The sequence below is a fragment of the Camellia sinensis genome, chromosome 1 (assembly GCF_055761805.1).
Source record: "Camellia sinensis isolate YWXY chromosome 1, ASM5576180v1, whole genome shotgun sequence".
Taxonomy (NCBI): Eukaryota; Viridiplantae; Streptophyta; class Magnoliopsida; order Ericales; family Theaceae; genus Camellia; species Camellia sinensis.
Genome location: NC_138961.1, coordinates 116,249,302 through 116,321,390, shown reverse-complemented (window position 1 = coordinate 116,321,390; position 72,089 = coordinate 116,249,302). Strand labels below are relative to the sequence as shown.

The 72,089-nt window shown below is 34.1% G+C and overlaps 2 protein-coding genes across 2 annotated transcripts; one reads left to right on the top strand and one right to left on the bottom strand.

Moving 5' to 3' along the window:
• Positions 1-19,117: 19,117 nt before the first annotated feature.
• Positions 19,118-49,092, bottom strand: LOC114307814 (protein SGT1 homolog). The gene is made up of 10 exons (XM_028253232.2): positions 48,705-49,092; positions 44,213-44,282; positions 36,902-37,026; positions 25,227-25,365; positions 24,894-24,990; positions 24,669-24,737; positions 24,246-24,384; positions 22,590-22,669; positions 22,382-22,486; positions 19,118-19,541 (listed from the first exon to the last, which is right to left on the bottom strand). The coding sequence occupies exons 1-10, from the start codon at positions 48,862-48,864 to the stop codon at positions 19,434-19,436; spliced, it is 1,092 nt and encodes a 363-aa protein (XP_028109033.2). The 5' UTR covers positions 48,865-49,092; the 3' UTR covers positions 19,118-19,433.
• LOC114307813 (uncharacterized) lies at positions 32,521-34,253 on the top strand. The gene is made up of 3 exons (XM_028253229.2): positions 32,521-33,265; positions 33,363-33,481; positions 33,594-34,253. The coding sequence occupies exons 1-3, from the start codon at positions 32,521-32,523 to the stop codon at positions 33,936-33,938; spliced, it is 1,209 nt and encodes a 402-aa protein (XP_028109030.2). The 3' UTR covers positions 33,939-34,253.
• Positions 49,093-72,089: the final 22,997 nt, after the last annotated feature.

The window sequence follows — 72,089 nt, the reverse complement described above, 5'->3', positions numbered from 1 at the left end:
AGGCCAAGGTGAGATATGATGCTTGGCCTAGGTGTGAGATCTAGGCAAGAGTGGGTCTCAATGACCACACTTAGGGAAATGAAGTCTGAAAAATCTGGATTTCCTCTTGAAGAACATGAAGAACATGAACATGAAGAACATGAATGCCAAAATCATACTTCCTTATTCAAAATCTGAGATTTCATGAGATGAGTTCAAAAACATGGACCTGGGTACCCGTAGTTGAAGATCTCTTGGAAACAAACACAAAAACGTGAAACTTGTTATAAACTTTCAAATCAAAACATGGTTTTCCTTCAAAAACACAAGAACATCATTTTCTCTTTCTAAACAAATTTTAAATCAATGCATGGCTCATGAATCATGCTAGATCATGCAACGTGATCATATATATACAAGGAACAACCAGAGTAGATCAAGATTCTAACCTCAAGATGCAAATCTAATGGTTCAACTCTAAGGATCAAGCTTGGAAATCTACTTCTCTCTCAAGAACTCCTTCCTCTTCCTAGAGCTTCTCTCTCTTCAAAGGCAAAGATATGACAAATGAGGTGGGTTTCTCACTGCTAGCTGGTTTAACCCTCTGCTGGGACACGTGGCATCGCCGGATTGGATCTCCTCAAAAAGCTGCCAGAATGAAAAGACAAGAGTATGACAAAGTGTGTACAACAAGTAAGATGACATAGGTACTTTGACAAGGTAATGATCTCGGATTAGGACATAGGTTTCGGGCAAGAAGGTTTCGATGATCTCGGCCAGGAAGGATAACACTTGGCCTAGCTATGCCACACCTCGGCCTAGATGTGCCACACCTCTGTCTAGGTCATACCAGTCCAAGAACAAGATCACTAGGTGCAAGGATCAAGGATGTTAGTTGCCTAGATGATACATATCTCGGCCTAGGTGATACACACCTCGGCCTAGATGATGACATCTCGGCCAATATGCCAGGGTGAAGGTGGAGGTCAACCAAGGTGGTTCCAAGATGGTCCTAATTATAAGGAGTTCAAGGGCGTGACCTAGGCTATTCACACCAAGCAAGGAAACAAAGCATACAAGCAATACTCAGGCAAATCACATAAACACAAAACAAGACAGGGTCCTTTACTTTAGGCAAAACAAGTCAAAATCTACAAATGCAAGCTTAACAAAACCACATCATGCAGATACACATGAACATGGCTAAGACAAGGATGGAGGTCATTATAACTGTGGTGAAAATATAGTCCTCAGGGTATACGTTCCCCCTTCTGGCCACAAAATCTGGGGGTAGAGGGCCTATGATATAGTGCAGGCGGTCATGTCTCGGGGCAACACCAAGGACACGAGTGGGTCCAAGGAAACGTCTACATGTATCGGCACGACTTTGCCTCCATAGTAAATGTAGGACATTGGTAGGGTCAGCCTGAATATAGATTGGCCGACCCATTAATTGGGCAAGGTCAGGATGCAGTCCTCTAATTATGTCCTCTGAATCTCCCCAACCCTCAAGTGAGGCGAGGGCGGAGTGTTCGACTAAAATCTCATCTAAATTAATGGCTTCAAGCTCATCCCAAAATATATCATCAAGATTAATCTCTGACATTCCTACAACACCAGAATAAATATGAGATTTTACACAAAATGACTAACGTTGCAAGTAAATATTTATTATATATATTTTTTTATTTTATCTTATTTTATTTTATTATGTTTATTTAGCTATATAGTTTTATTTATAGATTTATTTATAACTTTTCGAATTTCCTAATCAAATTAAAAATGGCATTTTTTTTTTGAACCGTTGCTCTGATACCACCTTTATCACGACCCGACCCCAACAGCTTAGGGTTGGAATCGCAACTTACTAACTCATTCTATTTGTAGCAAATTAAACTATGCAAGCAGAAATAAAAATAATTAAATAGGAAATTACTCAATTTTACTATTTTAATAAGAGAAAATACATTTATAGGACTTTTATTATTTTATTATTCAATGACCGGCCCTGAGTAGGAAAAAAAAAAAGACAAAAAAAGTAGTTCAACATCAATCCACATGCGGGTTCCATTTCATGAGGTTATGGGTTTCTTCTACATCTCGTCATCTAAAAGGGTAACAGCTATAAGCACACAGCAGAGTGAGAAATATTATACCAATAGTATAGGGAATACAAAATAACCATAGATAGTTAGTTAAGCCAAAACATTTACATAACTCAATTTGGTAAATAAATCATTTAAGTGGCAGGAACTGAAATACATAAATTATGTAAATAAATAACCATAACCACGATACATAACATATCAGAACAGAACAAAACAAAGGTAACAGAAATGACAATCGGAACAGTGCTCAATGGATCCATGACAAACATAGGACCACAAAGTAGCCAAACAGAGGCCAATGGTTATTTAAGTCTGCCAAGGCGTGGGACTCCCGTGGTGATACTTACAACACATAATTGTTTATAAGGTCATAGTCAAATATTCTTTAAAATTTAAACAAACATATCCATGAGTTTCATTTAGACAATGTAACTGAAATATTTCTAAAACATAATTTAAATTAATATAACTTATAAAATATAACTTGTGCAAAATAAATTATGGTAAATTAAAACGTACGTAAAATATATTATGGTAACTCAATGTATAATATAACTCACCTTAATATTGACCCTTAGTCTTTCTTTCACTTTCACAGCATTCTTACTATAAGTTCCTACTTCAGTAATTTACGTGTCTCTCCCTCTCTTTTCTTTTCTTTCTTTTCTTTTTCTTTTCTTTCCACTGATTTCAGCAATTCCAAAGATATTGATCAATTCTTTCCCATTTATAGGGAAGCAAAAGCATCCTGTGGCCAACACGTGGCACTGTTCAAATCTACCCAGATTTGATCATAACTCAAATGGATTTATACTTATCTTAATAAATATTTAAGATAATTACACTTTGACCCAATTTCTTAATATAACTATATAAACAAATTAATCCAAATTAAATTATACTTTATCGTATACCAACAAAAAATTAATTATTTATTTTACTACCACACCCATTATTATTGTTATTATTATTATTATTATTATTATTATTATTATTATTATTATTATTATTATTATTATTATTATTATTTACTCTTACTTTTATATTTATTTATCTACTATCTTTAATTTTAATTTGGTCCAACTAGTATTATAATTTCATATTTCTGTTAATTTGGCCTCAAATAATAATCCCTAATTAATCCCATATTTCATAACCAATGCGAAATTAGATTTTGTATTTATTATTATTTATTTAATAATACAATATTACATACACTCACAATTATATATAACTATAAATATTTATGTGGTATTTAATTAAACGTTCAAGGTGTCACACAAATAGCATGTAAAAAAAATTTAACCATTAACTAAATATAATGGGAATTAAAATTAGTTTTATTTTAATTCATTATATTATGTGGGATGATTAATATAATATCTACTATTGATTAAACAAAATTAGTGTTACTTTTATTTAATATTAGTCATTTTGATTAATTATAATACGTCTTTGTTACTTTACTTTTGGTTGTCTGATGTAATTCTTAGATAAATTAGCTATTATCTATGTGATGATTTACTTAATGTATAATAGTTTTTTTTTTTAATTTTCAATAATGTAAAATATTAAATATTTATAATGATGTGAAATAAGATTTATATACACAAACTAAATAAAAATATTAAGAAATACAATCAAATAATAAATTTTTTTAATAATTATTAACTTTCTAAAATCTCGTGCATCTTATTTTTCACTCCCACGTGGTGCCATACTCACTCACTCCATAGAGGTGAATTTTTATCGATAAGAAATTGTTGATGGAATGCCTTTTTTTTGGGAAAATTTTGTGTGCCCTTTTTTAAATTTTAAATTTTAAAGTATCATAATTGTCATTGTAGACATTTTTTTTTTATAAAACTTATATTTTTATAAAGTCTTCTCCATCAACAATATTATTAATATTGGTTATGAAATTTAATAAAAAAAAGAATTATTATAATAATAATAAATACTAATTCTCAATTTCTTAAGCAATTCACAGTTTCAATGCAGTTAGAACTGTGACATTTTATAAAAATTGAGAAATTCCTTAATTTTTTACAAATAAAAATTTTCAAAACATCTGTGTTTGAAAATTTGTAAAATTTCATAGTTTTTTAAAAAAATCAAGTTTCATAATTTCTCAATTGTTTTCAAAAAAAAATTATATTGATAGATCTCGAATTTGTTTTAAAAAATATAAGTTTTATTAAAACAAATATATAGAACAAAAAATCATGAAATTTTAAAATTTTGCAAAAAAAAAAAAAAAAAGTAATCGTATGGCATCAATTTGGTTGTTACACTTAGTTTTCAAGTTCAGGATAAAAATATTATGCTCATAGGATTGACACATGAGACTTTGGGATAAAAAAAATCTCGTGCGACTTAAAGTATAAGTCCATGTTATGGAACCTATATAAAAATTAAAGTAGTAAGCGAATTGAATTGTTTGTGAGTTCAGTTCAGTTTAGTTTGACGAGGTTTTTACTTTTAATTTTTTAAAATATATATATATATATATATATTGTATGTTGAAAACGTAATTTTAATTTAAAATTATATTTTCAAAATACGTTTTCAAAAAGTAGGTTAATTTTTCAAATAGTTTGAAAAGCGAGTCAAATCTTTAAATTGTTTTTTTTTAAGAATATTAAAAAAAAAAAAAAACAACAACAACAACAGCAACAACTCCAGTTTAACTCATTAAGAATTTTGTTTAGTTTGGTTTTTTAAATAAATAAATGACCTTGAACTAAATTTTAAGCTTATATGAACGAGTCGAGTTTATGTTTATTTTAATAATAGAACAAATATATTATTTATATATTAAATAATATTATAAATATGTTTACAAATTAAATAATATATGAATATTATTTATATATTTAAGTTACGTAAATAATAACCAAAAAATAAGAAATTTGGCCCTGATTAATATTAACGAGATAAGTCGAACTGAATTAAGCTTCGTTTGGTTTTAGATTTTTGGCTAAAAAAGCACAAAAAGATAAAATAGACTACATAAGTCAATAAGACAAAATATCACATCTAAATCATAATTATTATACTTTTTCTCTCGCAAAAGTAAAAAAATCAAAAAAATCAAAGAAAAACCAAATCAAACGAAGTTAAAAAAAGTCCCCATACAAAAAAATTAACTAAAAAAATCAATGCAAACAAAGACTTAGCTATCAAGTTACGGTCGAGCGAGATTTTCAAATTCAATAAACGAACGAATCGAACTTGAACCTTTCAAAGCTCGGTTGGACTCTGTTCTGTAATTATGGTAGCATACTGCCTCTCTTTACAATAATGTATGGCTTCAGCTATAGTACGCAAATGGTGGTATTCTTGTACCATACATAAATTAATAGCAGCCATTGGATCTTTCTTTTTGATCTGGACTATCCACCAAAAAGATTTGTTAACCGGTTACAACCGGTAAACAACTAAACCTATTATCATTCTCTTTCCTTCTCTCCCTTATGTTCTCTCATCTTCCCTCTCTCTTTCTCTCTGTGTGTGTATATTTTCATGTTGAATAACTCATGGCCACAATCTTTTTCTCTCTCTATGATGAGAAGCTCTCTCCCACTATTGGGTATGGTCTCTGGGTTTATCCCAACTTCTCTTCTCCATTTTCCTGTCCCATCTCTTCATCTCTATTCCTGAACCCTTCTTCTGGCTACCCTTTCTCACCACTATTCTCACCTTTTGCTCTCCTCTCCTCCCCCCTCACCCGTCCACTCATCCGTTTTCCCTAATTTCCGTACCCCTGGTTCTGGGTCTGAGATTTGCTCACCTTCGCCCTTCCTTTTTCCCTATCCAACTTTACTTTTATTTTACATTCATTCCTCCTTCCATTTCCTTTGCTTGAGCATATGACGACGCATACGCAAGGTTCGAATGACCCCTTCACCATTGATCTGGGAGAAGGTACAGATGAGAGTGTTGATAACTCGCACCTTTGTCTAATCGGCAAGATTTTAGCTCCTAAATCCCTTAACAAACAAGCGGTCTCCCGTATCATTCTTGAAGCTTGGAAACTTAAGGCTGAGGTTTCTATATCCCCTTGGGCAGACAACATTTATTGTTTCAGCTTTCAGAATGCAGATGACAGAGCTATGGTTCTTCGAACGGCCCCGTGGTCCATAATGGGCAATCTCCTCGTTCTCCAACTACTCTTTATTGAGAAAGCTATACCTGAGATAGAATTTAATTACAGTCCCTTCTGGGTTCAAGTTCATGGTCTCCCCTTGGACAAAATGACTAGACGTAATGGACAGATTATTGGTGGATCGATTGGGAAGCTCATTGGAGTGGAGACGGCCTTCTGCTCTCGCGAAGTTTTCTCCGAATTCGGGTGGATATTAATGTCACTCTTCCACTTCCTAAGGGGTTTATGCTGCAGCGATAGAGCAAGGGTTCATCCGAGATGTCAGAGGCCTGGATTTTCTTTAAGTATGAACGCCTCTCTGAATTTTGTTACGATTGTGGCAGAATTGGCCATGACAAAAATTCTTGTAAATTTGTGTCTAGTGAGGTGGGACGTCTTTCTGGCTATGGGCCTGACCTCAGAACTGGGGTAGCTCGCAATTTAGGTCTTCTGGTGGAATTTTACAGGCAACAGATCAATGAATTGGAGGAACGTCTTAGCTCTTTACTCCAGCATACTTCTAACCTTCCTAGTGAATGCGAGGATGCTCCGAGGGCAGACCCTCCGACCAGCCACACCAATCCTCTGGCCCATGATGCACCACCACCTTCATTGCCCGTAATTCTAGCAGAATCGGCAGTTCAAGACAGAACGCCTCTTTGTCTCCCACGTGGCAATAGGGGGGATACACCTGGGGTAACAACACCTACTCCACTACCTGTGCACCCTCAACTTTTGCCACCACCTGAGGTAATGCTCCCACCACCTTCCTCTTTGGCCCTTTCTCGACCTGGGCCAAATCTAAATGAAAATTCTGTTCCTGTGGGCCAAAACCATGCTGTGCTAGCCTACTTTGTTACTGAGCCTTCGGAGGAAAGCCCCAACTCTCCTAATAGCCCACCCTCCCTCCTGTCTAAAGGCCCAAACCTTCCTATTGACAGCAGCCCCATTCCTAGCCCAACTTCCTCACCAAAAGCCCTCACCCTCTGTAAGGAAGCCCCAACTAACTTCTTATCCAAGGCCTTTCATGGGCTATCTTTAAAAAGAAAGGCCTCTACAGAGGATTTCAATAGCCCAAGCCCCACAAAATCCCTTAAACCATCCTTTCAACTAGTACCGGCTCTGAACCTCCCTCTCACAACACTTTCCTCCCCAGCTCTTTTGCCTCCCTCCATTCGGGGCAAATCCCGCCCTCGAAAGAGTAAGGTGCATAGATCTCTGAAACCGAAGGGAAACCCTGCTAGTGTGCTTGTTGAGCCACACTTATTCAATGTGGAAATTCGGGATGAACTCACTGTTTGGGTAGATTTAGAGGCCCTCCTTTCCCAGGTCCCTAGCACTTTTCCTGTGGAATCCGAAACTTGCAACTCAAAGGCATTGGTGGCTGGCCTTCAATAGTCACACGGGCCATGCTAATCGTCAGCTGGAACTGTCAGGGGATAAGACGACCTCTGATAGTCTAGATCCTTAGAGGGTTATGCATAACCCATCGTCCTGGTGTGGTGTTTCTCATGGAAACCAAGAATAAAAAGGAGGTTTTGGAACGGATCCGAAGACGACTTCAATTCCCTAACTATTGTTATGTAGATCCTGCGGGTATGGCAGGGGGACTAGCTCTGTGGTGGTCTGATGAGGTCAGTTTGGGTGTTAGATACAAGAATGCAAATATTCTGAGGTGTGTGCTCTCTAATTCTGGGGCCCAGTGGCTTGTTACTTTTATTTATGCCCCTACTAGAGCTAGTCAACGAGATGTCTTCTGGAACCAACTCTGGCTTATTGCCAGGGACAACCGTTTGCCGTGGTTGTGTATAGGGGACTTCAACGAGATCGGGTCTGTAACCGAAAAAGAAGGAGGGACTGTGCCGAATCCTCGAAGAATTAAAAACTTTCAATCTGTTTTGAATGATTGTGCTTTCATGGATCTTGAGTTTAAAGGCAACGTGTTTACTTGGTCCAACAATCATCAGGGGTCACGTATAGTTCGGGAGCGCATAGATCGGGCGGTCTCCACAGTCGCTTGGAGGGTGTTGTTTCCCTATGCCCAAGTGTTTCATGAATTATTTTCGGCTCTGATCATTGTCCACTCTTGCTCAATACTTGTATTCCCCCCGATAAAGTCCCTCGCCTCTTCAAGTTTGAGTCCATGTGGACTACCTCTCCAAATTGCCGCACTGTTATTCAAGAGCATTGGATGATGTCCCAATCGGGTTCTCCCATGTTTCGATTTTGTCAGAAACTCAAAACATGCCGCAGGGGTCTTAAAGCTTGGAGTTTGGGTGAATTTTGGAAATAACCGGGTAAAAATTCTAGCTTTGAAAGAGCATTTGGCGAGGCTTCAAGCTTCTCCTTCCTCTGGGGACCTCTAATGCCCAAGGTCGTATTCAAGCTGAACTTTCTGAAACTATGGTAAGGGAAGAGATGTTCTTACACCAGAGGTCCCGGGTCAAGTGGTTACAATATGGCGATCGTAACTCTTCTTTTTTTCATGCCTCTCTTACTCAAAGACGGCAACGAAATCAGTTAAGTGCTATTCAAAATGAAGCAGGGCAGTGGTTGACCACGGATGACGACATTAACTCCCATATTTTGGAGTATTTCTCTAGCCTGTTTAAGAGTGAGCCTCCAAGGTCTATGGATGCTGTATTGCAAGGGGTTCGGCATTCGGTTACACCCGAAATGAATCACACTCTCACAAGACCTGTATCTGACTCGGAGATAAAAAAGGCAGCTTTCCAGTTGGGCCCTTTGAAAGCCCCTGGCCCTGATGGTTTTTCTGGGATTTTTTACCACCAGTATTGGGATGTGATTGGGGCGGAAGTGACCAAGGCAATTCTGAGCTTCTTTGAGAATGGGCATCTTCTTCGAGAATGGAACCAAACTAACTTAGTTCTTATCCCCAAGGTCTCAAATCCAGTCAAGCTCTCTCAATATCGTTCCATCAGTCTGTGCAATTTCAATCTAAAAATCATTTCTAAGATTTTGGCTAATAGGCTTAAACCCATTCTCCAACAGGTGGTTTCTCCCCATCAGTCAGCTTTTGTTCCCGACCGTATGATCCAAGACAATATTCTTATAGCCCATGAAGTTTTCCACCATTTGAAACTAAAGCGGAGAGGGGTCGACTGTGCAATGGCGGTGAAACTGGATTTTAATAAGGCTTATGACCGAGTTCAGTGGGATTTCTTATCTGCCCTCTTGGAGAGGATGGGGTTTGCTGGTCTTTGGATTCAATGGATTATGGCAGTTGTTACAACGGTGTCTTTCTCAGTCTTTGCTAATGGGAGGAAACGTGCTTCCTTTATCCCCACTCGGGGCTTAAGGCAGGGTGATCCCCTTTCTCCGTATCTCTTTGTTCTGGTCGCTGATGTTCTCTCTGCTTCTCTAACCACGAGCCTTCACGAAAGACGGATCACGGGCCTTAAGATCAAGCACAATAGCCCTCCATTGACACACTTTTTTTTCGCTGATGATGCATTACTTTTTGCCAAGGTTGAAGCGGAGGAATGCCTAGCTTTAAAACAGACCCTGGAGTCCTATTGCTTAGCTTCGGGACAACTCATTAACTTGGACAAGTCTGGGATTGCTTTTTTTTCTAACACTCTGGCTCAGACCCGTCTAGATACTTGCAGTAGTTTGGGCATCTCCCCTACCCAACAAACTTCTAAATACCTTGGGCTTCCTTCTAGTTGGGGTAAATCAAAGTCTGAAGCTTATAATTGTCTCATAGATAGAGCTGTTCAGAAAATGCAAGGGTGGAAGCAGAGATTACTATCACAAGCCGGTAGAGAAACCCTTGTGAAAGCGGTGGTCCAAGCAATTCCTTCCTATGCAATGTCCTATTTCATGCTCCCAAAAAAATTCAGCGATCAACTTAACTCCTACACCCGCAACTTTTGGTGGAGAGGCAACCCGGAGGATAGAGGCATCCATTGGGTGAGTTGGGCCAAACTCTCTCTCACCAAGTCTCATGGGGGTATGGGCTTCCGGGACTTTAGAGCTTTCAACCTTGCCCTTCTCGCTAAACAAGCTTGGCAGTTGTTTAAATTTCCCAACTCCCTTTGTGCCCAACTTCTAAAGGGAATTTATTTTCCATCTTCGGATTTTCTTTCAGCTGGAAGGGGGAGAAGGGCATCTTGGGCATGGTCAAGCATTCTCCAAGGGAGGGATCTCCTTCGTAAAGGCCTTCGATGGCAAGTTGGTAATGGTCAGTCCATTAATTTTTGGGAGGACTGTTGGATTCCTTCTTCTCCACATTTTAAACCGGTCAGTTTGAAACCAGATGGCTGCCAAGTTCAGTGGGTTGGGGATGTAATCAATTCGACCCACGCTGTGTGGGGCAGAGACAAACTTCTGGAGATTGTCAATCACGAGGATGTTAGTAATATCTCAGTCATTCCTATCTCATCTGAGGGTCAAGCAGATACTCTGATCTGGCACTATACCAATAAAAGAAATTATGAAGTCAAGAGTGGTTATCAGGTGGCCCGACAAGAGATGTTGGAAGCGCGCTCCTCTGTAGCTTCCTCCTCTATCCAGCCCCCTAAAGGTTTCTGGCAGTTCATTTGGTCCTTAAAGGTCCCCCCGAAAATCCGAAATTTCTGGTGGCGAGTATGCTGTAACAGGCTAGCAACAAAAGAAAATCTATTTCAGCGGAAGTGTGCTCCTTCTCCTAACTGTCCGGTATGTCAGGAAAGTGTTGAATCCATCGAGCATATTCTCTTCCACTGTGACTGGGTGAGAGTCGTGTGGTTTGGATGTAATTTGGGGCTCCGAATTGGGCTCGATCCGATTGCTTCAACTCTCCAGTGGACTACCTCTCTAATGCATTCTTGCTCTCAGGCACTTGACAGAAGAGAGATGGTGAGTAGGGTGGCCATCGTTGGTTGGTGTATACGGAAAAGTAGGAACAGTTGGGTTTTTCAACAATGCTCTGTGGATCCTCATCGAGTTTCTCAACAAGCCCGTGCTTATTAGTAGGAATTTGAACAAGCCCATCATTACCCCAGGCCTCCTTCACAGCAGAATTCTATTCCAGATCGCTCTCTCCCTCATTGGATAGCTCCCTTCCCTAGCTGTATGAAAGTTTCCTGTGATGCTAGCTTCTCTTCTTCGGATGGTAGAGCAGCGCTGGCTGTCATTCTGCGAGATAGCCACGGGAAACTAATTGATGGTACGACCTCTATAGCCTACTCTTCTTCGGCTAAACAAGGAGAAGCTCATGTTATTCGTCTTGCTTGCATGTTCTTCGAGCTCTGGGTCTTTTGAATCTTCAAGTGGAGAGTGACAGCCAAGAAGTGATCACCCTTTGTGTTTTTGAGCTGGTTCCTCCCTGGGACATTACTGCACTCCTGTATGATATTCAGGTTATGTCTTTTTCTTCCCAAGTTTCCTTTGCTTGGATTCCTAGGGAGTCAAACGAAGTAGCTCACTGGGTAGCACGAGCTCATCTTCTTGGAGCTTTGCCTTCTAATTGGGTTTCTACCCCTCCTGTTGCTCTCTCGGCTTTGCTTTTGGCGGATGTTTCTTTGTAGCCTTTGGGCTTTTCTTTGTAGCCTTCGGGCATTTCTATGATCAAAAAAAAAAAAAACTCATGGCCGCAGCTTGATGTTTAGAATAATAACTCATGGCTAAATCTTGATATTTAGAATATTTCTATTTATACCCAACAATGATTCTCATTTGGACTTCTTTGAACTAGATTTCTACTCAGTGGTTGATGTCGAATTGCGCGACCTAGGAGGAAAAAATGAAAGGTTTTTTTTCTTCTTTCCCCCTTGTGAGGGAGGTGTTGAGGAATTGCATCTCAGATTCAGTATATTTTTTTAAAAAAAATTAAATTAATAATAAAATTTATAAATATTAATAATTAAATTCATAAAAAAAATTATTAACTTGTAATTATTTTATAAAAAGTCCACTAATATGTAATTTTCTCGAGAAATTTGTTTTGGACCCATTGAATGACTAACATGGCAAATTGTGAATGGTTGCCGTAAAACCTCTCATTTACGGGTGAATTGTATATAAGGCAATCTCATCTTGAATATGATGATATTTTATGTTTGTATAACAAGTAGATAAATTAGTGAATTCAAAAGTATTATTAAGTGTATTTATTGAAAACTTAATTAAAATTATGCAAAAAAATAAAAAATAAAATACAATTATCCATACTTATAATTCACGTTCAATAAATCTTCAATTTGAATTTTTTCAATGACAAAAAAAGAATAAAGTTAATATATTGTTACTATTATTTAAAATGTATATATAATAAATATATGGAGTCTACTATTATTCAAATATATATATATATATATAATAAACATATGAATTTCTAAAATTGCGCTTGATGAGTTATATGACTTAAATAAAGTTAAGTGGCAAGTAAGTTCATAAATAGTGGTAAGGTATCATTTGGCAATTAGGTTGAGTTGATTTTTTGGCTAAATTAGTTACAAAAAAAATAAAATAGACTGAAAAATTAACAAAATAAAATGTCACATCTAAATCATAATTATTTTATTTTTTCTCTTATAAAATTTTAAAAAATCAAAAAAAACTATCCGAAACAAACGGTTTAGCCTGAACTTAGTTTAGAACAAGTGGTAGATTAGTTCTAAATTAATAGTATTTCAAGTTAATTCAAAATGAGTAGTGAGTCTTTTCATAATATCCTTGACTAAGTTAGAACAAGTGGTAGATTAGTTCTAAATGAATTCATTTCAAGTTAATTCAAAATGAATAGGGAGCCGTTTCATAATAAATTAGAAGTAAATTCATAAAAGGGCGATAAGTAACGTCATATATAGTAAGTTATTTTACTAGCAAATATAATTGAGACATAGTAAATATAATTGAAACAATTACTATTCGGTGTAAATTTTAAAAAATAAGTTTAGAGCAGTGCTAATTTTATATGCATTTTCATTAATAATTAAAGTGTTAAATTTTTTCATTAATTTGTAATTATTTTGTAAAACCACCACTGAATTGTAATGTTCCCAATATAATTCCACAGTCATGCTAGAGGCCTCTCGATGCTCGAATGTCTCAAATTTTTTTTTTTTTTTTGGAAGGGTTTTTTCTTTTTTTTTTTTTGGAAGAGTGGTTATGTGTAGGAGTGTGTTAAAAAATTAGACATCCTGCACCAACTCAGTCGGTGTGATTTGATGAGGTGATAAAATTGACTGATGAATTAGGCTGCTGGTTAAATTTAATTAATTTCATATAGTTTTGTACGAGTCCATACTATATTTCTTTTCAAATCAGGAAGACTGGAATCGTGATTTTTTTTTTTTTTTGGCTGGGTTGGTTTTTTTTTTTTTTTTTTTTTTGGCAAAGGTATGTGCAGGGGTGTGCTAAAAAATTGCACATCCCGCTCCAACTTAGCCTGCGTGGTTTGATAGGGTGATAGAATTGATTGATCAGTTAGACTGCTGGTTAAAGTTTATTAATTCCATATAATTTGATATGAGCTCATACTACATTTTTATTTTAAATAAAAAAAACCAAACAAAACAAAACAAAACAATTTCAAAACATTCGACCTCGAAGTTTCGAAGCCTCAATCATTTTTCTAATAACCCTGATGAGTGGGGGGTTTCTTTGCGAAGTTCCACCCATAACATGTTTCAATGAGGAAAATTATAATTCAAACAGAATTCGATTACAGACACCATCAAAGCTTGATAGTATGATGTGGGTTTTGTTAATTAAAAATATAATATGAACTTGTATAAAATTAATAGAATTAACAAATTTTAACCAACAGCTTAACTGATTATTTAATTTTATCCCCCTATCAAACCACACAAGTTGAGTTAGTACGGAATGTCTAAGTCACCCTTGCAAAGAAAAAGAAAAAAAATCAAACCAAAACAGCCCAAAAAAAAAAAAAAAACAGCCTCAATCATTTTTCATAATTCTACATGTTAGTCCATTAACAAACTTTTTTTAAAAAAAATTTATAGAAAAGTACGAGACTTATTGTACATCCGATTTTTAAATAGTTTGGATTATCGAAATGAGACCCGTGATGGGTCCCACAGGCTCAACAATACTGTTCAATCCACTTTGTAGACTAGAGACAAGCTTGCTCTTATTTTATTAGACTTCGCTTATTATTCGATTAAACCTCACCTAGTGCTCAGTGAATTTCTATTTACTACTCAATCAAACTCTACCTACTAGAAGATATATGCACTCTCACTTTGCTGTTAGCTGAATTGAACACTAACCCGTATGGTGATTTGTATACCAAAGCGCTCGAAATTTTACTACTTAATAAGACATCACTTAATTGGACTTAACTTACTACTTAATTAAATATCACTTACTACTTAGTAAGATTGCACTTACTATTTCATTAGACTTTACTTACTACTTAATTAAACTCTACTTACTATTTAATGAGAATTGACTTACTGCTCGATTAAATCTCACTTACCACTCAATAAGACTAGTTTACTACTCAATGATACTTCACCTACTACTCTATCAAACTTGACTTATTACTTAATCAAATATGAGTTATTACTCAATAAGACCCTACTTACTATTACTACTCAACAAGACCCAACTTACTATTGAATGGTAAGTAAAATTAGAATGAACTATAAGTAAAGTCATAATGAGTGGTAAGTAGTAAAATAAAAATATGAAATAGAAATTAGTTTTTTCCCGACATAAGTAACCCTCACTCGGATTTTAATGAATAGTTATGAACTTTGTGATCTTTGATTATAACTAGTTGTGTTATTGATTATGAGTACAATTATATCAAACTTATAAGATTAATTGTATTTAGTAGTAAATTAACTCGCAACGAATGGTAATTAGAGTCCTATTAGTAAACTTCTTTATTAGGAGTGAGCATGATTTAATTTGGTTGGTTTAAAAATAAACTAATGACCAAACGATTACTTATTGATTTTTAAAATTTAGAATGAAATTATAAAAATCTTAAAATCAAATCAAACTAAAATATTACTCATAACTTACTCAAACATTAAACAATGTGATATCATTTTACAAATAAAAATAATTTACATAACTTAGTACTCAACCCCCGCTACTACTACCATCACCACCATTACCATTGCCACCGTTACTACTACTACCACCATTGCCACCATACTACTACTACTACCACCACCTTCATCATTGTTTCCATAAATATCACTAAAATTTTACTACCACTACTATCGCTACCTCTACTACCACAGTTGCCAACACCACCACCATCAACGCTACCATGCCACTACTGCCACCACCATGCCGCTACCACCACTACCACGATCACCACCACCATGCCACTACCACTACCACCACCACGACCACCATCATATCATCACTACTACTCAATCAAACTCCACTTATTACTCAATCAAACATAACTTACTACTCAATAAGACACCACTTAATCGGGCTTAACTTGTTACTTAATTAAATCTCACTTGCTACTCAGCTACTGTTTGGCAAATGGGTTAGGACTAAAAAAATACAAAAAGATAAATAAACTAAATAAGTTAATAAGACAAAATGTCACATCTAAACTATAATCATTTCATTTTTTCTCTCACAAAAAAGCAAAAAATCCAAAAAGTTATTTCCAAACAGAGCTAATTTAGTTAGGCTAAATTAGTCAAAAAGCAAAAAAGTCAAGCTAATAAAGTTCTTCCCAAACGAACCCCCAATTAGATTCTATTTACTATTTCATCGGATTTATCGTTGTCCCAAAAAAGTTGAAAAATACTCGTTGAGCTTCCATTTAGTACTTAATAAGTTTCTACTTACTAGTTCACTAAACTCTACTTATTACTCAGTTTTAGTTTCACTTACTACTCAATGAGCTTCCACTTACTATTTCACTAGAATTTACTTATTATAGAAATGAGTCTCCCTTTACTATTGCATTACACGTCACTTACTGCTCAATTTTGGTTTCATTTACTATTTATTAAGCTTTCATTTACTAGTTTAATAGACTCCACTATCTACTCAATTTTGGTTTCACTTACTACTCAATGAGCTTCCACTCACTATTTCATTATTGTTCACTTACTACTTAATGAAACTCTACTTACTACTAAATTAAACTTCACTCTACTTAATATTCGTTAATTGTTTACTTACTACACCATCAAACTTTACTTATAATCCAATTAAACACTACTTATTACTCAATGAAACTCAACTTACTATACAATCAAACTAAACTTCACTACTACTTAAAAAGGCACTGCTCAATTGGATTTGATTTACTACTCATTTAAATCACACTTAGTTGTATCATATTAAACCCCACTTACTATTCAATGAGAGACTCCACTTACTAGTCAATCAAAATTTATTTACTACTCAATTAAATATGACTTACTACTTAATTGGACTTGACTTACTACTTAATTAAATCTCATTTACTACTCAATGAAACTCTACTTACTATTTTATTAGACTTTGTTTACTATTCAATTATACTCTATTTATTATTCAATAAGACTTGACCTACTATTGAATCAAACCTTACTTACTACTTACTAACACTTAACTTACTCTACTAACTACTCAATTGAATTCATTCATTACTCAATCAAACATGAATTACTTAATAAGACACCACTTCATTTAATCTATCCTACTCAATGATACTCGATTTACTATCTCATTAAACTTGAATTACTCCTCATATTAAACCATACTTACTACTCCGTCAGACTTGATTTATTATTCAATAAAATTTCACTTACTATTAAATGAGACTCCACTTGCTATTCCATTAGACTCGACTTATTACTCAAAGAAATTTTATTTACCACTTAATGAGACTCCACTTACTACTCTATTAGACTCAACATATTACTTAATGAAACTTCATTTAGCACTCAATTAAACTCCACTTAATTACTACTCCATCAAACTTGACTTACTATTCAATCAAATATCGCTTTCCAGTCAATGATACTCCACATACTCTACTTACTACTCCATTAGACTGCTACTCCATCAAACGTTTGATACTCAACCTTCTACTTCATCAAAATTGACTTGCTATTAAATAAAATTTCATTTAGAGAGTGTCATACTAAGTGATAAGTTGTTTCAAAACAAATGCTAAGATAGAAATATAACCAACTTTAGAGAGTGTTATAATATGATCTCATTTATTACTGAATAAGAATCCACTTACTATTTCATTAAATTTGACTAACTACGTAGTTAAACCGCATTCACTAGTTAAGGAGATTTCACTTATGACTTCATTAGACTTAACATACTACTTAATTAAAGTCCACTTACTACTCAATGAGACCTCACCTACAATTCTATTAGCCTTGACTTATTACTTAATCAAACATTTGACTATTGACAACTATAGAGTGATAAGTAGAATTAGAATAAATAATATGACTTGACTTATTATTTAATCAAACATCTGACTACTGAAAACCATTGATTAATAATTAGAATTAAAACAAACAATAAGGCCTTGTTTGGCAAGTAGCTGTTTTAGCCTAAAAATCAAAAAATTACTAAAAAAATCAAAAAACTATAATCTATACCAAAAAGTCAAAGATTTCCTTTTCTCTCTACTTTTTGCACATCTTTTCGTAAAAAGTTAAAAAATTATCATAAACATACTAGTTTTTTTTACCTCATATTTTAGCCAAAAAATCAAAAAAATACTAAAATAGCATGTTCCCAAACGAAGCCTAAGTATCATATTTAAGAGTGATAAATATTGTCATAACAAGTGATAAGTACTATCACAATTGATAGTAAGCCAAAGCATCTTTTGCATCACCATTGACAACTTGCACTCTACGCTGAGTCCCAAAATGGTTGTACATATCTTTTTGTATGAACCCAACATTCTTATAGCCACTTGCTTGTTCTACCATACAAGAAGTTATTACTCAAAGAGATATTCCAATTTCTACTTACTACTCTATTAGACTTTAATTACTATTAATTGAGTTTTCACTTACTATTCAATTAAATTATACTTACTACTTAATTAAACATGACTTATCAATCAATAAGACACAATAACATTATATACCAAACAGACCCTTAAATATAAATATGATATGTCATTAATTTTATGTATTTAAAATTAATTTAAAATATGAAAAAGGACACAATTTTAAAGAGTTGAAAGTGACCTGTTTAGCAGATAATATTTTAAATAGTAAATTTATTCATAACAAATAGTAAATGAATGAATACCAAATAGTAAATATGTTTGTAACAAATGATAAGTATCAAATATATATATTTATATGTTTATATATATATATATATATATATATTTCAAAATTAACCAAAACTACTTTACTTTCTGAAAAACCACATTTTTCTACCTAGTTTTATGTTTGATTCATCCAATAGGTAACATTTAACTTATTTAAATCTAATGATCTATTTTTTTTATATACCATACATGAAAACCACTTTCACTTATGATGGAATTTTCCTAGTGTCTGACCCTGCTGCTCACTGCACCACCTAATTTCTAACGAGTTTTCTTTTGGTTCTGTTACAACGACACTAAGCAACATTCACACACCTTGTAATAGATCTAGTCAAAGAGTATTTAGTTGAGAATTAAATGTTTTAAATCTAATGCCTCAATAACAAATCGGATACCTGAGAATGCATTAGGCTTGTCCGATCATCTTTCATTGCCATTGGTTATCCAATTACTAGTTAGACAACCATACGGCAACCATTTTATGGTTACAACTCCAAAATCACACAGGGAGGGCATTCAATCATCAAAATAATGCCTTCTAAACAAAATCATGCAACTGTGGCAATTGAGTGGGATCAAGATGCAATCTGAAACATTCGACAAGGAATAAAAATAGCCAATAAAAACTACCAGAAAAAGGCAAACTTCTAAATAAATTAATTGTCGAAGACGAAACAACAAAAGTTCATCAAACAAGGAAAACGTTTCATCGAAGGAAAAACCAAAAAAATTGTCCATAAACACTAGATATCTCCACTATTCAGTGACGTATTCAACAATGCCTTGATGCCAAGTCTAACATGGAGCACCGATGTGTCATTTCAGCATATAACAGTTTTATGTATTAAATAAAATATTTGGATTCCCCTAAAATTATAGACAAATTCAAAAGCAAACAGAATCCTCACACCAAAATTACAATGAAGCCAAATAGAACAAGAGTTTAGTATTCCCATTTCTTCATCTCCATACCATCTGGAGGGCTTCCTTCCACCACCTTGGAACCCACATCATTCCAGTTTGTGGACAGCACTGTCCCATTTGACTCGACCTGTAGGAAAACCAGACCAAAAAATAAAAATAAAAATTACTTTGTCTAGTAATGGAATCTGTGAACAGGCAAACACACTGCACACTAGTAACATTAGTTAACAAGGTTACATTCCTCAAATTTTTCCCCTTGTATCATAACTCCACTTGTGTCCTTAAATGTTTTGTCTTTGACACAGCTGCCAGTCCAAGCCCGGATAAAGAAGGAAAGTTGTGGTAGGTCAACAGCAAACATAAAACTTGAGGCTATGTTTGGTAAACGACACGGAAGAAACAAATAAATAGTTTCATCTACCTTTCTTTTTCCTTTCCTCAACAAGTTCCCAACCCAATCCAAATACAACCTCATAATCACACCTTCATGAACATAAATACTAAAAATTCTTTTGTTGGGGTTCCCTAGATACACAAGGGTTAACTAGGGCATTCCTCAAGTGATGCACCACATCAATGCCTGAGTGTGGTGACAAGTAGGCAAGGGTACCCGCATTTTATCAAAAGTTAGTGCAACAGCGTATGATGCACTTAGGAAATTAGATACGGGAAAATATAGGAAAAATGAAAGAACGGGATATGAACTTTGGTATATTGAAAAAGAGAAATATAGGAATAGAGTTGGTATAATCAATCACATATAAAAATTTAAAAAAAAAAAAAATGGCTGGGCTTAAAAGAAGATAACAAAATAATATTAGTAAGATTAATGTTAGGAGAAGAGTGTCCAAATAGGAATAGATTAGTACAAGCTACAAGGGATATCCCCAGTTGAGAGAGTTTTACAGAAGGATCTCAGGCCACATGGTATGGTGGGGGATATGAGAGTACAGCATGGGTGGAGAGTGAAATGATGAAAAAGTAGTGCTTTCATAGAGCTTGCAATGGCATACGACTGTAATAGTAAACACATGCTTCAAGAAGTAGGAAGAACACATGATAACATTTGAAATTGGAACAAATATTAGCAAAATAGAATTCTTTCTTACTAGGAGAGTTCATAAAGGAACATGTAAGGATGGTAAAGTAACAGTAGGAGAGAGTCCTAAACCTCATAAGTCAACCATATTAGATGTATGTATTAAAAGATAAAGAGAGAATCCTTACACCTCATAGGTCAACAATATTAGATGTATGTATTAAGCAAAGAAAATAAATTCTGAATAAGGAAATTAATTCTATGCGGTATGAAATGGCTAGTTGTCAGGTTCTTGGTGAGTGTAAAGGAAGTGAGCCACCATCCAGAAAAACTTGGTGGTTGAACAAAGAGATTCAAAAGGTAGTCAAAACAAAAATATATCGTCCCTAAACTTTCTATACATGTAGAAATAACAAAAATATTAAAAGAGTAGCTAAAACTGAAGCTAAGAACATAGTTTAGGGAGACTAAATTGAAGGCTTATAATATTAATGACCTCTATTTTAAGTTAGATGAGAAAATGTATTAACTTGCTAAGAGAAATAAATTGTAGAAAACTAAACTGTTTAACTGTATCAAGGGTAAAGATGAGGAACTGCTAATTAAGAAAGATGAGATTAGGGAAGGGTTGAAGAGTTATTTTGAATCTATATTTAATGATACTTTAGAATCTATAGGATATGACCAAAACCTAAGAAGCACGGACACGTGACACGACACGGAAGCACAGACACGTGACACGACACGGATACGACATAGACACGCCCACACGTTAATTTTCAAAAAATACAGGACATGACACATGGAGGACACACATGAAATATATAATTTTATTTATTGGTTATATGTTACATATATAAATATATCATTCAAAAATAATAAAAAAATGCAATATGACACTAATTCCTATAAATTTATATGGTTTTTATTTTATTATTGTATCTTAAGTCGTTTTGTTCAAACTTATAATTAGTTTCACATGTGTCTAATAGATAGACATGTGTGTCCTCCAAGTGTCCAAAAAGTGTCGGGATCGTTAAAAAAATTTAAAAAATAGGACATGTTTTGAAGAGTGTCGGACACGTGTCCTGAGCGTGTCCAAAGAGTGTCGGTGTCCGACACGGACACGACACGGATACGTCACCTTCTTAGAAGTGTCCGTACTTCTTAGACCAAAACAGAATATATGGTGTTATTTTTTAGCAAAACTAGAAATAAGGATGAAGAAGAGCAACACTTGATGGGATGATATACCAAAGAGTGATCATTTTTCAAAATCTTGGGTCATAACATAAAGTGGGAGAGATCAAGGAGAGTATGACCCATAGAAATTTGGACAGGATGAAGGAAACGGAAGACTGCAACTGGATTCATTCGTTACAGTAGGATTTCTATTAAGTTAAAAGAAAAATTTTATAGGACTGCTATAAGACCTATTATGATGTATGGTACTAGGTTTCGGGCAGTTAAGAAAATACATGCTAAAAATTTAAGCATAGCTGAAGTGAAAATGTTGAGATGGATGTGTTGTTTTACAAGAAAACATAACATAAGAAATGAATCCATTAGGAAGAACTTAGAAGTGGTACCAATTGAAGATACAATGAGGAAAAACCATTAGAGATGATATGACCATGTGCAGCATAGACCAATTAGCACGACTGTAAGGAAGAGTGATGTGATCTACATGGAGTTGTGGAGACTGCTAAAAGAAATATAGGCAGGCCTAAAAGAACTTGGGTTGAGGTGATAAGAAAGGACATGACCAGCTCAAACTTAACTGAGAACATGACTGCAAACAGAACCAATTGAAGGAAATGGATCCATGTAGTTGACATAAGCAATTGGGAACATAGCCTTGTTAAGTTGAGTTTTCTATCATATGATGTGGCAGGTTAATTCAACATTAAAATGGCTGTTAGTCTTACAAAAGATTTTCTCATGGCTCTTCTTGTGTCCTCATCAGCATCTTGATATATGTCCCGGAAAAATTTGTTCAAAGCTGCATCTCCATCCAACTTTTCTTCTTTCTCCTGAGATGCAACCAGTAAGTCATGCCCAAACTGAATTTAGGACTCTCAATATCTGATGGATCTAATCTCAGAATATGAGAAGACCAAAAGGCTTCAGACATACCTCTTTTTTCACTTGAGCTTCCAATTTATCCCAATCTACTCTTCTTGGTTTTGAGGAAGGGTAAGTAGGTCTTTGAGTACCTACAAAGTGCAGAAACAGCCAATGTAAGAGGATAATGAAGAGCTCACAAATAAGACGATTCTGCTATCATGATCTTCAAAAGGTAAGAAATATGTTTTCATCATGGCAACCCAACAATAGCTCCCCTCATAAGATGAACAAAACACCAGAAAACATTTAATTGAATTAAAAGTTCACTCAACATGCAAAACAAAACAATTGCTAGCCCCATAATTGAAAACCAATGGAGATAGAGCATAAACATATAGCTCCTATATAATTAAAGCATGCAAAAAGAAAATAACGTAGAATACAACATGACAAATAGCCATCTTCTAGAATATAATACAAGTAATATGAGTGTCTTAAATGGGCCTGCAAGATATGGTTGAAGAGCTAAAGCAGCCAATTAGTCCTAGTCCAGGGCTTTTAGAACCTAAGTTGGAAGGGCCCTAGATCTTTTTGGATTTGTTTGGTTTGTGTTTCAGGAAAAAAAAAAATGAAAACTAGTTCGATAAAAATCAATATCAAAAATATTATTTTAAATTTTTTAAAATATTTAAGACCTCCCAAAAGATAAAATTATATAAAAATGATAATTGTTTTTGATTTTTTTTTTTTAAAATTTCTTTCCCTAAATTAAATTTTAGATTTTTAGAAAATTTTCTGAAAGAAGTTTGAAAACCAAACCAAACATGGCTTTTATTTTTTATCTTTTTCGCACTTTAGAGCTATGTTACCTGAAACGTGGATCATTTCAATATGTGGAACTAGAACAGGATCACGATACGCCACATGCTCTAAAATGTAGTACGATAGGGGTAGACTTGTATATGTTACACTTACAAATATATATATATATATATATTCATTTTTGATGTTTTTGTCTCGTCAAAACTTAAGTCATTTTAGATTTTAGATTTTAGTTCATTATATTTGATATTTTTCCTTCTAAGGTGATATTTAAGGAAATATATTAGAAAAAAAAACTTTTGGAATCACTTCGGATCACTAAATTTATCGTTTTGGAACGAAAGTTTATCATGTTTCGGAACGTGCATACCAATATGTAATTCGCCAGGGTGTTAGCGTTTTTTGGTAACAGAGCTTTAGAGGGGGGGAAATAACATTTCAGGCTTGACATAGAAGTAAGCTAGATTGGTATAGAAAGAAATCATCTATACTAATATATAAAAGGACCACCATTTGGAGTACCCCTCCTTTTGAAGCCGTTTCAATTTTTATTATTCCTAAAAACCAATACTTTCAAAATCAGAGTGTTTGTAATCTTCCTATCACTTGAGGGCATTTAAGAAACTCAAATTCAAATATCCACCTAATGTGAAATTTAAAAAGAGTAGGTAACTAATTTTAGAGGCAAGGGAGATGTGTTTTGGGAAAAGGAGGATGTTGAGAGGTATTCAGTGGCATTCATATATAATTTCCCCACAAAATATTTACTGATGAAGTGATTAAAAAGAATGTCAAGAAGTTTAAAAATAAAAATAAAAAAGACCCAAAACTAGGAGATATGTTTTTTTTTTTTTCATTACTTGATGCGTGAAATCACCACTTTATAGAGGCATGTCAACCTACCAGATGATACACTAATCCTCTGTGGAATAGTGCTTTCCTTGCTGAATTCAAGAGATGCCCATTGTATAGCTTCAGCTTTTGCCAGTCGGATTTCAATCTTTGTAGATAGAACTTCGTACTTGCATTTTGAGGGTACTATCTGTTAATCATGCAAAAGAACACAAAAGGAAAAGGTGGGCATCTAAAGTGCAACTGCAACCAATGCATGAAAAATTAATTTAAACATAATTATGAACATTGAGGGAAAACTCTAATTTTTAAAGAAAGTCACATTGTCTACAGACTTGCTACACAGACATTCCTCATTTTCCTGTTTATAAGTTCTCAGAAATATGCATTTTTTACTATATTTCCAGGCATCTAAACTTTTAAACAGTGTTCTGATGAGAACTAATGGGTAGCAACATAAAGTTTGTGCATTACCTTTCCAAACAACCGAGGTTGAAAAGTGTATGCATCTTCTTCACCAGGAATATCAATGGTGACGCTAAGCTTTGAACCCAAACAAAAGAAGAGAAAGAAAGAGAGATGAAAATATATTTTGCATGTAACAGTCTGCACATATTTCTACCAAAAGTTAAAATAAAAAATAAAAAAACTGTGAAATGATGTGTATATGAAGGAAACCATTGAATGATGTCAACGTACTATCTGTTCACCAAATTCAATCGAAACACTTTCAGCAGGTACACCTTTTGCAAATACAGTAACAACCACTTCCTCTGGTTTCTGGTAAAATTCATGCCTGCAGAAAGGTTTCTCATTAGATAACATAGAACAGAAAACAATAGTGTCATATCAATTTGTAAAGACAATCTAACTGTTGAAGAAGCTAAATAGAAAGTTTTAACACATAACAACATTGCTAAAGTATGAGAACTCTCAAGCATCCTAGAGAGCTCAAATATGCAACAGAAAAATGTGACAACTTTTCATGTCATAAAACCTGTGATAATCAAGTAAAAAGTCAGAAGCCACAACCTGTATTTTGGTTTGATTGACACCATCGGCAGATCAACTTTTGTAATTCCAACAGTTTTATCCATCAACTCAGAAGAAGGAACTGCAACACTAGTTGAAGTTTGATCCAGCGATTGACTGGGTACCTCACCATTTTCCTCTGATTGAACACGAAAAATCCACCAATCAGACAAGAAAGTTAAAGAAGAAGCTGTTAAATTGTCCTTTCATTTCTAAGCTATGACAATATTCCTATAAAACCTTCCTCCCTTCCTCCCTGCAAAGCACCATCGTACCTATGCAAAGGAAATTTCAAATATTCCAGAATCACAATTTTTCTGATTTCATCAAGCATAAAATGTAAAGAATACTTCTGTGTTTCATTAACATCTGGAGTTTTGATTTTGTGTGCTACATTCAATAGCATTCAAGCATCAATTGTAAAAATGTCAGATATGGATGAGAGATAAAAATCCCCTTTTTCCCTAACCCTTCGTTTGGATTGATGGTTTAGGAGGGGAAGTGAAGAATTTGGAGGGATATAATTAGTTAAAATCATGTTTGGATTCTTTTAGAAGGGAAGGGAAGGGAAGGGTATGGAAGAGTTATGAGGGAGAGAGTGTACAAACATTTTAAGCACTCCACTTTCCCCCAAAAATTCGGAGGAAACGGAAGGGAAGTGAAGTGTTTCTCAAAATAATATATTAAAATACTTAAATTAAGTATATCTCTCCTTAATTAAGTACTTTCTAACCAAACAAGAGGGAGGATACTTTCCCTTCCTTTTCTTTTCCTTCCTCTCCTTCACCTCACAACTAATTCTTCCCTTCACTTCCCCTCTCCTCAATCCAAACTGAGTGTAAATCCCATTTAATTTTGAGTACATTCCTAATAATTTACAACATCTTATATTATCATGGTATATGCTTTTTGCAGATAATATCGTATTAGTGGATGAGACTAGAGAAGAAATTAACACTAAGTTGAAGATTTCGAAGAACAAACACTTGAATCTAAAGGATTCAGGATAAGCAAAACTAAAACAGAGTATATGGAGTGTAATTTTAATAACAGCAACAATGAAAGCAGAGAAGTGAAGATTGAAAACCAAGAACTACCTAAGAGTGAATATTTTCGTTATTTAAGATTGATTATCACAACGACTAGGAAGATTGGAGTGGATATGGTCCACAAAATTAAGATGGGGTGGCTTAATTAGAGGAGTGCGTTTGGTGTACTATGCGATAAACGAGTACCCATTAGACTAAAGGAGAAGTTCTATGGAATGACTATTAGACCAGTGATGTTGTACGGGACAGAATGTTAAGCAATTAAGAAACATGTAGAGAAGATTAGTGTTGTTGAGATAAAGATGCTAAGGTGGATGTGTGACAAGATTAGAAAAGACAGCATTAATTCGAGAATGGGTAAGAGTAGTACCGATAGAAGATAAGTTGAGAGATAATAGATTGAGATGGTTTGGTCATATACAATGGAGACCAACAAAGGTAGTAGTGAAGAGATATGATACAGTGACGATCGATGGTAGTGTTATTAAAGGGATAGACCTAAATTGACGTGGACTAGTGTAATAAATAGAAATATGAGTCTCCTTAATTTGACTAACGAAATGGCCTTTGATAGAGTCGAGTGAAGAAGAAGGATACATGCAGCCAACCCCATTTGATGGGACTTAAGGCTAGGTTTGGTTTGGTGGTTTATTTAAAGTATAGGAAGATCTAACGGGGCACACACAACCACACTCAATATTCGTACCCGAGTCATGTATTCTAAGGGTACTTGGATATCACATTTTTGTGTTCAATCTAAACATAGATGGTATTTTAATCAAACCCTACCATAAAAATGTGTGTGGTGTGTGTGGACACGCAGGAGGGGAGAGAGAGAGAGAGAGAGAGAGAGAGAGGCGCTTTCTTTCAAACATCAAGCTGAAAGTCTTGAGGCTACTGTGTTTTAAGCTATGAAGCACGGGTACTTCAAATAAGGAGACGTATCCGTATCGGATACCGATACTCCTTGGATACTCGCGGATACGTATCGGATACTTATTAAAAGTATCGGATACTTCTTAATTATTTTTTCATTAATTTTGGAGTATCGGATACTTAATTTTGAAGTATCGGATACTCAAAGTCATGTTTATTTGTTTTATGAAATTAGAATTGTAACATTTCTTACATAGTAATATAATATAATATAATTACAAATATAAATATAAGAATATTTTTCTAATACTTTGTTAAGTTCTTCAATAAAAAAAGCATAGTGAGTTAAATAATAAAATTTATCAAATTGATGTATCCTAATTATTTCATGCATGTCCTCCATAACTACATAGAAAGTAAGAATTAACAAAAGAATATAATAATAGTAAAATTAAATATCAATAAATAAATAAGTAAGTAAACTTGAATACAATATTTTTCACTAGTGTCAAAGGAAAAAATATAGGGACAAGTTGTGAATTGTTTTATTATTGTAATATAAATATATTAAACTTGATATTGAAATGAAATATTTGCAAGACCTATTAAAAATTTAAAAAGTAAACAAGCTACTAGCTTAAATTAATACAAAATTCTTAAAGGTTAGTATTTTGCATTATAAAATTACATTGTGGTTTCTCAACATTCTTTAACTTGTGTAACTCACTATTAATAATTTTAAAAATATATTTTTCACAAACGTATCCTAACTGTACTGGTAACCTATTTTTTTAGGTTTTGTCGTATCGCCGTATCTGTATCGTGTCGTATCCGTATCTCGTATCTGTATATGTGCTTCCTAGGTTTTAAGATGTCACCAGGTTTTGTATATTTGATAGTTTTTTATTTCCTAGTTTGCATTTAAACAAGGAGAATTTGGTCAAAGCCCCTTCGTAATAAACCTTTCATGCATTAAGGACAACTACAAAAGTTTTTCCCATCACTATGACCAAAATATCCTTAGTGAGTAATTTAATATTTTAAACTTTAAAATGATATAACTTTTAATCTAAAAGTCTCTTTTTAATAAAATTAGTGTATTTAGAATCCTCTCATCGAGATCTATCAAACAAGATCTATGTTGGCCATAAAATTCTTTAAAAAAATAATAATAAAATTTTTACCGTTGAAATTAACATCAATAATAAAATTTTACGGTAAAATTGTAACTTTCAAATAGTAAAATACCATCATCATCACTAAACACCATAGTCAGTGTAATTGTTAATAAACAATTACAAATATATATATATATATATATATAATATTATAGTAAAATTTTAGCATAATTCTTAAACATATCATCCAAAAAAAAAATTTCAAACCATATCGTCACCAAACAAAACTCAAACCAAATTGTCATCGTCAATTTTATGAACAAACCAAAGTAAATTATATTGTCATTTATAAACAGATCATCACCAAACAAAACTCAAACCAGAGTAAAATTTTACTGTTAATTTAAAACAAAGTATTAACAAACAAAAGACAGATTACAAATTGTCATAGCAAACCAGAGTAAAATTTTACTATTGACATTAGTTTCGATGATAAAAATTTTATATTTTTTTAAAAAAAGAATTCCATGGTCAACATGAATTTTATTTGATAGATTTTAACGAGAGAATTCAAAAAATACTAATTTTATTAAAAACCAATATATATATCAAAAGTTATATCATTTTGAAGTTTGAAATATAAAATTAGTTACTAAGGGCAAGATTGTCCGTAAAAAATGAAAAGAAATTTGTTTGTTCCTCATAAAGGATACGCTTCTTCAGGGGATTTACAAAATTTAAAAGTTTTGGTTGTTCTTTTTACTAAAAAAGGAGCCCAATGGAGGGGTTTTGGCCAAAAAAAACCTTTACCGAAGCTATTTTCTTGTATAGCACGGAAAAAAAAAAAAAAAAAAAAAAAGGGTAAACTACCAATAGGTCCTAATAGTTGGACTTAATTCCCATCAAATCCTATTGAAAATAAGTCCTGGTAAAATAGTCGTTAAAAATAATTTTTTTTGACAATCTTTTATATATGTCGCTAAAAATTGACAATTAGTGACTTTTTTTTGTCATGATTTTTATAAATTGTCGCTAAAACTTACAATTTGTGACTTTTTTATGACAAATTATTCTCACAGGACCTATTAGACAATAAGTCCACTTATTAGGACCTACACGTAATACTAATACCCCAAAAGAAAAAGGTTTTGTACTTTGGTTATCTTCTTCAAGCTTTAAAACATACAAAATATGAACACACCGAATTCCAAAGGTAGATAACTTCAAATTTTCATATTATAATCCACTAAAGCAGTGTTGTCAAAGTCGCGCCTAGGCGCACGCCTAGGCGCAAGGCAAGTCGAGGCGCACCATCTGCGCCTGTACAGGTACCAGGCGAGGCGGCTTGACCCAGGCGAGCGCCTTAGCCGCGCCTTTAGCAAGGCGAGAGAGGCGCAAGGCCCTCGCCTAGGCGCGACTGAGCGTTTAATCTGTAGATCAGATCGAACGACTCAGATTCGACTCAAATGAAGCTTTGGAATGGCATAAAATCACAGAGGATCAGAACTCATGTACCATATCAGCCGAATAGGACTCAGATTAACCCTAATCGAAGTCGTCTCTCCCTCTTTCGCCTCGCAATCGACTTCGAGCTGCTGGAGCTAGACTTGGTCTGCGACTACGACTGCGACACGAGCTGGACTTCGACTGCGACACTGGATCGACTTCGGCTGAGCAGGTTCGACTCCTTCTTCTTCGTCTTCGACACTGATCCCTTTCTCCTTCTTCGTCTTCGACACTGGTCATCGTTCGACTTCGACATTCATTTTTTTTTTTTTTTTTTTTCCTTTTCTTTTTTCTCCTTCGGCTTCGCAGGTTCAGTCCTCGTTTTTTTTTTTTTTTTCCTTTTCTTTTTTTTTTTCAATTATTTGAGTTTATGTTTTTTCAACACTGGTTCAACCCATTATGATTATTACATAAATAAATAAATTAATTCATACATACATAAATAAAAAAATAGATACATTACATTACATCCATTATGATTATATTAAAATTGATTCATCATTATACTGAAATTAATTAATTGATCATTAATTAAAAAAAATAGAAAATTGATTCATGAGTTAATTAATTCATACATTCATTACAATACATACATTGAATCATAACATTAATTAATTCATAAATTGATTCATAAGTTAATTAAAAAAATAGAAAATTGATTAATTAATTAGAAAAGATTAATGTGTTGTGATTAATAAGAATTTAATGTGTTGTATGTGTTGTGATTAATGTGATTAATAAGAATTTAATTGATTAATAAAGATTAATCAATTTATCAATTAATCAATTTATTGTGTTGTGATTAATGTGTTGTGATTAAAAAAATAGAAAATTGGTTGATTAATTAATTGATAAATTGATTCATAAGTTAATCAATTTATTAATGTGATGAATTAATAAATTGGTCAAAGTTTTTCTTGAAAAAATAATGTAACATAGGAATTAATGTAATGGAATGTAATGTTCATTAATTAATTAATTCATCATTAATTAAAAAAATAGAAAATTGATTCATGAGTTAATTAATTCATACATTCATTACAGTACATACATTGAATCATAACATTAATTAATTCATAAATTGATTCATAAGTTAATTAAAAAAATAGAAAATTGATTAATTAATTAGAAAAGATTAATGTGTTGTGATTAATAAGAATTTAATGTGTTGTATGTGTTGTGATTAATGTGATTAATAAGAATTTAATAAGAATTTAATTGATTAATAAAGATTAATCAATTTATCAATTAATCAATTTATTGTGCTGTGATTAACGTGTTGTGATTAAAAAAATAGAAAATTGGTTGATTAATTAATTGATAAATTGATTCATAAGTTAATCAATTTATTAATGTGATGAATTAATAAATTGGTCAAAGTTTTTCTTGAAAAAATAATGTAACATAGGAATGAATGTAATGGAATGTAATGTACATTAATTAATTAATTCATCATTAATTAAAAAAATAGAAAATTGATTCATACATTACATACATTAATTAATTCATCACATAACATACATTACATTCATTATACTGAAATTGTTTTTCTGTTATTTATTTTTTATGTTGTGTAGTAAGTACCATTACTAAGTAGAAAATGACATCGGAAAGTAATAGAAAAGATCCGGTGTGGCAATATGCCCATTTGGTGGAGGAGAATAATTTAAACAAGTTTGAGTGTAATTTTTGTGGTAAAGTATCAAATGGAGGTGTTTATCGGGTGAAACAACACCTTGCAGGAGGTTATAGGAATGTTACTGCTTGCCCGAAGTGTCCTCCTCATGTAAGAGAAGAGATTAGAGAGTTCATGTCCAAAAAAAAGACACAAAAAGAAGAAATGAACATGTTGCCTGATTTTGATGACATGGACATGGAAGATGAAGATGAAGATGATGATGTTGTTGAGATCAATGTCAATCATCACCGCAAGTTGACAAGTAGTAGCCAAGGTTCATCCAAATCCAAATCAAAATCAAAAATGCCAAAGAGAAAAGGGGCTATGGATGTTTACTTCACACCCAATCCTGAATCAGTGGTGAAAAATCGAAGAGACCAAGCAAAAAGGAAACAAACAAAAATTGATGCAAATGACCCTTACAAAAAAGAAATGAGAGCTCAGGCACTGCAAAGATTTGCAAGGTGGATGTATGATGCTGGTATCCCTTTCAATGCAGTAAATTATGAGAGTTTTGGACCAATGATTGAAGCCATTGGCCAATATGGTCCTGGTATGAAGCCACCGACTTACCATGAAGTGCGGGTTACCCAACTCAAAAAAGAAGTGAAACATACTAAAGATTTGATGAAGTATCATAAAGAGGATTGTGCAAAATACGTGTGTTCCATAATGGCTGATGGTTGGACTAATAAGAGAGGAAGGACATTGATTAATTTTTTAGTTAATTGTCCAAGAGGAACCATGTTTGTTGAGTCGGTTGATGCTTCTAGCTATTCCAAGGATGCGCAAAAGCTATTTGAATTACTAGACAAGTTTGTGGAGAAAGTTGGAAAAGAGAATGTCGTGCAAGTTATCACTGATAGCGCTGCAGCTAATGTGTTGACGGGTAAGAATATTTCCTCATTCCTTACATCAAAATTGTTTACTCATAATTTGTTTTGTATTTAAAATTTAAAAACTTGAAAATAATAATTCTTCATTATTGTTACATTATAGGGAGGTTTTTGGAAGCTAAGTATGAACAGTTGTATTGGACACCATGTGCTGCTCATTGTTTGGACTTGATGTTAGAAGACATTTTCAAGATACCTAGACTGAAAAAGACATTTGAAAGGGGTATTGCAGTACATGGCTACATTTACAATCGGCCTACGTTGCTAAACATGATGAGGCGCTATACAAATTTGAAGAATTTGATCAAGCCTGCAAAAACTAGATTTGCAACCGCTTTTTTGACTTTGTCTAGGATGCATCAACAAAAAAACAATTTGAAAAAGATGGTCACCTCCGAAGACTGGACCTCAAGCAAATCGGCAAAGGAGCCACAAGGTAAAAGAATGGCACAAACTTTGTTGATGCCTTCATTTTGGAATACTGTTGTGTTTGCCCTTAAGGTCTCGGGTCCTCTTGTCAAAGTGCTTAGGTTGGTTGATACTGAGAAGAAACCTCCCATGGGATACATTTATGAGGCAATGGATAGGGCAAAAGAATGCATTGCAAGTTCATTTGATCATAAAGAAGAGAAGTATAATGAAATCTTCGAAATCATTGACAAAAGATGGGATGTCCAATTGCATCGACCTTTACATGCAACTGCGCATTTTCTTAACCCAGAATTCTTTTACCCAAAAGCGTTAGAGGTGCAAAGAGATCATGAAGTGATGAATGGGTTTTATGAATGCATGCAAAGGTTGGTCCCGGATGTCACTGTTCAAGATTTGATCACTAATGAGATGAGTATTTATATGAAGGCTGAGAGTCTTTTTGGCAAGGCTGTTGCGATTAGGCAAAGAAATACAAGAACACCAGGTAATATATTATAGACTCATAGAGTTTATTTTTAGTAATACTTTTAGTAAAACTTAATACTTGGTAACAATTATTTCTAACTAGTGGATTATCGCAGCTGATTGGTGGGCATCATATAGTTCTTATACTCCAAACTTGCAAACTTTTGCTATAAAAGTCCTTAGCCTAACATGTAGTTCATCGGGTTGTGAACAAAATTGGAGTGTATTCGAACATGTGAGTATTTAACATTCTAACTAATTTTTTGTTGAATTCAAATATTTTTTATTGAATTCAAATATTTTTTATTCTCATTATATAGAATTTAATATCTTTTTAATACTTGCAGCTTCATAGCAAGAAAAGAAATAGATTGGAACAACGTCTCAATGATTTAGTGTATGTCAAATACAATAGAACATTGAGATTTAGGTATGACATGCGCAACACTCTTGATCCCATATCTTTGCAAAATATTGATGAAAGCAATGAGTGGTTGCTTGGGAGGATGGATGAAGAATCAGATGAAGATAATGAGCCTGTGTTTGATGATGATGATGATGGCTTGACGTGGGCTACTGTTGCTAGAGCTTCTAGAGTAGAAGAAAGTAGCCATGCAAGTAGAGCAACAAGTTCACGCTCAAAGGCACAACCGAGGATATCTAAACCATCAACATTGACTCCACTTCAATAAATAGATGAAGAGGAAGCGGGCTCAGATGACACAGAGGAGGAAGATGTTGAGGGATACAAATCAACTGATGGAGAAGAAGATGATAGTTTGCTTGCCATTGATGTTGAGGATGATGATTGACTGACACCGACCTAACCTACCCTTTCTTTTGATATTGATGTTTTTAAGTGTTAAGTTAAGACATATATTAATATTTATTGGATATTTATGTTTTGAATATTTAGTGTTTATATTTTTATTTTATTGAATGTGGATTATTTGATCTTTGAAAATTGGAATGTTATGTAATATGCACTTTCATGGCTTTGAGAATTATTCTATATTTTGTCTTGAATCTTAATTACTTTTTATTTTTTAAAAAATTGTCTTACTACTATGAATGATTAGTCTATATTAATTTTTCTATTTTTTACGAATACTGTGCGCCTTACTTCAATAAAGCCCGCGCCTCGCCTTGCGCCTAGGCTCCAAGAGACCTTCGGCGCCTTAGTGCGCCTTGAGCCTTTAAAAACACTGCACTAGAGAATGCAAGCACCAAATTGTTGTAAAATTTATAATTATAAAAAAATTCAGAAGAAACTAATGTGCATGAAAGAACAACACTACGAAACAAAAAAGAATTCCTTATCAACCTCATCTTTCTATTCTTCCTTCTCATACTCTTCTCCTTAGTTGCACGAAGCGGGAGCGGGGGCGGGAGCGGAAGCGAGGAAACGTGAGTATTTTTTAAATAATATGTTATTGTTAATTTATTTTTTTATTTTTAGTTGATATATATATATATTATAAATAAATAATTATAATAAATAAGGAATAATAAATTATGTTAAAATAAATAAAAAGAAAGATTAAATATTTTATTTTATAATTTTTTTATTATATATGATTTAATTAGATTTCTTTTAAATAATTAGATGATTTATTTTATTTATTATATGTTAAAAAGTTAAGAAATAATAATTTACAAAAATTATTATTATATATGATATTTTAAAAAATAATAATTAGATATTTTATTATATATAATAAAAATTATAATTTATAAATTTTATTATATATATTAAATATGATAAATTATATTTATTATATATGATCCATTAAAACATAGAGACGAAGAGAGTGAGAACAACGAATAGATTGAGAGACAAAGGGAGAGAAAAGCAGAGACGAAGTGCAGAGACGAAGGGACGAAGAGAGAGAGAGACGAAGACGATTGAGAGAGTGACGAAGATGATCGAACCCCTCAGAGACAAAGACAATCGTGATCGATAGTGAGAGAAGAGAGTGACGAAGACAATCAAAGCCTTAATCCGAGCCCTAAACCAATCCAACTACAAAGTTGCTACCATTGTTCACTGTAAGTTTCTCTCAAAAACCCTTCTTCCTCCTCTCATGTCGACATCGAAGGCTAGGGTTTCTCTCTCTCCCCCCTTTACGATCCCGTCTTGGACTGAATTGCGTTTCTCTTTGCACAGAAACGCGATTCCTACACGTTTCTTTCTAAGAAACGCGGAATCGCGATTCTTACTTAGAATCGCCACCTAGTTGGACGATTCTTGCAACTAAGCTCTTCTCCTATAAATCCTTTGAGAAGAAGATAGTAGAATCAGGGTTGTATGTGTGTGTGTGTGTGTGTGTGTGAGAGAGAGAGAGAGAGAGAGAGAGAGAGATAGCCAGACAGACAGAAAGAAAGAGAGAAGAAGAAAAGAAGTAGCTAGTCTAAAAAGAGAACTTCCATTAAACTTGAGATTAGTTATTAAAAGAATTTTCTACATGTTCAATGTAAGTTAAGAGGGAAAGCGATCACTTTTGTAGACCCCAAATCAAAAACTAAGAGAAGGAACCTGGGCCTAATGAAACATATTGTAAATTGGGCATTTTGGGAAGTTAGAATAAGCTAGCTTTTTTTAGCAAAATTGCATTTGGGAAGATAGAAATAGCCAACCAGTGAAATTATCAAAATACCCTCACTTCTTTGCCTTTGGAAAATGTTAGTGGAGGGTAAAATGGTAATTTCAAAAATAGCATGAGGGTAATATGGGAATTTTACAATTTTTACAAATGATGTGACACCATATTATAATAACTTCATAAAAAGCAAAAATACTGCTTATTTAGTAATACACATTTTGTGACCTGATTCTGCCAAATAGGACTACTAGGTAATTTATGAACTTTCATAAAAAGTCACTTATAGGTTATTATATCCATCAAATTAACAGATTGCATATATATTTAACATTATATGCTTTATCAAACTCAACATCTCAAATGAAACCAAAATACCCTACGATATAATCAAGTGACTTGTTCATATAACTTTTTCTTCTCTCTCCCAATTGATCATGAGGCAGAGAGAGAGAGAGAGAGAGAGAGAGAGACATGATGACTTGTGGGGCCACATGTAGTCATCTGTTCTAGCAGAAATGTGGAAAATGGAGAATGATCTAAAAACATAAAGGCCTTGTTTGTTTTGTGTTTTAGAAAAAAAAATTCAGAAATTTTTTTAAAAAATAGAAACTAATTTGATAAAAATAAATATCAAAAAAATTATTTTCAATTTTTAAAAATTATGTATAAAATTATATAAAAATATTAAATGTTTTTGATTTTTTTTTTTATTTCTTTCACTAAATTAATTTTTAGATTTTTAGAAAAAATTTCTTAAACAAGTTTCTGAAAACCAAACCGAACATTGCCAAGGAGCTTGTACTTTCATCAAAACAGCAGAAGAAAAGCCAAGTCGTAATACACGCATTTTGCATGATGATGTTAACTGTGAATCATCTATTTCTTAATTGTTTTGGTGGTTTTGGGGGCTGAGTGTTGTTGGGTCACACCCCACACTCCCGGCCAGCAGGATGGTTCTCATAGTTTGTTCCACGGTCCACATGTTTTGGCATATAGAAACTTTTGAGTAAATTTTTTGGCACCAATAGGTCTGGTCACAGACAAAAAAGTACCTGCAATGCGCTCTTCACATTCTTTGATCAAGTTGGTGAATCTCAAATCTCCGAGAGCCAAAGAAGCACCTGCTTCCAGAGCAGCCTTAGCTGTCTGATATTCTTCAAGCTTGATACATGCAGTGCTGTAAGAAGAAACAACAAAAAAATGAAAAAACTGGAGGAAGTTCTGTAAAGAGGAAAATGTATAAAATATAGATTCAATATGAAGCATTGTGATCCAAAGTAAAAATGATAGGTGGTGTGAAGAAGATGTTGGCACTAGCTCATAAAAACAGACAATTAACAGAAGTAAATCATAAATATCAGCCCAACACACTGAAATGGATATAGGGGTACAACGTCAAATAAGCAACTAGAAAAGGAATGACAATATGCAGCCTACAAAACACTCTGAAAAAAGGAATGACCAATAAAGCACGTTATATGAGTGGACGATAGGAATTCCGAATCAGAAATTCACGAATCACTTAAAAGAACTCATATTGTTCTAAAAAGTGATTAAAAAAATGAAAGCAATATTTTGAATCATCAAGGAAAAAACTGAGAGAGAGAGAGAGAGAGAGAGCTAATGACCAATAACACAACTCAAGATGATGTAAAAGACAGAAGGGGGTGCTTCCATCACATGCAGTCGTAAAAAGATACAGCTAACTAAACCAAAAATTACATGTTGGAATAGATTAAATAAAACAATCGTGGAATAGATTAAGAGTCATCTAGTTAAATAAAACAAAAATATAGAACTTGAATCTTCTATGAACAATATAAATTCATTATATTAGGAGACGAACCAAACAATGGAAATAAAGTTCAGTAGAGATAACAAATGGCCATCTTTTAACAATGTAGGGCCACCTCAACCATCCAAAGAAAAAAAAAAAAAAAAATTAAAATTAAAATAATGTACCACACCTAACACTTGGACATGTTCATTTAGGATGTCAATGCAGAAGAATGAAGAAAAGTAACCGCTATTCCATCATATAAAATTTCAACATAATTTGAATAAATGAAGGTCAAACTTCTTTGCAAAATTGCTACACTGTTGGGTCAGGCCCAAATTACCACATCGTTTGCCCATGGCTGTTCCTGCAGATTTCATGCAGACCTTCAATTTCCATTTTAATTGTCATGTGCACCAAATGTAGCTCGAATCAATGTGACTTTCTAATGACTTTAATCAAAAGCTAAAGAACAGTTTCATGATCCATTTTTTGTAATCCCCAGGAGTACTACCAACAGTTATTTTTCAATCATAAAATTTATTAACGTTCATCCTGCAATAATGCGTTGTACGCCCCAAAGAAACTGAACATATCTTTCTTCAATAAAACTTTATCAACATAACACATTTTCATAATGCAAACAAATGCAAGATATGATACATGGCCCAAAGCAGTAGCAACATAAAAACTCTACTCTAGAACCAAGATATGCTTCCATCCTACATAAATCATGAGAGAGTGAGAGTTGCCACCCCTACCCAAAAGGGTGAAACCTTCGTACAAAAACCGTACTGTGGAGGATGAAAATTTGGCCCAAGCAGGCCCAAAAGGTGTCAGCCCAATACTTGAGACCAGAGTTTGTTCGGTTGTAGAAAACCACGAGGAGCCAATCACCATGATCGGCCCAGATTAGCACAATCTAGCCAATCTATACGAAATGACCTCTGGCAAGGGCTCATCCGTCCGATGAAAAGGGGGATATCTAACAGCCTACAATGTTGACAAGTTGAGTACAATATGCCTATAAAAAGACCCAGCGATGCTAGAGGCAAGGACACAAGGAGAAAAAAACACACATACACAAATGAATTCAATTTAGTTATGTCTGATCTTGGGGCTGACTTGATCGTCAGAGCCCCGACCAATATAGATCGGGAAGGCCACTGACTTTGGATTTTTCTCGCAGGGAAGGCTAAAGAAAAGCGCATTGTCAAGCCAAATCCTTGTGGAGACAAATTCACTATCCACATATACAAATTCAAAATAGCTCAACACGAAATTGAGCTATCCTATCAAAACTGCAGGAGCAAAAATGGGTTCACAATATAATAAATAAATCTTTTACACCAAACAATGAAGGCTATGAATTAAAAACATCTTGAGCTTTTGAACTCCCAATTCTATATCTTCATAAGTAAGCATGTTCCTTTCTCTCCACAACACCATATAGTACATAAAGGCATCACATTACAAGTTTTCTTCCTTTTCAACCTGCATCCATGATCCATACCAGCAGCACTCTAAGTTCAGAACAAAAGCTGAAATTACTCAATGAACATAAAACATTGTCAAAAGTAAATTCCATAGCTCCCTAGCAACATTGCAATGAAGCAACAGGCTGTCTCCTTTCCTCTATGACAAAAGCAGCACCAATTACGAAGTCTGAAGTCTCTCTTTTACCAAGTTATCAATAGTAAGACTAAAGTCTAAAATAGTTGTCAACAAAAAGAATGCCGCTTCTTTTGGCACTCCAAACTTCCAAATAATCTTTGAAGGGGAAGGATTTCTAGCCCCTCCAATAATTATCAAAGAGTGATAGGACTTAACTAAGAATTATCCTTTTACCATGTTTACACCTAATTCTATTCACCCCATTCCTAGACATAAACCCCATCAAGGAGCACAAGGAACTCATCCATAGCCTCCAATTTCCAATCTTGATGGGAGGTTCTCACACCATCCCAGAATTGGAGACTCTCAAGTAATCTGCTACAGGTTTCAACATTCTACTCAAATCTTCAATAATGTCTCAAAACCAATTCTCCAAAACATAGATTAAAAAGTAGCATTGTTGTAAGCTTTTTCAATATCGAACATAAAAATAACTCATAAAGACCCTTCAAAAAATATTTTGGCTCAGGTGTTCTAAGAGTTTTGGTTAGGTTGCACCTTCGTCACTTCCAAGAAATATTTTTCCTTCTCTTTTCTCACTTCTACTTGACCAAACTCCTAGAACACTTGAGCCACCATCAACCATCCATTCCCAATTGCCCACCCTCTTAACTCTAATTTCCCACTAACTTTCCTGACCTTCGTAGCAGAAAACTCCTATTATACACAATTCCACACTCCCAAGCGAGAAGGTTGTAAAAAACTAGCTCCCATCGAGGAAGAAATCCCAATTGAGATAAAACCTCTCAAACATACAAATCTCACGAACACAAAAGCAAAACTCAAACTTATTTTAGTAATTTCTATTTACATAATATTTGTTTATGTTTAAGATAGACAATTTGTAGTTGACATCAATCTCTAATAGTTATTCATATTCTAACACATATTACAACTAAGCAAAAAATAATAATTGTTAGAATATATTATATATTTAACATATAAAATATATACACTCCCATAGACACTCCCAACTTTAAAAACCTTGCTCTCCCGCCCCCACTCCCTTCTCCACCCTCGCTTTGTGCAACTAAAACTAAAAGTCAATAGCACATCGACATTCTAAATACCAACTTTGGCCATGCATCCATCATTAAATGGCCCACCACTTGCTCGCTAGGAGAAATCCTAATGCAGAATGACTATAAAGAAATTCATTCAACCACCAAATTGATTCCAAAACCGTAATGTATGTAAAATTGATCCAAAGAAAAGATCAAATATTAAGAAGAATAAGAATTATGAAAGAAAGGAGAACCAAGGGTCAAAACCCTAATCTCATAAAATGGCCACAACCTTAAAACACTCTCAATTAGGGGTGTTCACAGGACGGGACGGGACGGGTCCACCTTTGAACAATCAACCGTCACCGTCACCGTCACCGTCACCGTCACCGTCACCGTCGCCATCAGGTTATAAAATCACTCACCCATTCCCAACCAACCTACAGTTAGAAATCGACCAACTCAAACCATACGGTTTTTCAGTCTATTTCGAACAGTTTGATAGACAACATGGAAAAAATGATTCAAAGTTCTAATAAGCAAATCTCAAACTCATATACATACATTATATACTAATTTTAACAACATCAACACATATCTAAAATAAATATAAAGGGGAAAAAAAGGGAAAAACATGAAACAAAAAGAAAACTCAACATGCCACCAACCAATCGCCACCGGCTCCGCTCATTGCCTTCCATTGCTCATCTCCATCGCCGCCATGGACCAGCATCACCACCATCGAAGAGGGAAGGGAAAAAGGGTTTTTGCATGAGAATGTTAGAGAAGGTGTAGGTTGCTTGAAACTCGAGAGAGAACGAGAGACAGAAATTTCTTAGAGAGCGAGGGGGGGGGGAGAGAAGTTGCAGAGACAAATCTTGAGAGTAGTCTGTCTCTATTCTTGAGAAATGTGAGAATTGATAAGATTAGGTTTCTCTCAAGATAAGTGTAATCTCCTAATGCCAATAAATATGTGACATGTAGCTATAAAAATCTAGACCTAAATATAACCGGATGGGTTGGTTTCAATGGGTTCAAAGTGTTAAGGCCCCCTCCCCGAACTAAGAATCGCAAATTTCACCATTTTAGTACCACAGCCAACCACAAGGAACTTCGAAACCGTCCATATCTCTTTCGGTCCGGTTCGTCGAGTCGATCAGGTTACTCGGATCTGTGAACACCCCTACTCCCAATATTATTAATTTACAGCTAACTAAAACTATTACATAAAAGCTATATACACAGACAACTCTAAATTACATTAAACATCATAAATAAATAAAATTACAAAATCCCTAATTTCTCCTTTATCACACACCTTTTGTTTCCCATCACATTCACCATCTTCTCACAAACATCTCAAATCCACTTTCGGCAACTTCAAATACCCCTCCCTCTCCACCCGCACATACCACTTTCATTGCACCCCACCTTCATCAATTCGGCCAAAGGTCTTACTCTAGATGATGTAGGATGATTAGGAACAAGGCTGTAAGAATGGTAAAGCTGGATTCTGTGGGTTTTTTTTGTGATTTCAAGCTGAAAAGTAATTAAAAATTAGGGCTTTTACTAGTATACGGAAGAATTAGGGTTTAGGGGCTTAATGTAATAAGCTGAAGATTAAATTTGGGGATTGTTTTGGGTACTTTACAGTACCCATGAACAGTATTTTGAACTGTTAAAAGTGCTGAAATAAAAGAAGGAAAGAAAGAGAAGAAAAAGAAAGATCTAAGGATCACTTCTAGAATCCCTTAGGCATCACACCTAGGGTTAGGGTTGTATCACACAAACCCAAAGAGGCTTCAAAACTCTCAAAATTCTATAAAATATCAACTCCCTCAAATTATAAGCATTACATTGTTTTATATAGGATTAATAGACTTCCTAAACCAACTACGACCAAAAAAAGGAAACTACTAAAATATTTTTAATTTCTAAAACTAATTTAAGACCAATAAGAAACAAAAACAAAGACTAATTAAAAAACTTAACCCATAAGACTACCCATGGGCAACCCATACAGCCCATGTCAGTAAATATAAAATTACCAAAATACCCCTAACCTTAAAAATCTTAGAAAATATAAAAATAATAATAAAATAAGACTCTAATAATACTAGAAACATAATTATAGTAGATTTCTATCAGTTTCTCTATGAAATCATGTCAATGTCCACGTATCATCACTTCTCTAAATTTAGCCTTCCTTGAGCTTCTTATACTCTTGTCATCACTAGATCAAGACAGTTTCTTCATCAAATAATCAATATGACATGTTTCTACTAAAACAATGGAATTCAGGTAAAATGGGATTTTGGGGGGGGGGGGGGGGGCGGGGAACCTTAAAAAAAGCATGCAAGTATATCTCTAAAAACTAAAGTCATGAAATCTACAAGTAAATTTCTGCCCACGATGATGAACGGATGCTAATGCACATTTTTCCTCAATTTTTTTTTTTTTTTTTTGGATAAATTGTCAACTCATACAATCAAATAGAGAAAAAACTGAAACACTAATCAAAAGATTATATCTTCATTCAACCAAACTACACTAGAAAAGATACCACCTATGGGAATTAAGTAAATTATCCCCACAATGCATACTTGGTACTTCTCAAGGTAGAGCCAATGTAACCATATACACTACAAAGATATCGTTACAAATACCAAGAAATGGCAAACAATAAGAAAACAACATTCACTATCAACTAAGAAGCATGGACACAGATGCAGACAGAGGACACGGTAATTTTAAAAAAATGGGGATACGAACACGACAGGGACACGGCAATAAAAATATGCTTTTATATATTTTATTTGCTATCTAGATTAATATTACAGCCACAAACAACCAATGCTAACAAAAACTAATTCTAATTCTTTTTTTTTTTTTTTTAAAAAAAAAGCACTTTTAAATTAAAACTTATAGTTTATATCTTTTTTGTGGATGATCTATTAAGTATTTAAATATAAGAAAAAATAATAATAAGCATCCAACATTCATCAAAAGCACTAAATAAAATGGGAGAAAAGGTAACTTGACGTGTCCCTATTGTGTCCCCTGAAAATAAATTAATGAAATAAGGAAACACGCCATATGGTGTATCCCATACGTGTCCCCGAAATGTTCACGTATCCCCTAAGTTTCCGTGTGTCCAACATGAATATGGCACTTATTTTGAAGTACATACACCATCTAGATGCCAGGAATTCAAAAAAGACCCTAGCAATTACATGCAAATATGCTTTAGACCTATGAACCATCGATACTTCAAAATAGGTATCATAGTTGTGTCAAAAATGTAAGGGACACGGTGGCAACATGGGAGGGCACAAGTGTGACATGCCACATAGCATGTCCATTTTATAATCATTTTTTTAAGGGGGCATGGTGGCGACATGATGGAATCTTATTTTAATTTTCCAATTCTAATTTCAGAAATCATAATATAATATTTGAAAACGTAATGATTGATTTTTTTTTTTTTTTTTAAATAGAATTGAATCCATATCAAACCATCAACAATGCAACATAGATCTAAGACAATTGTGAAGTTGAGAGACTGGCTTCTAACAATCCCTGAAGGCTAACACAACACTGATCTAGTCTCTAGTTTATTTAAATTTAGTTTTTTTTCATGTTAAATTAATGTTAGTTTTTATTAATTTTGGTTGTTTATAGATGTAAATATTTATGTAAACACCAAATAAAAATATATAAAAACATTTTTTTGTCATATCCCTGTAGTGTCTATGTCTTGATTTGTTTGAAATCGTCATGTCTCGTGTCCGTGCCAGAGTTTGTATCAATGCTTCCTAGCTTTGGACATTAAACAATCTAATAAATTGACACCAAAATTTATGCCAAACAAACTTTGGAGATATTTTATCTAGTACAGGAATACTCACCCTTTACGCAAATATGCTTTGGAGATTGAAGGGTCCAACTCAATTGCTTTGTTTGCATCAGAAACAGCCTCTACTCAAAAAAAAAAAAAAAAAAAAAAAAAATGTGCATAGATTAATCACCAATGTAAAAAAATGTTACGAATACAAACAATCACAAGTGGATACAACTATTTATCAACCAAAAGCACATGACCACATGCAAAGAGAACAATTTTTGATAGAAAGACAAACATGTCAACAAATAAGACAATAAAATCTTAAATTTGTATTAAAAAAAAAGAAAAAAAAAAAAGAAAGACTTTCAGTAGTTCTCTTATAACTACAAGTTAACAATTTCACGAGTGACAAAGATAAACAATATACAAAAGATACCATCAATCAAAAGTCATCCAGAGTACCAACTACCAAGTTCTACCCTAATCTGACCGAAAGGCCCCAAAAACATATCCAAGACAGTATGCGAAGTTTTTTAAAATCATCCTCCCATCCACGCTCCTTTGATTACAATCTTCACATCCCTTATCTCTATTTTTAAATTTGGACAATTGTTTTAAGATTATCTTTTTTGATATGTACAATCTTTTTTAATAAATATCAAAAAAGAAAAAAAAATTATTTACTTTTAACTTCCTACTTTATTTTGTCCACAAATTCAATTTGTGTAATTAACAAAATAAAATAAAATAAAAAAGAACAAGAAAAGATTCAATGAGTGTCATTCACTTGCTAGGGATTGTTGAAGAAGTGTCAATCAATTGTCTTGACTCTTAAATTATGAATTACATTTTCAATTCATCTAAAGTGTCAAAAATGTCTCATCGCCATACTAGTCAAAGGTCCAAGGAGTCCATAGAATAAAATTATTTCTTCTTTTATTACTTTATTTACATGGTTAGTACTTCTACGAAAAAGAGAGAGTAGAACAAAGGAGTAATTCTCCAAAATATTCTCTAGGGGCTCTTCACTTTCATTCAGTTGACAGAAACTTGATAACACTTAACTTGCAACAGCCAAAGTTGTGAATATCGGCCTGATTCAAGTACCGTTTTTTTTCTTGGTATGGTATGTACCGGTACCAGTGTACTTTCAGGTACCATTTTGGATTTAAAAGTATTAATATTTATTAACAAAATTTTAGATACATAATAATATATGTTCATCTATTTATGTATAAGGATGTATTTAAGTCATAACTTACATATTAATAATACTATATTTATTATTGGAGAAGCCATTCCAATACCCAATACGTATAGTTGGTACCTAGACTCTTCCTACACATTTGTATCCACAGCTAGACTCAACAATTCATCTCAAAAAATATCATTGTTCGTACTTTTTACTACCACAAACCCAACCTTCTCTCTCTCTACACTTGCCTCTCCGACAAAACCACCCACTATCATCTTCCATTTCACCTCCAGCCAAGATGAAGATGGAATTGAGTTCACTGTTGAAGATGGAAGGTTTAGTAAACGGCCTTCGGTTGTTGACAACGAGGGGCTGTCAAACAGCATAGCAGAGGGAAGGTGGAGTTGCCCTAGTGTTGGATGGAGATGATCACCGTCTGATATCAGTGATGAGGGGTCCGCATAAGGCCTCTCCTCCCATCCAACATTTCTCCATTTGCTAACTGGTACATAGCCAGAACAACGAGTATTTCCCAACAATGGGAAAAAATTTCCAATATTCCCAAAATAGTATAGTATTCACCGAAAAATTAGCCGACACGAAATTGATAATGTATTGTACCTGATTCTTGGAGGAAAGGTACATTTTGGCCGATATCTCTAGGTACAGAACAAGATTAACAACCTTGGCAACAACATCGCAGAGACATTTGATAGGGAGCTTTGAGGTGTGTGAAAGGTTCCATTGGGATAGTATTAGTAATGCAAGAAGCAAAGTTTCTAAATGATCCATTCTTTAAATCCTAAACAATGAGAATAGTAGATTTTGTTTCGTCAAAGAAATAAGGGAAAGGAAAAGAAAAGAAAAGGCTTCATGCTCATTTCTTAAATTTCCTTCCAATGAATATTAATTTTCCATATATTTCAGTTTGTGAAAAGCACGCTGAGGCACTCGCCTAAGAGTGAGGTGAGGTGATATGGAGAAGCCTTGCTTAGATGCAAACATGAGCCTTTTATGCTAAGGCATGAGGTGCTTGAGGCGAGCGCCTCGTTTTCTAGTGTCTTCTTTTTATCTTTTAATCTAGGCCATTTATTTTTTGACTTCTGTACTAAATCTCCCCTACGATTACCACACCATATAATAACTTCTTAATTATAAATTGTTTGTGAAGCCCTAACACACATACAATCGATGATTGGCAAAAGGAGTCCCTTCAGCTTTCTTTGAGTCTTCTCGGACTAGGTAAGCCTTCTCTCTTCTTTTTCTTGTTTGATTTTTTTTTTTTTTTTTTCTTGTTGGACTATTCTTCTTCTTGTTTGATTTTTTCCCCCTTTTTTAACTTCTTCTTCTACTTCTACTTCTTCACTCCCTTTTTTTTTCCTTTTTTTTTTCAAGTTTTCAAGTCTATAAAGCTCTTGTTTTTCACCCTTCTTTTTTCTTCAGCCCCTATTTTTTTCCATTCTTCTTCAATTGGTTTGTCTTTTACAAATGACTTGTATTTTTGTTGGATCTTGGTATATGGGATGTTGAATTTGTTGGATGTTTTATATTCCTTTATAAATATTTGATATTTGGAATGTTAGATCTGTGTGATATTTTATGTTCTTTTTAAGGGGTAAATTATTGTAAACTCCCTTGAACTACGAGTCATTTGCACTTTGCTCCCTGAACTTCAAAACTCAACAGTTAATCACCTCAAAGTATTATCTTGTTACACTTGACACCTTCCATTAGGATTCTGTTATGAATTTAAACGAAACTAAACCATGTGTGAAGAACATGACACACTTATTGATTTTTTAGGACAATAATGCCCTTATTTGATGATCTCCTTTGCACTTTGTATCCCTTATCTTAGTGGCAATATGAGATCACCAGATAAAGTCATTATTGTTCTAAAATTTCAACAAGTATGTCATGTGCTTCATATTTGACCTAATTTTGTTTAAATCCCAAACAGAATCTTAACGAAAGCGGTTAATTGTAACAAAATTATACTTTGAGGTTGTTAACTATTAAGTTTTGAAGTTCAGAGAGGTAAAGGGGAAACGGGCCATAGTTTAAAGGGATTTATTGTAATTTACCTTTTTTTTTAATGAAGATTTAGTATTTGGAATGGTGGATGCATCATGGATCTTAGAAATATTGAAGTTTTTGTTTATATTGTTTATTTAAAAATAAAAAATAAAAAAAATTCTTTGTTTGCCTCACTTTAATGAAGCCCTCACCCCACGTTGTCGCTTTGCGCTTAGGCATTAGGAGGCGTAGTCGCCTCGGTTCACTTTTTGCCTTTAAAAATATTGATTTATTTTCCATGTAAGAACTTGTCATCATGCCGAAATATATCCTGTGCTCGATGTTTGCCTCACTTCAATGGAGTTGATAGACCATGTTCAATTGAGGCCCTCGTGTTTTTGGTTGTCAGGAATACAACCTCCCTCTACTAGTTCCTTATTCAATTTTCTTGAGGGTCTGCACCATGGTCAAGGGGGTTTGGTGCTTATTTAGTTTATGGTGTACCTTGGCATTCATATACTAATTCACATCTACTTCTGTTGTAACCCTTTCACCGTTTAGTACTTACCATAAAAAGCATTAATTTATTTAAAAATAAATAAGTCCAAATCATCAAAGATATATCTAACGCCTGTTTCCAAACAATGTTGTGCTTTAATGTTTGATGGTCATAAAATTCTCCTCTTTCCATTCCTCTCCTGTCTCTTATGCTTTCACTTCTAATTTAACTTGCTAAACAAACAGAGGCCAACAACATAACTGGCAATTTTGTATCCCACAACAATTACATGAACCAAATTACTGTTAAACTGTATGGAACAAATACTAACAGTATTAAGTATCAGATACCATACAATCATTCAAATGAAACTTCGTTGATAAAACAGTGACAAATCTATAATCAGTGCAACAAATCAATTGATTCAGTGACCGAATTAACATAGAAAATAATGCAAATTCTGTATCCTACTGGAAAACAGAGAAACGGTAAACTGGAAAAAGTCCTGATAATAATACTTTAATAGGAAACACATTTTAGAAACAATTCTATGGTTTTTTGAACATTCCGAAAATGTTTATGGGTATTTTTTCAGCTTCTTCTTTTTCTTTTTCTTTTTTTCCAGAAAAACAGACCCTACAATCAAAATTTGGAATTTTCTAATGCAAATCTGAACATAACAGAGTCCAATACCACGAATTGAATTTATTGAATCGATTCTTATAGTTTCAAGAAACAAAAATAAGTACACAACAGAAAACATAACAATTAAACTTTTGATCAGCAACAAAACTAAGACGGATAAAAGATGTGTGATTGAAAGTGAGAGAGAGATAGAGTGGATACCAGTGAAGTTGCTGAGTTTGATGTTGGCCTGAGCGCGGTCAGCGAAGAGCTCGGCGTTCCTAGGGTTGATAGTGATGGCTTGAGAGTAGAGTTCAACGGCCAGTTGAAAGTGGTCGTCGATGAACGCCTCTTTAGCCCTAGTTTCGAGATCCGACGCCATTCGAATGAAAGAGAAATCGCGAGAGAGAGGATTGTAGACGGAGGAGAATTCAACGGAGTCTGATTGAGACGAAACACTACTCGACCTTTATAGTAAAGTTACATACAGGATGGATGGATAGAGAGAAAAGCGGGTGCTAACTCAAGTCCATGATTAGAGAGCATTGGTTCAATAGCCAACAACATCTCCAATGTCGCAACTCATTTGGGGTTTATTTGTTTGGGAATTGATTTTTTTTTTTCTTTTTCAAAATTTTTAAAATTTAAAAATTACATGTCGCTTTTTCAAATTTTTAATCTCACAATAAATTATTGATTTTATTAATAAATCGTTAAATTATTCGTTAAATTAATTAATAATTTTTAATGATATTAAAAATTTATTTCAATTAACAATTTAGATAATTTTATCATTGTATAAGAGGGTAGTTAAAAATTTTGACTCTGTTTGGTAGAGTTTTCAAACTTTAATTCTATCCATTGTTTTGAACGTGGTATTTGTTTATGGTTTTTAAAAATTAATTTCACATTTACTTTTGAAAATTTGGACTAACCGAAAGTTCCATCGGTTGCTCGGCCGATTAACCGGAACAATGCATAATTTTATTTTTTATTTTTTTTTTTGCAATTGACACGTGTTAATTTTTATATATTCAATAAAAAATATTTTTTGAATTTTTTAAAAATTTTTATGAGTTTTGACTAGAATTTTGAGTTGTATGTTTAGTTATGAGTTGTAAGTTTTTGTATCAAATATCATATGTCACATCAAAAATTTCCCACTCAATTCAAAACTCATTTACCAAACAAATTTTTTACACTCAAATCATAATTTCAAAACTCACAATCTCAAAATATAACTTTATTCTCAAATCATATTTAGAAAACTCTACCAAACGTAAGCTTTATTTTTTTAGTTAATTTTGTTAAATAACAAATTATGACAATGGGATATTTATAATTTTTCAAATCACACGAGACAATCTATATTTTAAACAAATCTCAAGAGATGTATTTATAATTTATCCTAATTTTTTCATATTTACAAAAATACTTATAAAAAAGTAGAAAGGATTATATTTATTTTTTTGGCTATTTTAGTTAAATCTATTATTCTTTCCTCTTTTCTTTTTTTTTAACATGTTTAAGTTTATTAGTGTGTTTCTATAAATGAATAAGTAAGTGAACATTTTTCGTATTTTTATGTATTTATTAATGTTTTTAAATATTTTTTTATAAATATTTTATTTTTTAGATGTATCTAAGTAAGATACATCTAAAAAAATTTAAAAAATTACTTAAAATTTCAAAAACATTCACTAAAAAACAACACGAAAAAAAAAAAACTCAATTTTCAAAAATTTGAATTTAGATAATTGAAACCAAACACAGTGATTTATCTTGTATGATTTTAAAAATTATGTCTTGTTCCTTAAAATTTCTAATTTCATAATAAATGGCTTATTTTATTAATAAATTGTCAAGTTATTAACAATTTTTAATAATGCCAAAATTTTATTTCAATTAATAATTCAAGTAGTTTTAACATTGTATAGAAGAGTATATATGAATTCCATTTTTTCAGCTAAATTTGTTAAAAGAAAAATTATAACAATAGAGTATTCATAATTTTCCGAATCCCAAGGGGCAATCAAACAAATCTTAAGAGGTGTATTTATAATTTATTCTTTTTTTATTATTTACGAAAATACTTATAAAAAAGTAGAAATAATGAATTTTTTTTTTGTGGCTATTTTAGTTAAATCTATGAGTCTTACCCTTTATTTTTTTTAATGTATTTAAGTGTATTAATGTGTTTCTATAAATGAATGAGTGTATATGTATGAGAGTGCCAGTGTGAGTGCAAGAGTGAGAGATAGAAATTGATTAAGTAGTCTTAAAAAAAAAATAAAAAAAAAAATTGATAAGTATCATCAGTGACGAATTTATTTTTCTTGTCACTACCAAATCTGAAGAGGTGGTGGGATGCCTGGAAAAATGGTTAGGTAATTGTTAAAAACCATTGCCAAAAAAATATTACCAGAGATTGAAGACAGTGGCTAGAGATTCGCCGACGGTCGGAGACTATGACCGAAGATGGTCACCACTTATTGGAGCCGACGGGCGGGCATTGTTGCGGGAAGAAAGGTGGACTCATTGCAGTATTAAATTGGGAATGAATAAGAAGAGGGCATTTTGGATATATTAGTAAATTTAAAAAAATAAAATAAAATACAAAAAAAACAGGACTTAAAGGTAAATAAGCCTAAATTAGGATTGATTGCCCGTAGCATTTGCCACGTAAAAGCTTTCTAAATTTTTTTACCCTTGAGCTTTTCTACGGTTTGACTAATTACACCTTTACCCTAATTAATATAATAATTACATTATTATCACCTTATGGTAATGTAAAATGGTCCTGTTTGGTAGGGCTTATTTCTAATTTATTTCAGTTTTTAGCTTAATTTAAGTTATCTTGATGTGTTTGGTTCAGCTTAACAATACAACTTATAACTTTTTGTAAGTCAAAAATCAACTTATTCTTTGAGTGTGGGAGAAGAAATTTAATTTATAAGTCAAAAATCAGCTTATGTTCACAACTATAAGCTATAAGCTGTTAAGTTATAAGGTATAATCACTTTTCCACAGCTCTACCAAACGGGGCCAATGACCCCCTAATTTTAAATTAAATTATATTTTATCACATATAATTATAAAATTAAATATACCTTTTTTATCATTATTAGTTGATATTAACATAGTATTAATTAAATATTTGGGATATATCACAATATACTTGCAAAAAATAAATTGATAGAATATCAATAGCCTTTTTATATACAAATTGCACTTACCATTCATTTTTTTAAAACACAAACTTGATTAGATGAAAGGGCTATCGATATTTGTAACGGTTCGGGTTGAGATCCAAGTTCTCTATCAAAAATTGGACTTCATCTGAAAATTTTATAAGTGTAAAAATTAAATATTTCAAAACTTATGATTTTGAAAATAATATTTGGCAGTAATTGTTCCATATATATTAAATAGTCTAATTTCATTTTATAAGATTTTTCTACAAGATATTAATCACTTTATTTCAATGTCAAATTTAGAAATTTCAGTTGAAAATTTATTTTTCCACTAAAACTAAGAGAGTCACTTTTTGATTTAATTGGATTTTGTTTTTTTATGTATTTTTCTTTGAATCCAAATGGGGGATATTTCATTATTTATATTGTAAACTTAAATAAATGAAATATAAATGTAAGAAGCAAAATAAAAGTATTTACATAAATGGTTACATATGAAAATAAGGTAGATGTGCTGGGAGTGCCTTAGGAATTGAGCTGTGTGACTAGCTGTGTCTAGGGTGACCGCTTGAGCGATCAAGTGGTTGCTCGAACGGAGATGCAAGACTCCCAGTATTTTCATTTTAGACTTGCAAAACTTCTGAGAGATTGCGTTCATCGTTCGAGCTGTGAAATGTTCGTCCGAGCAATCTAATCGGGATCAACAGTTAAAAAAGTCATGTTTGGCCTATTTTCTTTATTCTTTCCAGATTCTTTCTCTCTCCTCTCTCTCTTTCCAGCCATTGTTGAGCTTCAAAGCTCTTTAAACATTGGATTTCATCTCCTTTTAGTAAGAATCTCACCCTAGTCCCTTCTACAAAAATGATGAGCATGATGAGGGCTTTCTATTAATTTGAGGGGATAGTGTTTTCATTAAAGTTGGTCTTTCGGGTTTCCCCATCTTCTTTCTAAAGGTAGGGATTTCTTTGCTTCTCCTCAATAGATAGATAGGTGGTATGTTTTTATTGCATAAATCCTTATGTTCAAAGGGATTTTCTTGAAAAGCATATAGAGGGAATTATGGTTTCCAAGTCAAAAGAGTAAAACATGTGATTAAAGTAGATTATGGAATTTTTGGTGTTAAGAGAACATGATTATGTGCTTTATGGTAGAAAGTCCCAAATTTTATCCAAACCCTTGTCACGACCCGAACCGAACCCGCCCTTAGAGATTTAGGCCATGATCGACTAGTAATCCCAGAATACCTTCGGCCTCAAAGACAAAAATGATAATTAAAAATATTAACGGGGCACTGCGGAAGCAATAATAAAAATACAACCATGACCATCGAGCGCACATTTTGAGCAACTAGTAGTTTGGCAGTCAAGCCACACCATTCGAGCAACCAAGTGTGTGCTTGAGCGAAGACCCTGTTTTCAGCAAATCATGTCCTGTTAGGCATTCTTTTGCATCATTTAAACATCCTTAGTCATGGAATAAGTTAGAAACACACGTACGAGAACTGAATTAGGATACGTTATTTGTTTCGAACATTGTTCAATGTGTCTTTACGTTATGTGATTTGTGTAGGTGGTCAACCGAGGTCTACTATCAATAACAGCCCACTGTGAGTAGTATCTTTGTAAAAATATGTTGTTAAAGTGTATTTTGATTTACCGCAAAAATATTATTTTGAAATGTTATTTCAACATGAATGAATGATTGTCCCTTTTGAAAAGTAATTGTGGCATCCTTAGTGTAGTCTTCACCTAGGGGTACCATAGCCCTTTGCTATAAGACCCTCGCCTGGGGGAAACGATACCATGGCCCTTTGCTATAAGACCCTCACTCGGGAGAAACAATACCGTGACCTTTTGCAATAAGACCCTCGCTTATCCATCATTGTTTCATAAGTTTTGAAAGGTTACTTTTATGTTTGGAAAGCCATGAAAAGGCTTTTGAAATTAATTCTCACATGCATGAAGGTTTGAGTTCAATTTTGGTAAATTCAAGAGGTTTTGAGCAAATGACTTATGAATGATCATGTATTTGAGCTATCTAAAATGTTTTTATAATTATCAAAGTGTTTTCATAAGTTTGAAATAACCATGCAAGCTTCTACATGTTATAATGCATGTTTAGAGCTCAAATTATGTTCTGGAAAACCTAGAAATTCTACAGATCGCTCAAGCGACCAAATGGTGGCTTGAGCGAACATTGTGAGCTCTCAGTACTTTTATAGTCTGTATAAGTTGGCTCGAGCGGCCAAATGGTGGTTCGAGCGAACTGAGTATATATATTGAATTGGCTCTAGCGACCAAAAGTTGGCTCTAGCCACCAACTTATTTTCAGCATGTTTTCAAAAGATGTTTTGAGCTCATCTTCATTCCCATCTCTTTCTTGGTATTCTTAGGCGTGAATTATGACTTATTAAGGATTAATAAGCTAAGAAACAACATAAGTAAATGATTAGAAAAGATAAGAAAGATTCATTTGGTTTGAATGTTGAGTTTCAATATGCGTATGGTTATGCGTAATGTGTTGGTTCGAACGTTGAAGAGGACCATCAGATTAATCAAGGTGAGTAATGTCCTTGTAACGGTATTTTAGTATGAATTACCTTGAAACTAGTTTTTCTATGTATTGAATTATGAAACCTACACTTTGTATAAGTTATGAGATATAACATGATTTTTGAATAAGTACCTTGAGACGCTAAGTTTTACCTTGAAACTCCGAATTGTGTAAAATGTGATAAGCTTTCCGAAAATGTGATTTGTTAAGAATGAATGAGTTTCCTTTTGAACAACGATTATGATAAATTGGGAAATGTACTTTGATCTCCAGTGACTAATGTTTTGTCTATGATCCAAAAGTGACGTTCTGTATAAGTTATCGAACCATTGTAAACGTTCTGTATAATATCGATCTTTGATGATTGTTTTGCATACTTTCGATAGTAATCGTTATGTATGGAATCTACATGTAAAAGACATTCTGAATGAGCTCATCAAATGTATAAGTCATCCAAGTGATGTTCTGCATTCTGTATAAGTTATCATTGTGATGTTCCACATTTTGTATAAGGCATCAACGTAATGTTCCATATTCTGTAAAAAACATTAGTGTGATGTTCTATATAAGACGCTAATAAGGGTGTTCCAAATGAAGTCATTCTGTATGAATGTTCCATATGGCATTTTAGTAAGTAAAATAAGGCCTTCGAGCACTTCGCAATGTGTTAAACTACGAAAGGTTTGACAAACTGTATTTGATAATATATGTTCCCGAAACATGTTTTCATTATGTCAAGAACTTCATATTACTCTGATAAGTTGAGACTCATTCATTTAACCCCTTACATTGAGATTACTCATTGGGCTTCCGGCTCACTTCGTTTATATATATGTATGTAGGTGAACATCAGGAAGTTCTGCATTAGAGCCTGCTTTGGAGTCAGCCTTTTTTGAAGCAACTCGAGGTTTGCCTCCGTGTCGAGGCCTTAGTTTTCATTGTGGCCAAGCTTGAGAAGCTTTGGTTTTGTACAATTTGTTATGTTATAAGTCTTTAATCTTGCGATGTGTATCTATAAGATGAATGTTTGTAAATATTATGGTATGATGTGAGATATATCATGTATGTTTCTGTTCATAGCATGTATGCACAGCTCAATGGACAAATTTTATACTCTGGTTCCGCTTCAGGCCTCGTTATTAGTTAAATATTTTTGTTAATTCTGTCTTTGAGACCGGGTAATCTAGGATTACTGGCCAGTTATGGCCTAAACCTATAGGGGCGGGTTCAAGTCGTGACAACCCTAGTTTTGAATTTAATTTTAACATGGGGTTTTTTTCAATTGGTCTTTGATTCTTGAAATTGAGTTAATGCTTGGTTGAATTGGGTATGAATGTTGATTATTAGATGTTATGAGAACAATCCTTGTGGGATGGGTTCATGTTATAATAATTGGTGATGGAATTTGGTGTTATGAACTATGAGAAGTATTTGATATTAAATGGGCTGTGTAATTTAAATAAAAGAAGTTGTGATGAAAGTGTGTGAAAAACAAATCATATTTATTTATAAAGAAGAAATTTTACATTTATTATTAAATGTGATGTTGGTGTAATTTTTCTAAATTGAAATAAGGAATTGATAGGTTAAAGTTTTGGAAAGAGGGTCCATTTCCTTCTACCTTATGACCGATAAAGCGTGGTGCTTGATAGAGGTTTCGTCTTCCTTCTGGAGTAGTGCCTGGTAAAGCGTGTGGATTCTTGGGCTATATGGAGGTTCTGTTTTCCTTCCGGTTAACTGCCAGTAAAGCGTTGCGCTTAAGATAGGTTCCAGCTTTCCTTCGGAAGTAGCGCCCGATAAACTGTGTTGGAATGACTTGATTGACGAAGCCGGGTGTTGACATGTGGATATTTGTTGTTAATTATGTGATAATTTTGTATGTGTGAAGGTGATAAATGGTATTGGAGAATTGAAATATGTAAATGCGATAAGATTAAAATGAATTGAATTGTATAACTTCAATGTGTGAAATGTGTTGTTGTGTGTATGCGTTTGGTGTTTTGTAGGTATGAGTAAGGTGATAAGTTGTGGCATAATTATTGAATATGAAATATGAACTGTCATGCCCCACTTTTTATTACCCGAATAACATTACCATGGCCATTAACATAAATCCATTTCCATTAAGAACATGCGGAACTATACATACATTACATCTATAAATAAATGAAATTCCTCTCAATCGTACATATATGGAATGTAACAGAAATTACATTTAAACAAAATGCTCGTAGGCTTCCATCTTTACATTACAAGTAAGGGTTTAACCCTTTTACAACAATGGTGTTTTGCCAACAAGTATAAGTTCTGTGGCCAACAATTAAGGAAGATCACCGATCTTGAATCATCTCTCAACTTGCACCTAAAAAACGATTCGCAATGTGGGATGAACATAAACTCTAGTAGAAATCCCAACATAATCTTAAACAATAGCAACTTACTGATATCTATGATCATGAATGCCTATGACGTACAATATAAATAATGTGACAGTTTAATATTCAAAATATACTTATACAGGTGCATTTTCTGCAAAAACATCCATTTGAACACCACAAGGCATAAAACCATTTGTTTTCTTTCCAATCATACAGTTTAGTTGGAAAAACATTTCTTCACAACACAACCTTGGTTATTTAAATTTCTACATTAATATAAAAGAGTTTTGTCTCCACATTTGTTTTGAAAACATGTTCACATATACGAGTCATAACCCAATTCCATAACTCAACCCACTACACACACTTATGCAACAACACATCTGCTATATTCCCTGGCCATAGGCCCAAGGGCAAGGAACACCCATAACAGAAATACCGAGAAACATATATTTCTAAATATAGCTAACCGAACGTAATACATACTTCCATTCCCATCGGCCTCCAGCATGGGTGGCAAATGATAAAACCCACATAACACTTAACGCTTTACCGGTCTCACTTGAAAGGAACTGACCCCAAAGTCACACTTTACCAGGTGCAAATCGGAAGGGAGAGGAATCTATCTCAAGGTGCCACGCTTTTCCTAGATTAACTGGAGAGAAACGAACCTCAATTTCACACTTTACCAGGCACAAACTGGAAGGGAGAAGAACCTCTGTCAAGGCGCCATGCTTTACCGGCTTAACTGGAGAGAAACAGACCTCCAACCACATCATAACATGCTAGATCACATAGCTACCACACAAATGTATTATATATACATAATTTTCAACAACAATAATGTTATTTTCCACTGATGACTAAGGATAAAATCTCTAACATTTAAATACAAGACTCTTATAATTCGATTTCACAACTCATTCCACCATTTCATTTCAACCATTTTCCATTTCATTAAACCAAAAGAATTACCAGCATAGTTTTGTTATCAAACCCAACCCGTTATTTCCAAAACCTCAACACCTTTGTCAAACCCTCTATTCTTTTAATAAAACCCTCTTTAAGATATACAACTTTAACCCAACCCAACTCAACGCAACAGGAACAAAGCAACCACAAGAACTGGTTAATCCCTTTTAGCAACCAAAGCATTAATTCAATCCCCTAAGCATTGGTTCAATCTCATAATCATTAATTCAATCTCGTAACACATAACCCAATTATTACCCAACTTTACCCTTTTTTGTTTATTAATTCTTAATAATAAATTAGGGCATTTGGCACAATCAACATAGACATGATTAACTACCGCCCAACATACCAAATCAATCAACAATCATACAATTCCGACTCCCAAAACTTAAACCCCAAATCGTCTTTCATGATTCTGGAAAATCCCTTAACAAACATATTTTTAAATGTAATAAAAACTACCACATGTCTATCTATAAAGAGGCATTGAAAAGGAGAAAAACAATCCCTACCTTTGAAGCAAAGATGAGACAACTTAAAAATCATGGCGACGAAACGATAATCTGCTTATATTAAATGGAAGCCCTCGTCGAGCTCTATGTTTTGGTATATGAAAGTAGGTGTTTAGAAATAGATGAAATCAAGGTCAAAGAGTTTGAAAACTCAAAAATGGCAAAAAGAGAGATAAGAGAGGGTGAAAAGTAAAGAGATTTGACCCAAAAGGTGAACTTTAAAGATTTGATTCTAGACAGATCGCTCAAGCTGTCAAAAGTACACTCGAGTGGTGAATCGAGGTATGTAGTATCTTATATAATTTTGAAAAACAGAGCTGGAAGGGCCTATGGACCACTCGAGCGGTGAAACCTTCATTCAAGCGAACTATGCATACAACACAAATTCGTAAACTTCAAACAGGCATAACACTCTCGTCTGGACTCCATTTAGGGTCATTCTTATGTCTAAATTGAAGCCCCTAAAGTAAGTTTTCCAATGGTTCTAGCCTCACATCAAGATTCAAAGTGTGGAGAGAGAAAATGATAAAAGTGTGAAGACTACTCAATAACAACTATTCAAATTTGGAGTTTTTGATCCAATCTCGCCTAACCATTATGGTAACACCTTAACCACGGCTCAAATATCAAGTATGAAAGTTCTCAACTATGAAAAGTCAAAGAGTCAAATATAATTCCATTATACTAGGAAGTACGGAGTGCTATATGAACTAGAAGAAGTAAATGATTAGTTGGCCTAAAACCTTTATCTAAGGTAAAAGAGATTTAAAGAAATCATTCGACTAAGTTCTGATAACATAAAAAGGTAATAAAAGAGTTCTAGAAGATATGCTAAGTGGGATTTTTGCAAAAGAGTATCTATATATATATATAATCTATTTTGCATATATAAGAGCACATTATTACTTAAGTGTCACCTTATAGCTTTCATGACCACATATATCTATGGATTTTATTGTTGAGAATCACTGTAGATCCCTATTGGACCTTGTGTTCATCCCATGTTGTTTAATCATTTTCAGGGACGGAGTCTGTTACAACAGATTGAAGATCAAGAAGTTATTTATTGTGTTATGAGTCCATTCGGTGTAAATTGTAAATGAATGATTAAAGGGTTGTAGTGTTGAGGTGGTTTATTCCATGTAATTATTTATTTGGAAGTCTTTCATGTAAGCCCTTTGAGGCATGTGTTGTGAATATTTGTATTGAACATTTCTATCATTGTAATTCTACGAAAGAGAACCTCATTTATTCTATTTAGCTTGTTTTTCTTCTATAATTATAATTTGGAAATAGACTTTTATAAGCAATTTGGTAATGTATTCAAATAATAAAAATCTGGGGCGTAACAATATTTGATCAGTTTGATTTTTGTAGATATATTCTACTTGATATACCATAAAAAGCGAACAGTGTAGATTATCGAAATAAGACCCAGAACGGGCTCCATTGTTCGCACAATAGTGACCGTTGTACATAAAGCACAACAATCACCCCAATTTTTTTTTTTTTTTGGGTAATAAGGACGTACTCTGAAAAGTCGCTAGAAAAGTCGTCTTAACTAGAAAAATTGTTGGCGGTGGCCGGCGAACAACAGCTAGTAGCAGTGAGGCGGATAGATAAGTGACATTGAACAAATAGATAAGTAGATAGGTCACATATGTATAAATATGTGACATTTGAATAAATAAGTTATACGTATGCAAATAGGTCACATTTTGGACAGATATTTGACATTTGAACATAGACAGATATGCAAGTTTTGAACAAATAGGTATCTTTTTAGACATATAATGTATTTTTGGCCTAAAAGGATTTAAACTTGGGCCCAGCCAAAAATTCCAAAAATTGATCTCCACCTTAAATGCCCTTTTTTAAATGATGGGGGGGAAAAAAAAAAAAACACAAGTTAACCTGTTGAAAATGATTATTTTTAATTTTATAGAAAAACGTAAATGACTTTGTATGTCTTGTTTTTATAATGATTTTACAACTAATTTTTATAATAATTTTTTGATTTTTAATTTTTTGAATTATTTTTTGGCTTTTTAATTTTTTTAAACCAAAATGCTAACCAAGTCTTAAATTTCAAATTTGAGTTTGATCCTAATAACAAAATAAATTTTGAATTTTTAAATTTGTCAATTTAAATCTTAATTTTTTTCCCCATCTAATCACTTGCTTATTTTCGTTAAGTAAAAATAATCAAAAAATTATATTTTAGTTAATAAACTCAATGTAAATGTATATAAAATGTTTGAACACTTGCTTTTTAAATTTAAGGGTCAAAGTCATTTTACCTCCCATGGTTTGGGACTTGAACATTTTACCTCCCTACAATTCAAATATAATAAAAAAGTTCTCATGGAATTTTGGATTAAAGTGTCACTGTTAATTTTTCTATCCAAACTAACATAAACTATATCGTACACACCATTTTTTAGGGTGAGTTTACTATTCTGAAAAAATAGAATTGAAATTAATATAAGGGTAAATTATGTTGATACCCCCTGAGGTTTGGTCCAATTATATACCACCCCCTGACATTTTGAAAATTATATTCCCACCATTGTGGTTAATAGTCTCATTTCATCAACCCTCCTACTTATATAAAATGCAACAGTAGAAAAATAGAAGAAATTACATTGAAAAAAAAAAGTAAAGCAAAAGAAACAAAAAAATAAAAATAAAAAAATAGAGGAAGTAAAGCAAAGCAAGAAAATGGAGAGTACATGAGTTTAATGTCTTCATTTCATCTAAATAATTACAATGACAGGATGGTTAGTGTAATTTTCCAAACGTCAGGGGGTGATATGTATTAAACTCAATCCTTAGGAGGTGTAAGTGTAATTTATCCTTAATATAATAAAAAGACAATTTTATTGCTCATTTTTTCCAAACTTAAAATTAAATTAGTACTCCTATGTTAATTAAAATAATGAAGAATTGATTTAAAATATAATTAAATTAAAATGTAATAAATAATAATTAAGAATTGATCTGAAATATAATTAAATTAAAATTAGATTAACTTGTTAGGAATTACAATAAATAATTAAGAATTTAAAAATAATTGGGATATAAAATGTAATGCTCACGGATTAAAATACCTTTAGAACATAATTAATTCACTATTGCAGCCTTTGAAATCCCTTAATTTGTATATTTTGATAAGTGGTTGTGTGAGAAATTCGAATTTATAAGTGATTAGAATGTTGATTCGCATTTGGGACTTATTGGAAGATGTTTTGGAACCTTAGAAATTAAGTTGGGTGTTGACACCATGCTTCGACACTTGCTCCTTTTTCCTTCTTCTTCATACTTCTTTTGGGTGTCGACACTAGAGCAGCCTGGTATCGACACTAGCATCCCTGAAACTCCCTTGGTTGCATTATGCTTTTTGGGGTTGACACTACCTCTGTAACGATCACACCACGTATAATATTTTATATTTAAGTAATTAAGGAGATTTGGATTTTAAATTAGTCATTATGAGAATTATTGAGAATTACGAGATTTGGAATCTATGAGAATTATTGGGCTTGATTTGTATATGGTTCTGTCAAGTATTTATTTTGAAAGCCTAATGGTTGAAGGACGTAAAATTAATGAGTTGAATCAATTTGATTTCAAGTATCGGACCATATGAGAGTTTAATTAAATATTCGATTCAGTTTAGTAAAATTGGGATTTGATTAATAAGTCCAAATTGGAGTTAATTAAATTAATTAAGTTATGAGAATTGAGAATTGTGATTAGTTTGAATTAAATTTACTTATGAGGTGCCCAATTTGAATACACATTTTATTAACGGAAATTTTGAGTTTAATCTGAAATTAAAGGCCTTAATGATCTGAGAAAACAAAATTGATGATAACAATGAGTTTAATTTAATATTTGGAGCCTTTTGGGAGTTTGATTGAAAATCTGATTCAAATTGGAAAAAATTAAATATAATTAATTGGGCTTCAATTGAAGTCAATTAGACTAATTAAATTATGTGGGATTTGTGATTAATTGCGAATAATTAAATTATGTGTTTATCAAGATTTATTAAGACTAATTATTAATTATAATTAGTTAAGACTAAGTGGGGTTTAATTAAACTAATGTATAATTAGTCACTAAGCTAATCCTATTCATTTACTTAATCAAGAGCAAAGTGTAGACAAATATAGAGAAGTTGTGCATGTGAGTTATAGCCTCAAAAGGAGAGGGTGAGCACGTGTATATGTGTGCTAGTGAGCAAGAGGTAGGTGTAATCCATTTGGCTCAAAAAATATTTTGCTGTGAATGAAACTCTAGAGAGAGAAAGCAAGTTCATGAACTTTAAGAAAGAAAGAAAAAAGAAGATAAATTGAAGGGGGGAAACTCAAGAATTCACCCTTAATTTTTGTATATAACTCACTGTGGACACCCCATTTTTTACCGTCCATAAGGCTTGAACGCTTTGCGCAGTACACTTGATGATGAAAGTGGTATTATGCGGGGTTCGAGGTCTCAACGAATGAGCCTTATTTAAGCTTTGAAACAACCCCAAACCTTCCATATTCCCATTGATCATACCCAAGAAATTCATTTGTACACTTTGTGCCACCTTGTGTTGAGGTTGAAACAAAAAACAGGGGAATTCATTAAGGCATGGCCGTGCCTCATTGAGGGCCGGTCGTGGCTATTCAGGGCCGATTGGGCCTTGGTAGCGAGGAATCACTGTTCTGGGTGGGAGGCCACCAACTGTCCATTTTTGAAGATATTTGTGATGTTTCTTACTCAAATTCTATAAATACGACCATATACCTCTGGTTTGGGGGTTGAACAATTGAGAGAAAGCCTATACACATAGAGAGAGCTCTTTTTTCCTCATTCTTCCGTTGCAAGCTATCTTTGAGTTAACCTACCTTCCTTGTATCATCTATATACACCATACACAACCTTGACTCATCATCTTAGAGCCTTGGTTGACCCTTGAGAAGCATAATTCAAGTTTGAGAGTGTGTCAAGAATGTTTTTGATCATCAACCAAAGCTTACTCCATTTTGAGAGGTATAAGCTTGCAACTTTTGTTCTTGCCTTTGCTTACTTAATTTCTATCTATTTCTCGTATTCTTGGGTTGTTTTGCATCCATTTTAAGTGTTCGAACTTGGGTTTGTATAAGCTACCAAAGGTGGTAAGGTTAACACCCTTACTTGCATCTATCTTCATAGCTCAACCCTTGGTTCCTTTACACTCTTTTCCTTTGATTTTTGAACTGATTTTTAGAGTTGAACTAAGGCCAAAAAACATGTTTTGAAGTCTTGAAATTGGAGGGGTTAGCCACCTCTCCTTGTCTTTGCTTACATAGCTTTAGTGTCTTTAATTTTTTTTTTTGGTTTAGCTTTTTGAGTCATTTTCTTGCATTTTCAGCCACTGTTTTTGGCTTATTAGAGACTGTTTTAGGGCTGTCCTAATCTATTTAATTGATTCAAGCTTTGATTAGCTCCTTTGTTGTTTCTATATAGCTCGTATTATGTTGTTCTTAGCTTTTTTTTGTCCAACTTTCATGTTAATAACCTCATTTTAAGAATCAACTTGCCACTCCTTTCTTTCATTTGAGAGTTGTTTTAATCGGTTGACGGTCATTCAACACATGAACTAGAGATTCACGCTTAATGGCTTAATCTCTACGGAGATTCATTGTCAACGACATGATCTCTCTTTCATGTTGAGAATTACTTCTTGTTTGACGCTTCTCTCCTTTTAGAGGACTTAATCATCACTTCAAACAAATGGACTAAAGAAGGGAAAGGACTAAGAGAATTGGTTTAAAAGCAACCAACACACGTAAAGAAAATGAATCATCTTACTTGGGCTTGGCTAGACGTTATACCAAGTTTATCGAGTCAAGAGTGGTCATACGCTAATTCATGGCGTTTTGATGATCCTTGAAGCGTCTCTACTTCTTTTTTTTGAGTTCATTCCATGATAAAGGGGGAAGAGTGGTCATATTCATTGCATTCATTGATTTTGTCCAAAATCATATCCGAAATCATCAAGCAATCAACTTGCTCATTGATGGTTTTGGAAATAATTCCAACCTTCTCTCGAGGCTTTCCCATAACAGAGAAGTGTGAGAGGGACAAACAGAGCTTGAATAACTCTGTCTGCACTATTTTCACTTCAGAACACAAAACAGAGTTTCGCACAAAATTGAGGCACGACCGGCCTTCATTGAGGGCCGGCCGGTTCTTAATGTTCGGTTTGTAGTGTATTTTTGCAGAAAACAGAGGGCAGTGGCTGAGGCGAAACGGGGCAAGCCTGGGGCAAACAGAGCTGTTCTCGAATATTGTGCATGTGCATGCATTCAATCCTTGCGCATCCTCGCTTACATTATGATTGTTGTTGTAATTAATTTAATATTGTTTATTGTAATTAGTCTCGTTAATTATTAAGTGTTGTAATTATCATTATTGTCCCTTTGTAATTATTGTAGTTAATTAGTTTAAATAGCAAGTTTGTTTACCGTGGTGATCCTTGTTGTAATACCATAGTTAGCTAGTTAATTAGCCTCGCTTATTAATTCATTCGGTTTTGTAATAATTAGTTTAATTCGGACTTTTGCACTTTGATTTGTACCCTCTTACACGAGGGCAATGTTGTAATAAGTTGTATGTCTTCTAACCCCACGTCTTTCTCCTTTTTACTTACTTGCTTAGGATGGTTAGTATATGGCATCACGTTTCATTAGCATTCTTATGCTTTGCATCCATTGTCTTGTATGCATCCACGGCTCGGCTCATCATGCTAACCCGATATCAAATGTTCAAACTCATTACTTGAATACTGCCTTATCGCATGTCTTGAATGAAATCATATGTCATGCTCATAGCCAAGCCTATTAAATACATAATGTGTGCGTTGCATTAATCATATTGCATATGTTAAGAACATACATATTTTTCTAACTCTTACCCCTGTTTTGGCTCGGAGTACTAGATGAGCTTTTATTGATTTAGTATCTTGCATTGAATGCTTGTGTTGCCATGTCCAAAGCATGAATACCATGAGGCTAATTGCTTAAATGATATAATTGTTTAAATGCCTGTGGATGAAGGTTAGTTGCTTGAATTGGGATAGTTTGATTAATGTCCTTTTTTAGCCCACTTTTTCAAGTGGCAAATTCACAAAACAAATTCGAAACAAAACATGAGATCAAGTGCTCCAATTCTTGTAAACTAGTATACCTTGTATGCGGATCACATAATAAAAATAGCTAATAAATCAAAACAAGAGCATATAACGTAAATGAGAAACACATCATGATTAGTAGAGGCCAATATTTGATCGGGCGAGTGGGGTGCTCAATTCATGACCTTCCCCTCTCGTACCTAAGTTCCCGAGTCGTGACACTTTGGTGATGATGGACTAATGGCCTTTGGCACGAGTCTCGGGTCTCCTAAATTTTTCAAAAATATTTAGGTGGCGACTCTGTAATCTAGCAAAGCAGTCCATTTTTGGTATTTGATTCAAACATTGATTTTCCAAAAAGAATTGCCAGATTTGGACTCTTTTTGTGTTTTCATTATTTCACATTGCACTTGTGAAATCAAATTCAGAACCACAAGTGGAGTTCGAATTGTAGGGATATTCGTCTTCCGAAAGGAGCACAAAAAGTCAGGCTACACTCACCCATCATATGAATTCAAGAAAGAACTAGAACCAAATGCATGTAATTTAAAGAAATTTAAGAATTGATTCATGAACATTGTTAAAGTTAATAAACATAATAATTGTAAGAATTCTTCAAATTGAGCTTGGGTTTGGAAACCTTGATATATATGAGATATATATTTGCATGCACCATGAGTTTTGAAACGTTTTGAAACATTCAAGTTCATATTTTGAAGAGAGAGAGAGAGAAAAAAAAAAGGAAAAGTTTTATAATGATCAAGTTTATGGAAATTTGGAGTTAATCCTGAAAATTAGATAAGGTTTTGATTTTATAATGGAAATTAGACATTGATTTGATTTTCATCTCTAACCCATGCATGTAATGTAATTTAAGAATTTTATTCAAATTAAATATATTTTAGAATATCTATGATTATGAATTAAGTTTTGAGTTTTGATATGAAGAAAATTAATTAAATCTAAATTTGGATAAATCAATAAATAAATTATGATTTAAAATTTGACAATCAAGAATTGGCTTGATTTTGAATTGAATTTCATACATGCAAATATTTTTCTAAGAATTGTACAACTTCAATTGCAAGTTTTGACATGAAAATGTTATCTAAGAGTTTTATAGCTCTAATTTCATATTTTGTAAGAAAAAGGAAGAAAAGCTTTGGAATCATTATATTCATCAAGTTTTAGTTTTAATCTTGATAAATCAAAGAGGGTTTGTTATATAATTTCAAAATTAGTCATGGATTCATGTTTATCAATGAAATTACATATTTAAATTGAGTCAAGCATGAACCTAAGTTTTGAAAGAAAGTTTGGGAGCTAAATCTTTAGTTTTGAAAACCTAAAAAATTTACAGACCGCTCGAGCAACCAATTGGTGGCTTGAGCGAACATTTCGAGCTCTCCGTATTTTTGTACACTGTACAGTCCGCTCGAGCGACCAAGTGGTGGCTCGAGTGGTCAAGCCTTTTCTGCATGATTTGAAAAATTACTTCTTCTTGATATTTTCATTCTCACTTTTTCGCTTCTCGGTGTTAGGTGTGAGAGGTATATTAGGTATTCTTGCTGAGGTACCATTTTGACCATTCGACCTAGTTGTATGTAGTGAAGCTATAGTTACTATTCCAATTTAGGACAGGATGCTACCCGTTTGTAGGATGTTGTGAAGCTTATTATTTGAATTAGTGCAGCCTAGATCATGCCAAAAATCTAGGACAGGGTAGCCTTACCCCCTTATAGGGGTGTTTTGGTTCTTTTTACTTGATATGTTCTTTTACAATGAGACTGTACAGGATGGTTCATCTCAGTATAAAGTTTAAAAACAGAGATCAGTGGGGATTACAATTCAGCTATGTGTTTTGACTGTTGTGAATTGGGGCTGAAGTGCTTTCCGATTTTAATTTTGTTTTTCTTTCTTTCTTTTTGCTGGGTAGTTTACCATCATAGCTTTAGAAAGACCCGATATTCCCTAAGTTGTGTGGACACGTTTCGGCAGGCTGTGTAAAGCTTGAGACCTTGTTGGTGATCAGCCCGTGCTAGTCTTACTTCCTCTAGTCACTCGATGGAGGAGAAACAGACGGTCAGTAGCATCAGTACAAAGCACTCCACAAACGCTTACTCGTTCTCAGTCAATCAATTCGCCAGTATCTAGTTCACCCAGACTAGCAATGGTGCAGAATACAGTACAGAATGTGAATGAATTCGCTGCCATGATGACTGCCTTCCAAAGGACTTTGGACACTGTAAACTAGAGGATGGCTGCACAAGATGAAGTCATTGCCGATCTACGGTGTACATCTGGGGCATTAGCATTAACTGTGCATCTAATCCCTACTACTCAGCTAAACCTGGATCTACCCCCACTAGTACAAAATCCACCAGTCCTAGATCCTCAGGACATGTTTCCCCCGGCTCCAGCTTATCGTCCTCTAGTTCAACGTCCTCCAAGGATTTTTTCTTTTGATATCAATGAAATTAATCCAACCTTGGTCAAGAATGCTAGATTGGAGAAAGCATTGAAGAAATCCTAGGGTTTCAACTCCATTCCAGATATCGAAGATGGATACACTAAGGCTTCGGTCAGATTACCGGAGAAATTTAAGATGCTCCACATCGACAGATTTGATAGGAGTGGGGATCCGATTGTGCATGTTTGATTGTTTTCGGATGTATTGAGGCCTATGGGTTTGTCTTGGGCACAGAAGCTTTCCTTATTTGGGCGAACCCTATCTAATGTGGCGGCCATCTGGTATGCTAAGTTGGAAGACTAAATAAAGCAGAATTGGGAGGAGCTATCTGAGGCGTTTGTCAATCAGTACTCATATAACACCCAAATATAAGTAACCATTAGTGAGCTGGAGGCTACTACCCAGAACCCCAAAAAATTGTTCATCGATTTTGTTGCCCGGTGGAGAGCCAAGGCAGCCCAAATGACAAATAGGCCTACCGAAATAGAACAAGTCTGACTAGTGGTCCATAACCTTGAACCAGACATGTTGCAGAGAATGATAGTGGCGCCGTTGTCCATATTTGCTTCCTTACATGAGCTGGGAGTCCAGATTGAGAGTGCATTCAAAAAGGGTATCATCTACAGAACAAGTGAACCGGCAAGAAGGCCATTCTCTCAGAATACCAATGCTAGTAGTAACATTATTCCGTAGCCTGCAGATGTCAGCAATGTCATCACAATGGCCAAGATGGCTGATCCCTTTGCTACTGCCACAAGCTCACAACCTTCACAAAATACCGGTCCACCCCGGAATAGAAGAGTTTTTATTCCCCTCCATATGAACCTAACTTATGCTCTCAAGCTGTTAATGCAAAAGGGGCATCTCAAGCCTCTCAATCCTCATCCACTTCCAGATCCATTGCCACCCAAACACGACCCTACCTAGTATTATATCTTCCACCAATAACATGGCTGTCACGACCCGAACCCGCCCCCGTGGGTTAAGGACGTAACCGGCCAGTAATCATGAGATTACCTACGGCCTCAAACTGTTCCAAACGTATTCTAACAGAGTTAATGGGGGCCAAACGGAAGCAAAATTAAAAACTTTGTCCATAGAGCCGTGCTTATATGCACATCAAACAAACCATACTCAGATACGTTAATAACTCACATCAAAAGTGCAGTTTCACAAAATTCATTACAGACAGGATCGTCCAAAACGAGTCAACCTATAACAGACTATGTACAGACATGCACTAGGTCCTTGCCAACAAGACAAAACATAGGTACATAGTAAAAGGGTAAGGATGGTCTCATGCGCGAGGCACAAGGCTGACTCTCCCAAAACTCCTGTTGTTCCTAGCAGACTTCACTGGGGCTGGGTTTGGACTTCCCTTGGCTCACCTACAAATACATGAATGAGCGTGAGCGATAGCCCAGTGAATAATATCAAATATAACAGTTACATAACAATATGTAGAACAACATGCTCCAAACGGCCTTGGGCCCAATTCATACTTCTGTTTAACAGCAAAATATATATAACTATACGAAATGCAAGTCAAGTAACTGTAGCTCCAAACATTCTGGCCTTTGGCCCATCCGGGTTTCCATTCATGGCAAAACGGCCTTCGGCCCATTCATTCGTGTCAAACGGCCTTTGGCCCATTCATTCATGTCAAACGGCCTTTGGCCCATTCATTCATGTCAAACGGCCTTTGGCCCATTCATTCATGTCAAACGGCCTTTGGCCCATTCATTCATGTCAAACGGCCTTTGGCCCATTCATTCATGTCAAACGGCCTTTGGCCCATTCATTCATGTCAAACGGCCTTTGGCCCATTCATTCATGTCAAACGGCCTTTGGCCCATTCATTCATGTCAAACGGCCTTTGGCCCATTCATTCATGTCAAACTTTTGTCCACAATCCCAATTAACAACTCATAATATTTATAGGGGAATAACAATTGGACATTGACAAGTTTTCAAATATTGATATTACTCACAGTGATCGGCTTGTGGATGCGCCCTGGAGCTTGACCCTACACATTTCATGAGTACAAAAGGGTCACTAACAGTTCAATTCGTTCTTTAATTCACATATTCCTCTTTAGGCTTTGTTCTTATCTCATTAACTCATTTACAATGCTTAACACATGCCTAAGAGTGCTTACAAGTGAAAGAGAACGGAAAACGAATCACAGAATGTATGAACAAAATTCCAGAAAACAGGGTCCCCGCTCGAGCGTAAGATTCTCCGCTCGAGCGGACCCTTAAGGCCTGCAAGGTACTGGTTGCACAAAAGATGCGCTCGAGCTGAAGGTCCGTCTACAAAGATCCACGCTCGAGCGTGAAATGTCCCGCTCGAGCGGGCATCCAACTCTGCAAAAATGCTGGGAGCACGATTTTCCCGCTCGAGCGGCCATTACCCCGCTCGAGCGGACCTCAAAAATCTGGGTTTCCCAGATCGTGTTCTTGAGCTCCAAATCAGTTTTCCATCTACATTTCTTGCATGCAATGGTTCAAATTACACATTTACACATGCTAACATGCTACTAATGCAGATTACAACATTAGGAAGCTCAATTACATGAATTATCTACATGCATGTCCCAAATTGTCTCAAACCCATCATCAACATGCTCAAATTCAAACATTCAAGACTTATACTCCCATGATTTGTACATGCATGTGGGAGATGCTCATCATTCTCAACTTAGATGGTACAAATGGTGACTACAACATGAGCTTTACCCAAAACTCCACATGAATCATGTGTTTCAAGCTCAAACATGCAAATTCAAAGTAATTTCTTACATGCATGAGTTCTAAGACTTCAATCTCAACAAAATCGACTCATTACATGTTCTTGATCACAAACAACCCTTGAACTTACAAATTACAAGTAAGAGTTCAAGAAATCACTTACCTAAGAGCTTCAACACTCAAGCTCCAGCCAAATCTTGAGCTAGATCTTCAAATTCCCAAGTCTTGAGCCCAAATTACACAAATCTCTCCCTTTTTCTCTCCATGGCCGGCCTCTCTCTCCCTCTCAATTGTCTAACTCAGATTTTGAGTTTTAAGAGAGCTAAAGGGGAGTGCAATGCAAATATACAACAAGCCCCACTAACAAATATTTTAATATAAAATAATGGGGTGCTTAATTTATCAATTTAATCAGTTTAAATTGACCAGAATCAAATTTCAATTAAATTTCACCGTAGGCCCTAAAAATTATGCCAACCACAATGGCGTAGTCAATTTCGGGTTCCGTGGCCGATAAGGCCCTCAATTAAATTTCCAAAACAGACTACTCAAACAGATATTCCTACGATGAACAGATAAAATTTCAAACCACATATTTTCACATAGTGGAACACAAAATCATATCAAAATACATAATCACATCATGTTAAGGACCAATTAACATACTACGGAACAGGGGTGTTACAGTCTTCCCCCCTTTAGGAAGTTTGGTCCTCCAAACTTAACTTACCTTCGTCGGGAAACAAATGTGGATAGCGTAGACGCATTTCCTCCTCTTTTTCCCATGTAGCATCTGTCCCGTAGTGTTCCTTCCATTCCACTTTCACCATTGGAATGGATTTGTTTCTCAATTCTTTCACTTGTCGGTCAACAATTCTTTCCGGCCATTCAGCATATTCCATATTTTCATCAATAGCAATCCGGTGATAATCAATCACATGCAACGGGTCTCGGAGGTAACCCCTCAACATTGACACATGAAACACATTGTGGATTTGTTCAAATCCCGGTGGCAAAGCAACTCTATAAGCAACTGGACCAAGTTTCTCCAAAATTTGAAACGGCCCAATATAACGGGGCGTCAACTTGCCCTTTTTCCCAAACCTGACTTGGCCTTTCATTGGAGAAACACGGATGAACACATGGTCGCCGACCTCATACTCAAGAGGTCTTCTCCGGACATCTGCATAACTCTTCTGTCGGTCTTGAGCTGTTTTGAGCCTTTGCCGAATAGTCTTGATCTTTTCAGAGGTGTCTTGTACAATTTCAGGCCCGAGCAAAGCTCTGTCCCCGACCTCTGTCCAACAAATAGGTGATCTACACCTCCTACCATACAAAGCCTCGTATGGTGCCATACCGATGCTGGAGTGGAAGCTATTATTATAGGCAAATTCTGCAAGTGGCAGGTAATCTTCCCAACTCCCCTGAAAATCCAAAGCACACATGCGAAGCATATCTTCCAAAGTCTGTATTGTTCGTTCTGACTGCCCATCTGTCTGTGGGTGGAATGCAGTACTGAACCTTAGTTCTGTTCCCATAGCTTCCTGCAAACTCTTCCACAATCTAGATACAAACTTCGGATCTCTATCCGACACAATGGTTACTGGAA

Coding starts and splice junctions, on each gene's coding strand:
- LOC114307814 (XM_028253232.2), bottom strand. CDS start 48,864: ATGGCGTCGGATCTCGAAACTAGGGCTAAAGAGGCGTTCATCGACGAC. Junction 22,670..24,245: donor GAGGATTAGTGTATCATCTG/GTAGGTTGACAT, acceptor TGCACTTTGTAG/GTACTCAAAGACCTACTTAC. Junction 19,542..22,381: donor GAGCCATGAGAAAATCTTTT/GTAAGACTAACA, acceptor GTTTTCCTACAG/GTCGAGTCAAATGGGACAGT.
- LOC114307813 (XM_028253229.2), top strand. CDS start 32,521: ATGTTAGAAGACATTTTCAAGATACCTAGACTGAAAAAGACATTTGAA. Junction 33,266..33,362: donor AAGAAATACAAGAACACCAG/GTAATATATTAT, acceptor GGATTATCGCAG/CTGATTGGTGGGCATCATAT. Junction 33,482..33,593: donor ATTGGAGTGTATTCGAACAT/GTGAGTATTTAA, acceptor TAATACTTGCAG/CTTCATAGCAAGAAAAGAAA.